At 34.2% G+C, this 72,089-nt stretch overlaps 1 protein-coding gene and 1 long non-coding RNA gene across 2 annotated transcripts; one reads left to right on the top strand and one right to left on the bottom strand.

Annotated features, from left to right (window-relative positions):
- The first annotated feature begins 18,271 nt into the window (after window positions 1-18,271).
- LOC125856826 (MACPF domain-containing protein At4g24290-like) lies at window positions 18,272-35,900 on the top strand. Its single transcript, XM_049536470.1, has 7 exons — window positions 18,272-18,867; window positions 27,410-27,648; window positions 28,536-28,713; window positions 30,115-30,183; window positions 31,014-31,200; window positions 32,363-32,529; window positions 35,061-35,900. Exons 1-7 carry the CDS (start codon window positions 18,601-18,603, stop codon window positions 35,733-35,735), a joined length of 1,782 nt encoding a protein of 593 aa, XP_049392427.1. The 5' UTR covers window positions 18,272-18,600; the 3' UTR covers window positions 35,736-35,900.
- Window positions 35,901-65,296: 29,396 nt separating this feature from the next.
- LOC125856829 (uncharacterized) lies at window positions 65,297-70,127 on the bottom strand. Its single transcript, XR_007445568.1, has 4 exons — window positions 70,034-70,127; window positions 68,238-68,551; window positions 67,327-67,413; window positions 65,297-65,590 (listed from the first exon to the last, which is right to left on the bottom strand). It is a non-coding gene; the product is annotated as an uncharacterized LOC125856829 (long non-coding RNA).
- Window positions 70,128-72,089: the final 1,962 nt, after the last annotated feature.

The following is a 72,089-nucleotide window of genomic DNA, read 5'->3' as shown; positions in this document are numbered from 1 at the left end:
CTACAAAGACCTAACCCCAATTCATCTGGACGCTCTTGATTCATTTTTCTATGTTAGCGTAAGGCTATTTCAGGTTTGCTGTCTGGTTCTACAAGTTCTCCTTTTTCGAGCCAGACTTGAGAGTCCACGACCTGTAATAAACAAGCTAAGATCAAGTAATTAACACCTAAATATTCTTATTGTATACTTAAGAAGATCTAATATAAATCAATTTCTAAATCCCCGGCAGTGGCTCCAAAAACTTATTGCTCCCTAATATACACACAAGTGTACGTGATCGCTTAAGTAATATAGATTCTTAAAGAAACGAGTTATCGTTCACAAGGGGCATATGATCAACTTATATCTAACACTTGACTCTTCAAATAAACTAAAAGTAACTATTTTTAGAGATGGTGATGGTTGTTAACTACTACTACTAATTACGTAATAAATAAAAGTAACCAAGATTGAACGACTTTAAGATGATGTTTCAAGCAAGTAAAAGACAATTCCAAGGCTGCAGCACATAATGAATCTCATGTATCATATTCTCGGCTTAGAACTAATTTTAGTTGTCATGTTACTGGTTTACAGGGTTAATTGTATGAGTCAGGTGTCAAACCTATAGTCGCCTAGACCAGTTAGTTGTCTAACTACATTATTGAGTGGGGATAAATGTGCCTAACTTGTGAGAATTTATATTTCATCATATTTTGTAACCAAGCAAGTTGTTCATCCAAGCATCACTCCTAAACACAAATCACCTTAATCAAATGGGTCGATCGAGCTCTTTATATTCTCTGGTCTATCTAACCCATCCTCTCTCAATTTTAAGATTAGACAATATATTTATCTTATGGTGATCAAGCACAAAATACTAAAACAAGAATATAGAAGTAACTTATAATGACAACCAAAAATTAATTCAAAAGCCTTTAAATAATCAACAATCGATTCGTAGCTACAACCCCAGAACTAGGGCATTTTGTGGTGGGTTGAGGTATTTCCATACCCACCTCTTGTGATTATTATTTTTGTATATATTGGGTTTTTGTGCTGAAAAGTGTGGTTTGACACTGTTTTTATTGATGTTTGAGCTTCTGGCTCCTCGTTTTGAATGTAAATGGTTTTGACCCTTCCAAAAAAAATGGTCATCTCTTGTTGTGTTGGTTGTGGATGTTCTTGTTCAAATTTGAGTATCGGTTATGATCATTACCGATGACTTGAATAGTGCTTTTAATCGAACAAAAATGAATGTGCAGCTACAATGAGGCCAAATGAAGTTGCATAGACAATATGTAAACCTTTTGCATCTCATTGTGACTAGCCGATTATTGAATGAGTCTCTTGTGATGAACGTTGTACACTAGCGAAAGTGTGGAGTCTTGTTTGATATTGGTGTCAATGCCTTGTGAGATGAGCTTACCATGAACCATGTGTGATGATACCTAGAATTTGCTCTATTGATCTGGGTTACTAAGTGATGCACATTTTTGAAATGATCTTAGGCAAAAATCTTGAAGAGTGAAACAATTTGACATTATACCTCTTTTGTAGCCTACTTTGTGAGAGTGTGAACTTTACTTGTACACCCTTTGAGCCTTATCCTTTTCTTGGAAGGAACTTGATACAAGTGTAACCCCTTTTTATCCTTTCACCCATAATCCTCATGAAGTGTGGTTTGTTTAAATAGCCAACTTAGGGCAAAGGTCTAAGTTGGGGGTGTGGTGAAAAGAGAAGGTAAATCAAGAAGTGCAATTGATCCATGGTTTTGAGAAAGATGGAAACCCTCCATACAAAAAAAAAGAGAGGAAAAAAGAGAAATAAAAAAGAAAAAGAATGAAAAAGTTGTGAAATAAAGTAATGAAAGCTACAAAGGAAATAGGGTGTTCAGTAGTCCATAAGAAGTGAAGGAAAGTTGTTCATACCACAATGCTTGAGGATAACAACCACTGAGCCTAAATGACCATACCTTTACACTCAGCCCCGTAACAAGCCTTAAAAAGACCTTTTTTTTATCTTGAGTGAGCTGAAACAAGTGTTGGTTGGAAAATAAGGGCAAACCTATGGGTGAAGTTATGCATGTGTTCATCTTTTTTAGTGTGAGAGTTGTATGTGATTCCGAAACTATAAAGTGTTGAACAATTGTGTTAATATGGAATCATTCTTTGTGTGAGGGCATTTGAGCACCTTTGTTGAGCTTGAACTTGCATTTGAAGCAAGTATTGTGAACTTGAGAATCTTTGGTAATGGTGAGTCACAACTTGAACCTTTGAGTGCACAATTGATCCTTGCATAAGTAAGTTGAGTCTTGTTGTGTGCATTCATGATTGAGTCTTGTGTAGCACTGTTTGAGACATCCTTTTTGAACTGATGAACTTGAGTTTTACTTGAGGACAAGCAAAAGTTTAAGTTGGGGGTGTAGATGAGTCCGAGATTCGAACTCATTTAGGGCTTTATTTGTATAGATTAATGTCCTCAAATGCTTATTTTATGCCAATAACTGATGTAAAATCCTTGATTTCCAGGTATTTGGATTGAGGAACAAAGCAAGGACACTAATTTGCAAAACGGAACGAAGCGAGCTGAAAGAATGAAGAAAAGTAAGTGTGGTGATCGCCAAGTCCATTTGGTGAGTTGCCGAACGGCTTCTTGACCGCTTAAAGTTCCAGTGTACCAATCTTGCCCTGAAGGAAAGAACCAAGTCGGCGGCGGATCGCCGAGTGGTTCCGCGATGCAGTGTTGGATCACCCAAAGTTACTGACCTCGAGGATGCTGAAGGGCAATGCAGAAGGGTGATGGAATTGACCAAAGCGTGGATCGCTGAATGGATCGGCGAACCCGACTTACTTCGCCAAATGACTCTTTGCAGCACATCTTTGGCCACTATAAATACACTTTTTAACATCTAGTTTAGTATCATTTTTTTTTATCAATTATCAATTATTATCATATTTTCATTTTTGAATTGGAATTACTCTAAGTATTGAGACAAGTTTTCTTTAGTTTTCTCCTTAGCTTTGAAGAATCGAAGTTTTTCACTTTTGAGAAATTAGAAGTGGGTCTTTGAGATTTTCAACTTGGACCATTGTAAGGACGAAATTAATCTTACCCAGTTGATGGAAACTCAATTTGGTAACAATTTTTATCTTTTTATGATATCTAACTAAACCCCAAATCTTGGGGTGTGATTATGTGATTATGGGCTAATTTAGTTTATGGGTATTGCTAATTATTAGTTTAAATATTGTTTAGAAGTGAATTCAATCAGTAATTGTGGTTTAATTTAAGAATTGTAGTTACAAATGCAGTTTTACCATTGTGTTTTTGGCTTGCTCGAGAGAGAGGTTTTAAAACTAAGATTATTCATTGATGGTCAGTGGGTATTGGGTTGTCATGGGTTCAGCTCGAGAGAATGAATCCTAAACCCTTTTCCATACATTCAGCTCGAGAGAGTGAATGGACTAAAGTGTATGATGTTCTCATTTAGCATGGTTGTTGATGTTCGAGAGAAATCAACTTGATTCAGGGTAAACTGTTCGAGAGAAAGTTTACCTCATCTATAGTCTAGCTTATTTACTGATATACAACTATTTCCTAACAGTTGCAATTACCCATTTGTCTATATTAGTCTATAATTGAATCAAATCCCAAGAACCCATCTCATTATTGTTATTTCGTATTGTTTGCTGCTGTTGTAACTGATAATTCCAAACCAAAACCATTTTATTTGACATTCGTGTCACCCCTGACTTGAATTATGTTTTTAATTGATAATGTCTATTCCTATGACTGATTTAACCATGTTCACACTTTACTATTGAATATTAAACATGTACTGCTCCCTATGGGATTCGACCCCAACTCATTTAGTTGGATTATATACTGATTAACGATCATTGACGCTTAGAATTGGATGAAGGGTCTTTGAAACGTTATTAATCACCTAACTCTACTACTTCATGCTAACCTATCTTTGTTTCTATGAGTTGAGGCTTTCGTCACTGCAGTATTCCTCATTAATAGACTGTTTTCCTCAGTCCTAAAGTTGGTGACTCCATTTGTTAAGTTGTATGGGGAACAACTTGATTACAACAACCTAAAAGTGTTTGGGTGTAGATGTTTTCCATATATCAAGCAAGGGTAGCAACAAGTTCAGTCCAAAGACTTACCCTTGTGTGTTCATAGGGTACAACAGCTTACACAAAGGATATAGATTATATCATCCCTCTACAAGGAGGGTTTACATATCCAGACATGTTGTTTTTGATGAAAACACATTACCCTATGTGTCTCCAAAGCAATCTCAGTCTAACATGATGTCTCACCTCACCTTGCTACCTTTGTTGAATCTTTTTCTAAACTGCAGGCACATGATAATTTTGATTCAGGGGAACTACAGGCTGCTAGTCCACACGTTAATGGTGATAATGTTGCTACAACTCATATACTCTTTGATGATGAGAGTACTATTGACCTCTTAGGAGAAGGATCAGATGCCAAGAAACAAGTTAAAAGTGATGATCCATACAGTAGTATTGAAACTCCAGCTGCAGATTTTGGATCTGCTAGTGGCAGTGAGGAACAGGTTGCACTTATAGGTCCAGCCAATGAGCATCATCAAACAACTACTTTAGTTGATATACCAATCGACCATCAATCTGACAATGCTACACTCCAGTCAACTATGGTTGATGCCAGTTGAGGTACTTCCTGCACCACAGGGGAATCATATGATCACTAGACACAAGGCTAAGGAACACCACTTATCACTTGTTGCTCGCAACAACTCATAAATTTTTAGAGAAACAAATACTACTAAGGAATCACTAAGGTCACCTCATTGGCTTGCAGGAATGCATGAAGAAATTGATGTGTTACATACTAACAAGACATGGATTTTGGTGCCCAAATCCCTTGGTATAAACTTGGTTGGCTCAAAATGGGTATTCAAAGACAAAATTGAAAGTTGATGGAACAGTAGATAGGTACAAGAACAGACTTGTGGCAAGGGGATTCTCGCAGCTTGAAGGGATAGATTTTGAAGAAACATTTAGTCTTGTGGTTAAAGCCACGACTATTAGGGTGGTTCTATCCAGTGTTGTCAGTTCAAAGTAGGAAATTAGACAACTAGATGTCAAACATTACTTTCTCCATGGCTTCTTACAAGAGGAGGTGTACATGACTCAACCTCTTGGCTTTATTGATCCCAGTATCCTCAGCATGTGTGTCTACTTAAAAAGGCACTGTATGATCTTAAACAAGCACCAAGAGCCTGGTTTGATAGGTCTAGCATTCATCTCTTACACCTTGGTTTCATTTGTGTAAGGCTAACCCTTCCTTATTTACTTTGCAAACTCACAAAGGTAAAATATTTCTCTTGTTATATGCAGATAATATTATTATCACAGGAAGTAATCCATCACATGTCTCAGAGTTGGTTCTACAACTTGGGAAGGAGTTTGCTATGAAAGATCTTGGCCCTTTACACTTTTTTCTAGGAATTGAGGTGAAGTATTTTGAAGGAGGAATTCACTTAAGTCAAAGCAAGTATGTTGTTGAGCTGCTGGCCAAGACAAAGATGACTTTGGCAGAGGCTGTAGCCAATCATTTGGCTTAAAAGCATGGTTTGCATGAAGTTGTGGGAAGTCTTGTAGATGCCTCCTTGTACAGAATGATAGTAGGGAGCCTTCAGTATTTGACCCTCATAAGACCTGATATCTCCATTGCTGTGAATTTAGTAAGCCAGTTTATGCAAAGCCCAAACATTGAATATCATCAAGGGGTAAAAAGGACTCTCAGGTACATCAAAGGTACTCTACACTTTGGACTCAAAATTATTTCACAATCACCATGTAGGTTGTACGGACACTCAGAGGCTGATTTGGGAGGTTGTACCACTACTAGGAGATCAACTACAGGCTATAATATCTACCTAGGTGCAAATTGTATTTCTTGGACCTCCAAGAAACAGACCAAAGTAGCCCAATTAAGTGTTGAAGTTGAGTATAGAGTATCACCTCCATTGCCGCAGAGATGACTTGGATCATGTATCTTCTTCATGACCTTGGAGTGGTCCTTCGATTTGTTCCTACGTTGTATTGTGATAACATGAGTGCCTTGTACATGACGGTTAATCCAGTTGTATATGCTAGAACTAAACATGTTGAAATGGACTATCATTTTGTTCATGAGAAAGTGGCCAGAGGACAACTTCTTACTCAGTTTGTGAAGTCTAAGGATCAGCTAGCTGATATTCATACCAAAGCCTTAACGAAGTAGGTTTTTTTTGGGTTTCGCAGCAAGCTAGGAGTTACAGTTCCTCCGCTCACTAGCTTGAGAGGAAGTGTTGAATGAAGCCAGAAGCCTGATGGAACATGTCTAATTAATAGGTCCATTGAAGTTGGCTGACGAGTTAGAGTTAGAGTCAGAGTCATACTAGGACTAGACTACTAAATCCTAAGTTATGTACGACTAAGCTACTGTATAGTGTAGGAGTCGACTAGTACTCATGTAAATACTATATTTGTGTTGTAGTAGGATTCCTAGTATAACTAGAATAAGATTCTTCTCCTATATAAGGAGAATTGCAACCCAACATTATTTTTATCAATACAATCCTTGATTTCTCCATACTTATGTGAGATTTCTACATTTTCATTCTCTTATATATTACATTCCCTTTTGATTGTGATTCTGACATCTCTGTTCTTAGTTATGTTCTCTGGTATAATGGACTGTGCTTTTCCTGTTTATCTTTTCGAAGCCATCTGATGGGGGATGACTTATTCACTAGGTATGTTTGCTTCATCAACCTCCTCTTTTTCCTTGTGCTTTACTTACTTGTTCCACTTATTTTCTCCAGGTGGTGCTCAACTAGGGGGCATGGGTAGCTCCATTCCGCCACTTCCAACTAGTGAAAAGTGTTTCCTCCAGGTTTATGCGCCTGAACCCTAGTACCCCCATTTTGCCTAGTCCTTTTTGTTGGCTGAGATAGCCTAGGCTAGTTACCATTTCACTTCTTTTGTCACCCCTGTGGCTTTTGTAAATACAAAAATCGTGAACACTTTATGCTTTTAGCCTCCCCTTCCCCATTATCTCCTTAATGGTAATATCCTTAAGTATGGGCTCTGACTTTTATCACTGTTTATGTATCTCCTGTCGTCTGGTTCAAGCCTTTTAAAATCTTCATATTTGCATGTACCCTGCTCTATTGCTTTGTTTGCTTGGTAGTCAGTAAATTAATTTCCCTCCCTCATTATGTGTTGGACTGTATATTGTTTATCATGTAAGCATGCTTTAATTTCCTCCAAAATATATGAAATTGCCCATGGGGTGGCTAATGCTTTTCGTGACCAACGACACTAACCTACAGTACGAGTGTCTACGATCGTCAATACTATAGTAACCTAACCAAGGGTTGGGGTCGTGTCCCAAGGGAGTGGTAGTGAAAATAGTAGTTAGGCTAGAATTTTGTTCTAGGTAGCTGTAGTTTGAGAAATTATCGAATTAAAACAAAGTAAATTCAAGTGGGTGACACCAAAGTGTCAAATATCAATGGGGGTTTGTCACAAGTATAGCTAAAACAACAAAATTAAAGAGAAAATTCAAGTATGGGGAGAAGTTCTTAGGGTGTGACTGCAATACAAGTTGAGATAAATAGTTGGATACATGCTTTCGATAGGAAATTTGCAAGATAATAGTGACTAGGCTAAGCTTTAGATGGAAATAAGTTTTCCTCTCGGGCAACTTACCTCGTTTCAAATGTGTTCCTCTCAGACACCCATTTGCCGCATGAAGGCGAACCTACGCCTTACCCCACTCACTCTCTCGAGCTGAGTGTTAGGATATGGGACTAGGGCTCACCCTCTCGGGCTGAACCTCATGTCGACCCACTCCTTAGGCCATCAGTCTAGCGGTTTTGGTTTCGCGACCTCACTCTCGAGCAAGCCGAAAACACATGGGTGGTTTTGTATTTGCAACTACAAACCCATTAAATTAGACCACAACCACTAGGTGAAATCACCATTAAAATGCATCTAACCTATCAACAAGCAAGACCCAATAATAATATTAACACATATTTGCTAAATCACACCCCAAGAATGGGCGGTTTTAGCCACACATCAAGAAATAATAAATTATACCTAAAATGATAGAGAAATCAAATGGGTATAAGAAATTAAACCTTGATTTTAGCAAAGAAAGAAGAGTAGAGAAAACCCACTTCCAATTTGGGGAAGATGAACTCATTTCTTCAAGTCTCCCACAAAACCCTCTCCAAACTTGAGAGAAAATATGAAAGCTAAAGTGAAAATTACAATAATGTTCAGGCCCTTAAAAATAATAACTTAGGCTAGTATTTATAGTTTTCAGATTTAGTGCTGCGGCGGACCATTTGGCGAGGTTAGTCGAGATCGCCGAATGACTCGGCTAATCGCCCTTCTTCTGGTTCATCGCCTTTTGTGCTTTGCCTTTAGCATGTTTGTGTTCTGGACCATTGGGCGGTATAGCATTGCTTCGCAAAATTGTTCAACGAAGCGCCGACTGCTCCTTTCATCGCCTTTTTGATCCACTTCCTTTAGGGCTTCGCATACTGGAACAAAGGGCGGAATGCTTCCCTTCGGTGATTCGCCAAGAGTGATTGGCGAAGCTCAGGCTTCAGCTTTTACGTTCTTTCCAGCCTTTTTGTTTCTTTTTGTGCCTAAGTGTCCATGCTTCCGCTAAAACTTCAAATACCTAAAACTTAATAGTTTTCATCAGATATTGAGACAAAATAAGCATTTGAGGACACTATTTCTATTAAAATAAAGCCCTAAATGAGTCCAAATTGTGGACTTATCAACGACCCATTTTCCTTTTAGCACTTCGCACATTAACATAGAATCAGTTTGAATTATCACCTGATTATATTGTGAAATCTTACAATGTTTGCTTGCTTCTAAAATAACTTTTGCCTCTATCATAGTATTTGTTGTATTTTCAATCCTAGCTCCTTCTACATATATAAAATCTCCATTCTCATCCCTTAAACAATAGGCATACGAACTCAATCCTGAGCTTCCTTTAGATGTATCATTTGTGTTATATTTGATCTACCCTGATAGTGGGTTTTCCCATTTAACCTGGATGACCTTAACTTTAGGCCTATATTCCTCTAGATCCTTAAGGATTTTTTGCCAGCTTCCTTCCTCTATCATGTTAGTCCTTTTCATTTTAGCAAACATATTCATGTGCCTGGTCACATTATGAATTATTCTTGGCAGGGAAATGTTTTTTTCTTCATGCTTCTTTTTGTTCCTTCTTTTCCACAGTTCCCGAATTATAAAGCCTGAAATAGCTCTATAATAAGGTCTCATATTAGTCTTAATATTGGTACCCCACTATAACATTATAACTTCCCTTAAATACAATCATGTAACGTTTAGACCTGCAAAAAAACAAAAGTAGAACCAAGTCCTGTTAGAAATTTTTTATATTCAAAACACATGTGACAATGTTACTTGATCAGGTTTGTCACAATACCAGCATCTTCATGGTCCTTCAAAACCCCATCTTCTCAGTCTATCATCCACTGGGGTCTTGAACTTCCACATCCCCTACATCATAAAGGCTATTTTGAAAGGCATCCCCTTATTCCAAATCCACTTATGAATTATATTCGGGTCCTCTTTGTGCCTTATATAGTTCCATGTTGTTTTGACTGGAAAAATTCCCCTCGCTTATAGCATCCAACAAGGTTTGTCATATGTTTTACCTTTAGGAGGTTTGATGTGGCATAAAATATGTCCAACCAATTTAGAGGGTAATGTTTCATTCAATAATTCCACATCCCATTCCCCATTTTTTCTTAGATCCTTAACTTTTTAATACCTCTCATCCCATGCGAAGTTGTCCCCAATAATTGTGTACAGGTCCCAAGTCTGCCCATTTATCATGCCATAGTGAAGCTAATCCATTCTTGGTTTGCCATAGTATTTGATGTTCAATTAAATCTCTTGCCTGTAGCATTTTCTTCCACACTTGTGAGCTTCCTCCTCCTACTTTCCACATGGCCAGATTCTGATTTTTTGACTTGCAGTATTTGTTTCCCATGTATTCACTCCATAAAGTTTGCTTTGTTCTGTAATTCCACCACAGCTTGCAAAACAAAGCCATTGAAACATCATGCATTAGTCTAATACCTAATCCTCCTTCCCCGTCTGGTAGACACAGGCTTCCCATTTACTCCAATGTATGTCTCTTCCTTCTACACAGCTACTCCAGAAGAATTGAGTCATCATTTTTTGCATATGAATTAATACCATGACTGATAAATAATGTGTAGGGGTACTCTGGAGTACATGTTTAATCAACACTTCCCGTCTCCCATAAGATAGTAATTTACCTTTCCACCTTTGTATCTTAGTTCCAATCCTTTGAATTAGTTGTTGATAGTAGAATTTTTGCTTTCTCTTATAAAATATAGAGCAACCCAGATACATAAAAGGAAATTCTTTCCTTAGGGTTCCTGTCGCCACTTCTACTACCACTGATTCTCCTCTGTTGACACTATGGTGCAAATAAATTTCATTTTTGTCTTTATTCACCTTCTGCTTCGATACTTCTTCATACTTTTGCAATGTTTCACTAATCATATTCATTGTGCCTACCTCCATCTTACACAATATGATCATGTCATCCGCAAAAGCTAAATGATTTAGCTTCACGCTTTCTCTTGGCATACCAAACCTTTTAAACTCTTTCTTATTCATTAGGGCATTTAGAGCTCTAGACATCACTTATGCTGCCAGTATGAAGAGAGTGGGTGAGAGAGGGTCACTTTGTTTTAGACCTCTTGAAGATTTGAAAATCCCTTTCATCTGTCCATTTAGCAAAATTGAGTACCACTTGTTGCTAAGCAGTCTAAATACCATATCTATAATTCTGTCTCCAAATCCCAATTTCCTGATCACCTTAGATAGAAACAACTACTCAACTGTGTCATAAGATTTCATCATATCCAACTTAATGACTAAATTAGGTGGTTTTCCCCTTTTCCTTGTTTTCAAAATTATTTTTTGGACCAGTAGGACATTTTCTACTATACTTCTCCCTTGTGCAAATCCTGTTTGTTCTGGAGAGATTATTTGAGGTAGTACACCTTTAATTCTCTTATGAATAATCGTGAAAAAATCTTATTGACAAAGTTACTAAGAGAGATAGGCCTCAAATCCGAAAAATTACTAACTATCATCTTTTTTGGAAGTAGGACTAAATTCGCATGTGTAATGAATCTAGGCAGTTCAGCACCACAAAAGAAAGCTTTAGTCATTTTATGAATGTCTTGACCAATAATCTCACAAGTACTTTGATAGAAGGCCTCTGGCATCCCATCTGGCCCTCTTGCACTATTTTGATTCAACCTCATAACCGCTTCTCTAACCTCCTCTATCGTTGGCATTCTCCGCATCTCCTCATTGTTGTCTTCACTCGCTACTTGTGGTAGTTCATTCAACAATTTATAATCACCAATAGCCTCTTGCATTGTGAATTGTTTGTTATAAAAATCCACTGCTTCTCATTCTATATCCTCTTAATCTTCTAACCACTCCCCTTCCTCATTTTGAAATTTTATTTACCTGCAACCTGCTTCTTCTACCTTTCACTATGGTATGAAAGAATTTTGTATTTCTCTCCTCTTCCTTAAACCACTCCATTCCAGCTTTTTGTTTCCAGAACTCTTCTTCACTATGAAGTTGTTTTTTTAAGGCTGCATGTGTTTTATGAAGCGTTGCCCTATTTAATCCAGTTGTATTTGCTTCAAATACCAATTAGTGAACTTTAATGACCTCTTCCAACATGTCTATTTCTTGAAAAATGTTGTCGAAGGTCTCTTTACTCCATTGGGCTAAAGCTCTCTTGACCCTTTTTAGTTTATGATGAAATACACTAAAAGGATATATCCCCTTCAAAGTACTCTTTCCAGTGGTCCCTTACTACTCCTATGAAAGATTCTTTCTCTATCCAAAAATTCAAAGATCTGAACGGTTTACTCACATTCGATAATGGTGTATGATTTGACCCACTCCTTATTAGGTGCTCAATCTCTACAACTGGAAAGATATTGTGCAATTTATCATTACACAACACTCTATCCAATTTTTAAAAATACATTTCTCATATGTTCTACCATTCCACCACGTGTATTTTCTTCCTTCAAAGCCCTTATCCTCTAAATTCCACATGTTATACAGTGGTTGAAGTCTCTCACTTCTGAATTTGTTACTGGTCTTCTCCCTAGTTTTTCCTCTTAATTACTTACAAAATTAAAATCGTCTTCTACCATCCATGGTATCATGCTAGTGTTTTCCAGATCATACGTCAACTCCCATAGTCGAAGTCTTTCTATTTGCGTGCACTTAGCACAAACCAAATATATTAGGACTTCAATGCCCAAACCTTGATTCATCAATTTGATAGTTAGCATCTGCTCTTCATCTCTTATCATTTCATATTCTAGAATCTCATCAATAAAGGCTCAGATCTTCCCATTAGTGCTAGTTACTGCCTGCTTCATACCCAGTCTTCTTCTAAATTCTTCTTGTCCTTAATTATCTTTAAAAGGTTCCATTAATACAATGAAATAAAATTGGCATCTCTTATGGAGATTTATAAGTCTTGTAAATGCTTTTTGGGTGTTTACTGACCTAATATTCCATAATAAAGCCTTCATTGATATTTAGGATTTTTGACAATTGTTCTCTTCGATTGTCTGGATGATGCTTGAGCCTTTGTAAGATCTTCTTCACTTTAATCCCTTTGTTTGATATATTTTCCTTTGAGTTTCCCTATTTAGTTAGGCAATAAATCGCCTTCCACTACCACCCGACTTATCTTTTGGGATAAGTCGTTCTTATCTATTTCCTCCATATTTTTTTCCAAACTCTGCTTTAAGTCCATCTTTCGTTCCTCCCTCCTCTTTTCGTCATCCATCTGAAAAGCCAATGGTAAAATTTCCTCATCATTCACTTTTGCCACCACTATAGCACCTTCATTGATCTCATTATATCCTTCTTCCTCTATTTGTTCTTCTTCCCCTTTTTCTTTTCCTTCTCCTCTCACTTGCGTCACTTGATTGCTTTGAATAATCTCTGCCTCTATTATCTTTCCATTGTTTTTTTTAAATCTCCGTTTCATGCATTTCTTTCAGCTCCTTGTGGGTAAATGTTTTGTTCACCCAATCTCTGGTACTTTCCCCTTCCCTTTTGCCTTCATTGTTTTCTCCTATATCTATTTCTTCTGTCTCCTTCATGTTTTCATCTTGATAGTCGATCTCCCCTTCTATATGCCCATATTTGTCCCTCTTATATTTATTCCTTCTCCTTACCATCCATTCTTGTCTATTTTGATTGTTTCATAACTTTTCGTAAAAGTCACAACTTTTTAGAAAAGTCAGAACTCTTCATAAAAGTCACATTTTTTCATAAAAGTTATAACTCTTCACAAAAAGTCGTAACTTTTCACAAAAATCACAACTCTTTATTTTCCATTTACACCTTTTAAAACCCAACGCTTAATACCAAGGCACCAAAAGAAGAAAGAATGAATAATAAAAATTTATTTGGGAAAAAAAAACCTAACTATACAAATTAAGCACCAAAATTACTGCTATATAACAATAGTTTAATTTTTCATCTACATAGCAATAAAATCTTTACAAAACAAAGTAAAATAATAAAATTAAAAAATGGAAAATATCAAAATAAACACACGATTTTTTATCCTAGAAAATCTCTCTTTTTTAAGCTTCTTCCTAAAATATCTCCCCTCAATATTTTTTACCTCCTGATTTTTCTCCTCTGTTCTAATCTTCTTCCTAAAATATTGAATAAGCAGATTCTTTTTAATTTCTCCACCCTTTTTTTCTTGAAATTTTTCTCTCTCATTTTTATTTCTCTCTATTCCCTCGTCTCTTTCTCTTTTCTTTTCTTTTTTTTAAACCATTTTTTACTCCATTTTATTTTCTAATTTTTTTATTTACTTCTCCCCCTTCATTTTTTTTGTTTAAATCATTCTTACACCATTATAGGTTGGAACATATAACCAAAAATTAACTTTATCATTATTGTATGAATTTATTTTTTTAATTTACTTGGTTATAATTTAGTATAATTCATTTATTATGGTAAAATTGAATTAGATTAATTTGAACTTGACACCAAATTTAAATCATAGTGTAAATCATGTAAATTAATTTGATGATACTCAAAAGTTGGTACATACGTGATTAGATTATGGTGTTACGTATTATGGGGTTGTAACATATAACTAAAATCAACTTTACCATCAATTATAAATCAATATCTTTTATAGTTCTAAATCAACATATCACCCAAAGATTAGCTACACCATACATCAAAATATATACACTATAACGTGTTGCAACTTTAAATCAACAAATCACCATTATTTTTAAACCAATAAATTCACCAATTATTTTTAATTGTTATAGTTATTAAAGTTTGAACTTGACGCAAGGTTACACCACATTGTATACCACGATGATACTAAAAAGTTGGTATACACTTGATTAGATTATGATGTTATGCATTGTAGGGTTGGAACATATAACTAAAATCAACTTTACCATCAATTATAAATCAATTTCTTTTATAGTTCTAAACCAGCATATCACCAACAAAATTACTCAACCATCCATAAAATTTTAATCGACAAATTACCAATATTTTAACTATATCATCCATCAAAATACATACACTAAAACTTATCACAGTTAAAACCAACAAATCACTAATTATTGTACCAGATCAGCCACCAAAGTATATTCCTTAATACATATCACTATGTAAAATAACATATCATAAACAATTGTACCAAATCGGCCACCAAAGTGTATACACTAAATTTTTTTGTGTTTAAAAATTAATCCGATAATTTATGAACTACATGATACAAATCAAATGTGTTGCATTGATAAATCACATATCTGTAGGTTTATTTTATAAATTTGCGATTACGTGTTATTACAAACTAAATTAATCAACAACTACAACTCATAGGAGGAAGATCCAAGTTCTTCGCACTAGATATTTTTTTTTTTAAATCCTACTTCCAAAAAACAAGAATCCTAAGGAGTGTCCAACAATACCAACCAAGAAAACACACCCATTAAAGGACATAACAACCAACATAACAACATAAGCCAAACCAATTCTCAAACCATACAAGGTTTTTTGAAGAAGTCCAGAAGTCACATGATCAACATGACTCTTGTTAACATAATTGCTATGAGAGAGAAATTTGACGAAAATCGTCATGAAAAAGATAACAACAAGTGCCAAAATGTACATGTCCAAATTATCATATCCATATCAACCTGAGAAGAGATCTCAGTAACAACGTTTGAGTTTACACCATCTTCTTTCTCTTTACCCTTTTCTTTTTTCGTTTTATTGACCTCAATTATACGAATTTCACTACCAGATGGATTACTTCTTCCAGATTCACTTTTGGGAGAAGGGGTGAAAGCATTCAACTCCAATTTTGGTGTTGAACAAACAATCGGACTATTGGCATTGATATTATACTTCATCAAACAAGGACTCTTTCGGGGAGTACTATCAATAGCAATTATGTTACTCATAATCGATTTTTTTAAGAAGCAAGAATAATTTTTTGTGTTGCAAGAGATGATTTTGAAAAGAAACAAAGAGAATGAAAATAATTTGTTGATGGATATTATCAAGAAAGAGATACAATCGTTTCCTTGGTAAAAATGACATTGAAAAGGAGGGAAAAAAAGAGAGCAACAATCCTTTCCTTGGTAAAAATGACATTGAAAAGGAGGAAAAAAAGAGAGCAACAATGACCTAATACTAATGAAAAGAAGAGTGCAACAATAGTATTCCAAAAGTTAAGAAGAGAGAGAAAATGAGATATTTATTAAAGGAACATATCCAAATATAATTGAGATAGTGGTTCTAAAAATTAAATTAAATAAAAGGTAAAATATGAATATCATAAAATCAGGCCACTAACCAATAAAATAAGTATTAAATTGTCTATTTATTTATTCTAAAATAAATTGTCATATTTGTAATTAAAATTTTTATTGTTGTAAATAAAAAGCCTAGAATAATATTATTTAAATTAAGGTCTTAAATAGTATATTCTTGTAATTTTTACAAATTTATTTCAATTGCACTGCGACATTACTACTCTTGCGCCTCGCAGTCCATAACTCATAACGCTGACGGAATAGTTGAATTCATAACATTTGGTTCTTTAGTAAAAAAAACTTCTATTTCTACCACTATTATTTATAGGTTTTTTTCTCGCTATAGGGGAGTCGAATTCAAATACATTAAGCTTCTTATGAAGTGTGTTTCATTCCTCAAAGTTTTCTTCCTCCTATTTTATGAAGTTTAATTTTTATTGCAAGTCATAATGATTAATGTAGCTATTGCAATTTCTTTTTTCTATATTTGGTGACTTGTTGTTTAACTCTGTTAAAAATACCAACAAGGAAGTTATAGAGAACAATATCAAATTTATGTTATGAATCGAACTGAATCGATTTATGTTATTTTTTTAATAAAATCGTGGACTTTTATTTAAGTGTATAACCGTCCCGAACAATTGGGATGATCTTTTTAATTTATGAAAAAAATTAAAAATTTCCAAACCGAATAACCTTATATGTATGTAAATATATTTATATATTAACATTATGTTAAAATTAATATAATATATTTTATAACATTTTTCAAATATAAATATAACCTAGGTCCTAGGCCTCTAGCTAGTGACTAGATGACTTTGAGTCTTTGCTCTTTAATCAGTTTTTACTTAGTTAGGTTTAAAAGTAAAAAATATTGTAATAGATACTCTATCAAACAATACAACAACACCTATGCAAACACTTCCATTAAATATTTAAGATCAAACAATACGACAACAAGATTTTCCATTCTCGTCTTCTTGGTGAAGAATTAAAGTGCTACTTCAAGAACATATTTGTGAAAGAAATATTTTAATAGTAGTATATTTTGAGATGATATTTTTAAAGTAAAAAACCCAAAAATTAACTGAACCGTACTGATACCGAAGAGAAACCGGTATGATTGGGATGATTTTAAAAAAATCTAATTTTGGTATATATTATAAAATACCCAAAAAATTGGAACGACATAATTTTTTAAAAATAACTGATCGAACCGTACCATTAACACCTCTACCAACTATTTCCATGGAGATTTTCTTAGACTTCTTTCTTATACTTAAAATCTTTTGGTCTCATAATTTTTGTGCAACAAAAATGAAAATTTAAAAAAATATAGCACTTTAAGATTTCGGAGGAACGCTTTACCTTAAGATATAATGTTCTTGACAATGAAGTTTATGTATCGAAAATACGGATATTACCAAATGATCATATATAAGCTTAATAACGTAATTCAATCCCGTGCGAAGCACATATAATTTACCTAGTATATAATTTACCTAGTGTGATATATAGCCACGAAACTATTAGCTACAATATAAAATTCATCAGAAATTATTCACTTTTGATGACAAAAATTATACTTTGTGCTTAAATATACGAGTCACATAATTTTAGTGATGAAACATAAGAACTTATAGCCAAATTTTGTCCACTAAAATTTCCCATCAAAAAATAAATTGGCACCATTTGTTGTGTACTAGTAGCCACAAATTCAAAGCTTTTCGTGACACATTATTTTGTCACTAACGATGTTCTCAATCAGCGACAAATCATTTTAATCCTAAATTTATTTAAATTCTGAATATGTAAAAATTTTGTCGCAAAAAATATAGTGATACATTAGTGACAAGCCATTTTTTGTCCTAAGATTAGTTAAGTTTTTAATACGAAATTATTTTGTCACAAAAAATACGTTGATACATTAAAAACACATCACTTCTTGTTCTAAAATTAGTTAAATTTTAATACGAAGTAATTGATAATAATAATAATAATAATAATAATAATAATAATAACCAAGTAATTGACTTATAAAAAGCCACTTCAAATATATTGACAAAGAGATGAAAAAAATGAAAGAAAATAGTTATCCCTTTCCTCTCTTTCTTCTGGTGTAGTTTATTCTTGCGTTAATTTTTATTTTATTTTATAATACTACAATCTTTTATGTTAGTTTTTTCCTCACTAGTTACTATTATTTAAAATGGAACTTTGACCTTACTCTGTCAAAGTTGCCACTTTTTTTTTTTAATTTAAGAGTTAGTTGATACTTTTCCCTCTATTTTGCTCATCACAGCAGCCAAGAACACTACATTTGACTGGTCAGCCATTGTCCCAACTCCCTTCAGCTCCCCTGTCTTCTCTTCACCTAATCAAACCCAAAAACCCTAAGACTTTTTCTTCTTCTTCTTGTTCTTATCAATTAACACTTCATATTAGTATATTAATCAGTCAAATTTCATACCCACCGTTTCTCTGGTTGCCGTACAGTGAAATTCATCACCGAAATACATCAACGATAATTGCTTTTACAGTTGTTAAACCATTAATTTCGTTCTAAGCGGTTTAACTAATTTATTTCTTTAAATTTCATTTATATAAATATATTTATGGCGACTAGTAGTAACAAAGAAACGGCGATGAGGCTTAGAGAGGTTGCGGAAGGAGCAGTGAAGGCGATTGGGTTAGGGTTTGATATAGTGGATGATTTGAGGTTGAAGTTTTGCAAGGATTATCAGTTGATCTCTGTTGACGATGATCAGGTGCGAGACATATCTATTCCTGGCGGAATTTTGGTTCAAAATGTTCCCAAATCTATCAATTGCGATAAAGGCGAACGCATGAGATTTAGTTCTGATCTTCTCTCTTTCTCCAAGGTATCTCTCTCTTTTTGCAATTTCTTTCTTATTACACACAAAATGATATCTTATGTTTGAGTGTAGAGCTGCTCCTTAACTATGTACTTAATAATTCTGCTCCTTTTAAGTTTGCCAAAAATTAACACTTCTTAGTATTAAACTCCATCTGAAAAAAATCATGAACATTTATCTTTCTTTCTGTGATTTTCATGTTATTTGTATGTAATTGTGATTTGGTTTCAAAATATATTTGGTCAACTTGTAGAATCAATGAGTTGTTCCTGCTGAATTCCCAATTTAAAACTCAGTAATTTATAGTTTCCAGGCAAAAGGTCCATATATACCACTGAACTTTGTGACATGGTCCAAATATGCCATCTGTTAATATAATTGGGGCCAAATATACCCCTACTCTTACAAGTTTGAACCAAATATGCCATTATTCAAAGGCAAAAACTGGACATGACAAATTTGAGCCTTTCTCTTTCAGAAAAAGCGACGTGTTGAAAAGCTTTTGTCATTAGTGAATAATGGCATATTTGGACCGATCATGTAACCATACAATATATTTGACCTCAACTATTTACCTATGGTATATTTGAACCATTTCACAAAGTTTAGTGACAACTCTGGACCTTTTCACTAGTTTACTCCCTCTATTTCATCTTTACAATAGTAAGGTGATTGACCAGGAAGTTAATAAAGTTATTTTAACTTATTTTCACGATAATGGAAGAAAAATATTAAATTAATAATTTACAAGTTGATGGTGAAAAGATTACATCAAAACTTTAAACATTGAATAGATTAATGGATTTGAATATTTGGAAGTTGCAAAACTAGTATAAAAATGGAAATGTTGTATTGCAATAGAGGGAGATTAGTGCTTTCACCATGAGATAGGATAATTTCTTTTGGAGTATAAGCAACGAAGGGGCTCAACGAGAGAAAGGGAAGAAGGGATTGCTGAAAATCTAGGGAATTTGGCAATCAATGAATCTGAGGCAAGTCCCTGTTTTGATGATCATTAGTTATTTTGAAAGGGGTGAGAAAATATGCGCATGTTGAGAGATGTGGATAAATGGTTAGGAGTTGACGAAAATGCATGAAGTCTAAGTTTGAGAAAACCTCACTAAAATCGTCCAAAACCGAGCTCACAATCTTCCAAAATCTAGTTTTGAAGTCCAAGTTTGAAAATTGAAATTAAAATCTTCCCAGGTGTAATTCCTTAATGGCAAACGCAACTCAGACTTGAACCTAGACCTATCGCATACTTGATCCCACCCCCAAACGCAACCCGAACCCGGACCCCTCTCCTTCTTCGCAATTATGATCCTCACATTGCAAATGCAAAGGTCAACCTTTTCATCCTTCATGAATAGGACCAGAGCTTCACAAATCTGAAGAAGGAACTCAACTTCACCAGATGAAAACAGTTCAACTAAGGCCAAAATCAACCGAAACTCTGAATGGACCCTCGAAAATCATTTGGAACCCAACAAAAACAAATCAAATTTGCAAATGGACTAAAATTTTGTTCTGGACCTGTTAGAATCATCTAATGACGATCCTAGTCATCTTGACTAAAAGTTGACCATGGTCAAACCTTACTTTTCCAAAACTCAAGAATCCACCCAAAGATTCAAAGCAGTCCTCAACACCTCGAGATCCATGCAAGCCACTCAACTTAGTCAAAAATCACCTTGTGGTCCTATCAAAACTCACAACTTGAATCCGACCTCGTTAGCCGCACATACAATGTTGACTTTTATCAAACTTCAAAACTCAAAATCTCATCCAATATTCATCCGATCACCTCAAAAACCATGCTACCCATCCCGCTAGTCACAAAATGATATACAGAAGCGAGGGGAAGGGTTAAAACATGGAGAACACACAGAAAACTCAAAATGACTATGAGGGTTGTTACATTTACTTGAACTAGTTTCACGGCACGTGTGTATCGTATATATAGTATACAATATTGTAAAATAGAATTAATACTACTAAATTAAAGCTTTTAGTAAGTAATTATAATTGAAAGAACATAGACAAGTGCTTTTTAACGATTAATACATATTTTCATAGAGTTACTTGTATTTTGAGATCAAAATGACCAGATATCATTGAAATATTTTAGAATACATTCAAAGTATAAGTATGGGGAGAAAGTGACATTTCTTTAGTAGTATTATTTTTTACTTCACTCAATTTTGTAAACAAATCTAATCAACAAAATAGAAAAAACATATCAATACAAAAAATGTCACCAATAGCCTTTCCTCTTTGAGTTATGCACATAAATGATGAACACCATTTAAGTACAATTTTTCTCTTAAATATTCATACTTGAAAATTTAGTATGTGCATGACACTAATAAGGATCACCATAAATAATTTAATATTTTATCTTTATATGTAATATATCTTTTACAAAATTTTATATAGCTAGCAAGGAGTGTATCTTGTGACATAACATTTTCTCAAATTAAAATGATCCCAAAATAACAGGAAATTCATACTTATAAAATTTCATACTCAATATAAATATAAAAAAGAAAAAATATATCGAACAATATGTTAGGGATGCGGAAGTCATTAATTTAAGTATTTAATTATATTTTTAGTTGCTTTATTTATTACTCTAGAATAAGGTTTAGTTTCAGAGTATCATAAGGATTATGTTAAGTTATAGTTATTAGTTTGGAATAGGATTTAGGTCTCCTACTTTCATAAGAATTAGACTTCCTATTGATGTAATAAGACTCCTATTTAAAGGGGCTTTTGATGAATAAATTAGTAAGTCATAATTCAGCAAAAAGAAGGAGATTAGAGTTCTCTCTTCCATTGAACTCTAAGGTTTCAGTCTCCCTTTGAAGAGCTAAAGAGATCAGAGTTCTCTTTTAATGAATTCAAAGGTTTCAGCCTCCCTTTAACGAGCTGATTTATATATCGCCTTGTGAATCGATCCTTCCCTAAAGATTCATAACAATTTGGTATCAGACCCTAACGCAATGGACGATGAGATCAGTTTTCGTTTGGCGAAATGGTCTGGTAGACCCTTGTACTTGTATGAGTTTGTATTGTAAACCCTTCTACTTAAACATTATCAACTAGACCCTTAAACTCAATAAAATACAATATATCAAACCCCTCTGACCATTGATCAGGCCTATGTGGCATTAAGATGGTTGAGTTGGCAAGAGAGTGTGACTACACACATGTGAAGGCGAGTGAATTTCATATTTAAATTTAAAAAATATTTTAAAATAAAATATTAAGTTTAAAAAAACTAAAAAATAATATATTGAATTAAAAAAACTAAAAAATAAAATATTGAATTAAAAAAAACTAAAAAAAAAATTAAAAAAGTCTTCTTCCTTCAACTCAACCTAATTTCGCCGCATCCCCATTCCTGCCCCAACGCCTTTTTCTTTCTTCTCCACACTTATTATCACCTTTAGCAGGACATTGGCACCTCTTTGTCGTCAGATTTCAAGTTGTTATCACTGGAGGGAGAAATCGACATTGATTTATCGTGGTGTTCGTTGGAGTCTACTGATTTAAAGTGAAGTAAGAGAGAGGCGGCGCTGATCCTTTTTCACCAGAACGGGAGACGGCAAGGGGTTTCTTGGTACGACGGAGAGGATGGAGAAGAGAGGCGGTCCCTGGTGGCTCGTCGGTGGTGTGTCGGCTTAGGGTTACTGATTTTGTACAGGTTTCGCCAGCAAGAAGAATGGTGGCGGCGACGACTTTCGCCGGTGGATTTTAGATGTTACGCTGTGGAGTCCCAAATTTTGCTTAATAAATTCAAAATTTATTATTTTATATTTTATTTAGTAAAACTTTGTTTAATAATTTTTAAAAATAAAGACTTTTTCAAAAGTTTTTAGCAAAAAAAGCAAAAACAATTCTCAACGCCCTTACGAGGTAGTGATGAGTTAAACTACTCGTGTTGGCATGGAAGTCAGCCCGGTAAACTGATTTCATTCTGCTTATGACATGTTATTAATTTTTGTGACATGGATTTGACATGTCATCTATTAAAAGGCGAGTGAACTACACACATGATAAGAGGGGTTTAAAATTATTCGTTTGATTGAGTTTAAGGGTTTAGTTGATAAATGGTTAAGTAGAAGGGTTCACAATACAAACTCATATAAGTATAAGGGTCCACCAGACCATTTCGCCTTCTCGATTTCAAGGAAAACATACCATTACAGAAACCCTAATGGACTCTAAAATTGCAGCAATGGAACAACGCCTCATCGAAAGAATTGTCCAAGTCATCCAAGAACAATTGTCTAGATTGGGAATTGACTCCACAAAACCAGCAACCTACAAACCTGAGTCAAATAGTGCCCAGACAACTAGCAGATCAACAATTCCTGCTACAAAAGGCAATACACCACCTACTTATAACGGCACCAATAATCCATTAATTCGAGCACATCGTTGTGAACATTTTTTTGAAAAAAATCAACATACAATGATAGCAAAAAAGATTGGTGTGGCTGGATTTCACATGTTCCGACTAGCACCATTATGGTATTATCAACTTAAACGCGAAAGGCTCAATGAGTTGGGAATAATATCAGCGATTTGGACCTCATGAAAGTAGCAATCTGATGGGCAAATTAGTCATGCTTCAGCAAACTGATAGAGTCGAAATTTATCAATGTCAACTTGAAGCTAGGGCTGGAATTGGATAAGTTGATACTGATCCAGATTTTTTATTGGCCCGAAACTTGAGCTTGAGGACAAGCTCTTTCAACGTGAGGGGAGTAATGCTAGGGATGCGTTGGAAGTCATTAATTTAAGTATTTAATTATATTTTTAGTTGCTCTATTTATTATTCTAGAATAAGGTTTAGTTTTAGAGTTTCATAAGGATTATGTTAAGTTATAGTTATTAGTTTGGAATAGGATTTAGGTCTCCTACTTTCATAAGAATTAGACTTCCTATTGATGTAATAAGACTCCTATTTAAAGGGGCTTTTGATGAATAAATCAGTAAGTCATAATTCAGCAAAAAGCAGGAGATTAGAGTTCTCTCTTCCATTGAACTCTAAGGTTTCAATGTCCCTTTGAAGAGCTGAAGAGATCAGAGTTCTCTTTTAATGAATTCTAAGGTTTCAGCCTCCCTTTAACGAGCTGATTTATATTTCGCCTTGTGAATCGATCCTTCCCTAAAGATTTATAACACAATACATAGTCACTGAAGAAGGAAGACAAAAATATATGTTCATGGTATATTTACTCTAATGTTTCATTTGATTGAAATCTCTTGCCACCAACACTTTGCTTTCTCCATTCATTTTTACTTACATATCTATTTAAAAAATAATTATTATCATGACTATATTATCATATTATAAGTAATAGGAAAAATCTATTTTTGAAATAGTGGATTTAACATCCATACTAATAATTCAATGAACTACGTTGATGCTCATTGTTTTAGCAAAATTAGGAAGAAACTCCTTCGTTTGAGGGTACAAGAATTAAAAATGAAAAAAACAAAGAAGAAATATCTTACCCAAATCATGTGCCTTTGTTCATATTTGTTTAATATTATACACTCTCCCACAACTTCTCATCACTGTTAACTCGTGAAAATCGTAAGAAAGAAATACGAGTGAATTATTATATGATTTGCTACAATTTGTTCACCAACTCTTTCTTATGTGGTACTTCAAATTTCTTTGAATTTCGAACTTAATCAACTGTTACAAATAACACTTGGGAATTTTTAAGAAGAAAAAGAGTAGAAAACTTAAAATAATCTTAGTTTAAAAGTGAGGAAATTCCTCTATTTATAACAAACAAATAGTAGTATGAATAGGTGCTAATTGTGCCTTACCAGAAATGTCACAACCTTTTGAATAAACATAGGACAATTGTTTTTAAATTATTAATACATATTATCATAGAGTTACTTGTATTTTGAGATCAAAATGACCAGATATCATTAAAACATTTCAAAATACATTCAAAGTTTAAATATGGGAGAAAGTGACATTTCTTTAATAATATTATTTCTTACTTCACTCAATTTTGTAAACAAATCTAACCAACAAAATAGAAAAAAAATATCCATTCAAAAAATGTCACCAACAGCCTTTCCTCTTGAGGTTATGAACATAAATGATGTACACCATTTAAGTAAAAATTTTGTCTTAAATATTCATACTTGAAATTTAATACGTGCATGACACTAATAAGGATTACCATAAGTATTTCAATTTTATCTTTATATGCAACATATCTTTTACAAAATATTATTACTCAATTAATATTTAAATAAGGCTATCATAGAGAGGTAATTTTACCAAAAAGTGTACTTGGTTGTTATCATGAATGATGGTTACATATACTTCAATAGAATAATTTAATTTTAATATATGAATAACATCACCTATGGTGAAAAATATTTCATTTCATTAAAATTCTACCTTATCTTTGTGAAATTGTAGTCTTTCTCCTTTTTTCTGCCGCATACATATCATATAGTTGTTGTCTAATGAAAGTATCTAGTATCTTATAGAAGTTGTATCATGATGTAAAATATTTAAATTTTTTAATAATAAAAATTAATAGATGAATAAACTTTAAAGTATTATTTATAGAATCATTAATTTGATTTAAGATCATTTTATGATCAATCAAAATTTTCTTATCTATTTTTATATAGCTAGTAAGGAGTGTATCTTGTGATGTAAAGAAAAATTATATGGAACAGTACATAGTCAATGAAGAAGGAAGACGAAAATATATGTTCATGCTAAATTCACTCTAGTGTTCCATTTGATTTAAATCTCTTGCCACCAACACTTTACTTTCTCCGTTAATTTTTTATATACATATCTATTAAAAAATAATTATTATCATGGCTATGTTATCATATTATAAGTAAAAGTGAAAATATATTTTTGAAATAGTGAATTTAACATCAAAACTAATAATTTAATGGACTACGTTGATACCCATTGTTTTAGAAAAATTAGGAAAAAACTCCTTCGTTTGAGGGAAAAGAATAAAAAATAAAAAATAAAAAAAGAAAGAAGAAATATCTTACCCAAATCATATGCCTTTTCTCATATCTGTTTAATATTATTGTCTCTCCCACAACTTCTCGTCACTGTTAACTCATGAAAATGGTAAGAAAAAATACGAGTGTGAATTGATGAATGATTTGTTACAATTTTTTCACCAACTTTTTCTTATGAGGTACCTCGAATTTTGTTGAATTTCGAACTTAATCATTTTTTGCAAATAACACTTGAGATTTTTTAAGAAGAAGAAGAGTAGAGAACTTAAAGAAATTGTAGTTTAAAAGTGTGAGGAAACCCCTCTATTTATAGCTACCAAATAGTAGTATGAATAGGTGTTAATTGTGCCTTATCCGAAAAGTCACAACCCTTTAAAAAAGGCACAACTCATCAGGAAAGGCACAACCCTTTAGAAAAGTCACAACCCTTCGTCACAACTCATTGAAACAGTGACAATCATTTAATTTGAAAACGTATCTACTTTCAATATAATAAAATTAATTAATAAAATAAATTGAATATTTTTAATTGGGGGTATTATAGTAATAACATTCAAGTTTGGGAGTTCATGCTTTTAAGGTAGTATAGAAGATATAGATAGATTACATGAGACCTAGTGACTTTAGTAATTTAAAAAGATCATTAAAAATTAAAGATATATGAAAATTTTCAGTTTTTAAGAACCTTATAGTAAATAAAGAGCCATAAAATGCTGAGGCGTGTTCGTATCAGTACCATATTACATTAGCACAACAAATTATGTTGCTTATTATGGAAAAGCTCATGGTGTCCCATGCAGTTTTATAAAGCATTGATTTCCATATGCAATAACACAACAATTTAGTACATGAGATAGAAGAGGACGCTTAGCAACTTCTGTTCCTTGTAATCAGTACATTGAGGTTTGCATAACCATTTTTAGTTTTTTGCTATGCATATAGTTGTTAATCCTTAATTGGTTCGGGGGTTTTTCGGTTATCCGGGTGCTGAAAGATTTTTTGTTCAGTTGGATGGAGGAAGAAGGAGAAGACACAAGGTGTGGAATGTCCCACCTCTAGTACTTACGCGGGCTGTTTGGACAGAGAAATAAGAGAGCTTTTGAGGGTGTAGAAATGAATTTCGTACAACTAACAAGTAGTATTTCCTTGTGATGCACCCATGGTATTCCTTTTTAAATAGATGATTGGGTGTCTCTCATGAAAACCTATCACTTTGTAGGTTTTCTACTTTTGGTATACTCCTTGTATACTGGTGCTTACTTTGCCCACATATTACATACTTTTATTATTTTTATCAAAAGAAGTTGTGAATATAGGGTATCCATTCACTTCCTTGGTGTCTTTACCTTTTTTTAAGCCTTTTACTGAAAGAACACAAAAAAGGAAGGATTTTCGGAGGTGAGGAAGAGGAGTAAATTTCTACTGGAAAGCTGATATAATTATGATTAATAATTTTTTATTTTGAGTTCAATTTTAATTTTCCTAAGACATATTACCTTTATCCTTCTAGATGTCCGAGCGATTTAATCAGGAACTATCCCTTTCTGGTAAGATTCCAACGGGCCATTTCAATGCTGCTTTTGAATATACCACTTGTTGGCAAAAAGATGCTTCCTACACGAAAGCTCTTGCTTTTGATGGGGTCTTCATCACTCTCTATAACATTGCATTAGAAAAGGCTCAAGTTGTACTGCGTGATCATGTTAAACAAGCAATTCCTTCGTCTTGGGATCCAGTAGCATTGACAAGGTGAGAAGTGGTTTGCATTTCATTCTTTTATTTCCTCCAGGTGTAGGTAACCTCTTTCATTAAATCACTGCTCATGTTTTTCTACCTACTTTTTTAATGGTTGTTTTTTCCTCTTTCTTTTTATTTGGTTTAAAAACTGTAACACATCGATGAACAAATGAGATAGAGCTTGCTCATAAGAAGTCGTAAGCATGTAGGAACCCTTTTATTTCTGAATTCTCTGGTACTCAGCTTCTTAAATACCTCCAATCTTATATATCTTCGTTGTGGAGATTTTTGTTGGGTTCCTTGGGAGGTTCTTGAATACAACAAGTTGATAATTCCCAAGGTATTCATGGAAGTTATTCCCCTATTCTAGAGCTGTGCATGGATAAGTAGAAGTAAGATCCTTTATGCACCTAATGACAGTGTATTTATAATAACAGAGCTTTCTACCCGCAAAGAATGTTTCCGCACCAGTAATTATCTTGTCGATCAACTGATGAGATGCCAAGGGCCAAGGAGTGGGAGACTGCCTACATTTTACCGTTATAGTGAGCCTCCAGAGTGACATTGTGACCTGCAAAAGATGCATTCCCTCAAAGCTAGTTGCTTTGTAATTCTTTTTTGCTGGAACAACATTGTAACTGTTAATAGTTCTGATAAATTTTTGGACTTCATTAGCTCCCTAGTCATAGTGTAGTTTCTACTCATGTATTTGAACTAAGTTTTGCACATTAAACACATCGCATCTGCTTGATGCTTTATTAATGAAGCACCCTTACTTCATCAACATAATAAAAATATATTGTGGCTTGCAATTTGATGCTAAATCATATTACTCAGTCACATACTCAACATTAATTCTTAGACTTACATCAAAAGTTGGAAACAATTTTAATTTCCAGGTTTATTGAGAAATATGGTACCCATGTTATTGTTGGTGTAAAGATGGGCGGAAAGGATGTTGTATATGTCAAACAGCAATATTCATCAACACTTCAGCCTGCTGATGTACAGAAAAGGTTGAAAGAAGTGGCAGATGAAAGATTTAGCGACGCAAATGTACAATCCAGCACTACTTTGGTAAGCACATATAGGGTAAAATGGTTTCTGATGTCCACTCTCACGAACAAACACGCACACACATACAGAGACAGTGGTCCAAAATGTTGGATCACATTTCCTTGCAATATTTTGATCTCCAGCCTTAGCATTTTATGTTAAATCTAAAATAGTCTGTTTTTTCTACACCTATTAGTATCTTTCTTTAGCTTTTGACAATAAGTTATAATTGCATTATGTCATGCAATCTGAAGATCATATTTGTTTCTGGGAACCTCAAAAAAGCTGGCTTGACTTGCTTATCCTGATCACCTGCTTTGCTTCTTTCAAATTTTTTACTGGTGATGATTGACTCTTTATGTAAAGTTATCTGAGTATCTAATGGGCACATTGAAATTTGAGCCATCTATATTTTGCTTGTACAGCAACCAAATTCTCGTTTTTAGTTGCTTATTTGGTAAGGTTCCTCTGATTGAGCATATTATATAGGTGCATACTTTTTCAATGTATGCAGTTAGAATTTCTACTTCCATACCACTACATCTCCCATACCGATTGAAAAAAAAAGAGCGGGTACTGTTTTTACTGAATAACAGAGAGGTATGTAAATAGTCTATATTCTTATAAAAGTAAATGACACTCTGGGAGAAGAAAAAATATGTAAATTCCTCCGTTGTCAATTAGCACAAAAGTTCTGCATCTTTATAGTAATTCAACCCTTGCTTGGTCTTCAGATTATAAATATAATCCTGGCAACCTATATTATTTCGCTTCCGACTTTACTTCCTGCTGAAAAGTTCGATTCTCCTCCAACTGAATATGTACTTTTGTGAAAAGTTTATCCCTAACTATTCCTTTATCAGCTGATATCGTTTTCTTACAAGTGTCATTTTTATATGATTTAATTCTGTATTTGAATGACAATTTTGTACTTGGGAGTGTGTATAGTATCTCTGATGCTGCTTATTGTTAATGGAAGGACAGTAAACATTTCATTTCAAAACTTGGGATGCGCACAATCTTTCTGCACTTCAATGTTATGGAATTACTCAAATAATAAACTTAAAGTTCTTCCAAGAAACTTGACTGTGCAGAAGGGCCTCAACTTCCCTTTCTGCTCTTGGTGCCATTGCAATGAGAATGAACTTGAGAAACTTACAATCATTAGTATTCTTTTTCTGCGACAGAAATTTCTATACTGTTTGGCTTTCTTTTCTTAAATAGATTTTGTCACTTAAAATGTTGTCTCTTTTTATCCAGGCTTTTAGGTTCTTAGAGTTATAGCAGATGGACCATTTTTCTTTAAATTGTTGGTACTTTTCAAGAAAAGGTTTTATTTCAGAGTTGTGTTAGCCTTGCAATTAATAAAACCAGAAGCATGTTGTGATTCTAACTTAAGCACTTTGGCTTCATTGCTTTCAGCTAGCTAATAGTGAACAACTGTTGCCCTTTATGGATTCCACTACATCAACAGTTCATCTTCACAAAGAGGTAACAAGTCTTATGAATACTAGTAAGCAAAATTTCTGCATCCTTAAAGTTTGTATTTGCTTGGCCAGTTTCTGATTGAAAATGTTTTATAAAAATTTGACTGTGACTTGTTATGGATATAACCCCAGGTTAATCCAGTAAAAGGCAACAACATACCAGTATAATCCCACAAAGTAGGGTGTGGGGAGAGTAGAGTGTACGTTAAGGATGGCAATGTGCGGTGCGGGGCAGTACGGGTTAGAGTTTTTGCAGGGCGGATATAAAATATTTTTGGAGAAAAACATGTGGGGCAGTGCGGGTACGCGGGTTGTTTTTTTCTCTTTTGATCTAAAGCTAAAGGGAAAATTCTATGGAACACAATAAGGGTAAAACACATCTCTCATTAGTCACTTCTCTCTCTCGTAGTATAAAATAATGGTTTATACATTTTTGGGCTTCTAGTGTGAGTAAGTGGTTGTCTGCTCCTAGTTTGAGGAAGGCTTATTAGTCAGTCAAACTGAAATTTCATCCTTTTTCTTTTGTATATGAAGAGCATCCAATGAACTACTATGGTTTGACACTGCTCTTTTTGAGACCATAACTTTCATTTTAGCTCTTATTTAGGTTTTCTGATTGCTCTGATTTTCGCCTTGTTGCCATCAGTGAAACCCTAAAGTGCCTTTTCAAACTCTGGTTGGGTAGATGTTTCATTTCTTCCTTCCATTTCCAATTTGATATTCAAGTTTCTTTCCGTTTCTTCATATGTCAATATTATATTCATTATTTGGTTGTCCATAATCTTCTCATTTCCTTTACCAATCCCTACTTTTACCTATTCTCTTTGACATCAGGATATTACATTCATCTGGGGGAGGAGAGGTGGAAGCCGTATCAGAAATATCCCACATAAAAGGTGGTGTCAAACTGTTCCAGTTGAACCAGACGTGATTTCAATGTCATTAATTCCAATATCATCATTATTGAGCGGGATTGATGGCAGTGGTTTTTTGAGCCATGCGATTAACTTGTACATACGTTGTGAGTATTGTATATCTTTTGCATAATATGGGCTGCTGTTTCCTGATTCATCTTAACCAAAGACTTTGCTGCTTGCCTCTTAGGTGTATAGCTAAATCTTTGTTTGGCTTTAAATGATAGAAAGATCTGTCTAAATAAATACAAATTAGAGTTAACTAAAGGAATGCAGCAAAACCTTGAATTGGCCGAAAGTGTAGTTAATATTTGGACACATTAATTAGCTAGACCTTTATGGAGGAAACTGAATTCCAAATTATCACAATTCATAAATCCAGTAATCTACAACTCCTGATATACTAGAAACAAGATGACTCTTGTGAACTTATGGCTGTAGATGTTTTAAGAATATAAGCTTTAAGCTCCTCACATATTTTGCCTTCTAGGAAAGGCAAATATCATGATTTGAGTGTTTTTGCACAGGAACCATCTTTTTGATATTCGTGCAAAACTAGGGGTGTGCAAAAGCCGAACCGACCAATAAACTGAACCGAAAAAAATGTTATTGGGTCATTGCTATTGGGTTATTGGGTTAACGAGTTTTTAATGGTTTTATAAAAAAAATTATTGGGTTATCTGTTTGGTATCGGTTTTTAGTATTGGGTTATTGGGGAAACCGATAACCCATTAAGACAATAGTAAGTTACTACTATACCCTTAATAAATATTAAATATTAATAATTTAACATAACTAAACACTATATCAGAACTCTACACTACGGTCTACACACTTCACACGTTATGGTACTTGTACTTCACATCAGAAATTCCATATTATGTTTTGGTTGTAACATGTTGTTGTAACCTTCGTACTACATCTACTCTTATTGATGCAATTTCTCATTATATTTCTTGTTTCACTATATCAAAGCATTTACAGTTGATTTGCTTGTCTCACTATATCGTGCCAAATTGTTAGAGAAGTGAGAAAGCATATATTTATTTTATGAGCATTTTCTTATTGGGTAAACCAAAAACCGAACCGTTAATGTCCAAAAACCGATAAAGAATATGTTATTGGTTTGTTATTGGTTTAGCGTATTTAAAAACCGAAAACCAAACCGATAATACATAAAATCGAACCGAACCGACCGATGCACACCCTTGTGCTAAACTCAAAAGTAACTTTTAGACAACTCATTTGATCGTTGTATATGGCATACAGATAAACCACCAATTGAAGAGCTTTATCAGTTTTTGGAGTTCCAGCTTCCAAGGCAATGGGGACCAGTGTTTGGTGAACTTCCTCTTGGTCCAGAGAGGAAGCAGCAAAGTGGTGCAACTCTGAAGTTCAGTCTAATGGGCCCCAAGTTATATGTTAATACAACTCTGGTAATCTCCAGCTTTACTCATCTATTACTTGGGAAGCTATGTTAACTTCATGAATTATTTTGATGAATTTTCAGTTTTAAAAAGTTTTACGTCAAATCCAGTTTCTGATCTGTGTTAGATTTTATCAGATCATAGAAAAACAATGTTTACAGATTACCAGGTTTCATGAAGTACTCTTTCATTGAACTGTTTCTTACAATGCTCGATTTGATACTTAAACAGCTGGGAAGCTATTCCGTCTCTCAAAGGAGTTTGTAGTAAATCCTTTGTTTTTTTTTTTCAAAGTGAATCATATGTTTATATATTTTGATATGAGGCTATATTATGCAAATGCTAAACTATGTTAGAGAAAGGCTGATATAAAGCATACTACAGAAGAGGATAAACATAGTAAATGGACAACAGTTGAAACATTGCTCTATGGATTGGATCATGGAATTGCAAAAATTAATGATAAACATAGATACCTTCTTGAACAGGCATTAAATTGCTCAGTTCTTGGTTATTCATGGTCTTGTTATAGTATTGTATGAGCAAATAAATTTTACAAACGAACTGTGATATGTCAAGAGCACAAAAAGAAAAAAGGAAACCAATGGAATGCAGTTCCATTTCTACAAAATCAGTCCAATCATCATCTGTTGATTCTCTTATAGATTTGGGTAACTAGGTGAAGGACTGATTTTTGACCTTCATGTATATAGAAAGGAGTATCATGTATGAATGAAAATGTAACAATTAAGAAATATGATCCCTTGGATGTGAAATATGGACTTCTTTCACTCTCGAGAGTTCAATGATGCCTTACGCTATGTAATCAGTAACTGTTTGTGTTATTTGTAATCCACCCTTCTTTGACTCCATCTTCTAATCACTTCTTTAGTAGAATCAATAAAGAGTGGAATAAGCAGTTCATTTGGAGCAGCAGTTGAAATAAGTGATGCAGGATAGAATAAGAGTGTTGGCCAGTCAAGAACTCTCACATTCTAAAGATGAAAGATGCGGAAATGAGTATGTTGTGATGGATGTATGACCATACTAGGAGAGACAGGATTAGAAATGAGATATCCGAGACAAGATGGGAATGGCTTCGGTGGAGGACAAGATGCGGAAAGCGAGACTGTGGGCATGTGAAAAGGAGATTCACTCTTACCCTGTACAGGTGTAAGAGGTTGGCTATGGATGGTTTTAGGAGAGGTAGAGGTGGGCTGAAGAAGTTCTGGGGAGAAGACACTAGACAGGACATGACATTGATTCAGTTTACCGAGGACATTACCTTAGATAGGAGGAGGTTATGGAGGACACAAATTAGGGTAGGAAGTTGGTAGGTGGTAGTGAATTGTCTTGCTATCTATCCATCATAGTAGTCTTAGTATTACTCCTATAGTTTTATTGTCCTTCGATTTCTGTTACGATATGATATTTCTTGTACTTCGATTATTGTATTATTTTGTTGTAGTTACTGATTAGAATGCTTCGTTATGCTTGCACTTTCGTTGATTCTCTTTTTGGACTGTTTTGCCTGTTTCTTCTTGAGCCGAGGGTCTATCAGAAACAATCTCTGAGGTAGGGATAAGGTCTGTGTACATTCAACCTTTCCCAGACCCCACTTTGTGGGATTACACCGGGTATGTTGTTATTTGTATTGTTCAACAGTTATCAAAAATTACTTTGCATCAAGCTCCCCAATTAGGTCACAAAATGGCAACCCTATGAGAAGATGAAACGTATCTTTTCCTACCTGCTTAATTTAGAAAATATAAGGATCCTTCCTGTTACTAACACACAGCACCAACTCTATTGGGTTCTTTTCTATCCTTAGATTGTTAGGCGCTGAGATAGGACTCTATTCAGCTCGTTGCATTAAAACTCAACTTTAATGGAGCGCTGCTATCAATGCTTTCATTGTCAATATCTAGTGATCCCGAAGACTTGTGTTCCATTCTGAGTGGTGTTTCTGCTGCTGATATGATTAATCAATATACTACTGGTCAAATTACTTGTGTGGCCTTGCATCATAGAATGCAAGTATTTCTAGTTTATGGTTCTGTCTCCAGGAGCCTGCCTTATTTCAGGTTTGCATTTTGTGATCACATTCTGGTTCATGCTATCCAGATTTTGGGGACTTATTATATGCATGCCAAGCTTCCCCAGTATGCTTCAATTTGACACTAGCTTAACTTTGAACAGCTTTCTGGAGATAGTTCTGAGGACTAGTATGCAAATTTTGTACATTATACTGATAAACGACTGTGTAGTCTTTATTATAGTTTCACACCCTTCTAATTCTTTTTTTGGGGGCATGAGGAGTGAGGGATGGTGGGAAGCACAATGGGATCGACAATTATATTTTTGTCTACTTCCCATGATTAATTTGTGTCGATAGATAGTCTAATACATTTTGTTTCTTCTTACATTTGTGACTTTTTTGAACGATAGTTGCCTAATGTACAGCCAATCAATGCTGTACATTTTATTTGTCTGTGTCTATTTTTTTTAAAAATGGATTCTTGGCTGTACCATTTTAATAGGTGGATCTGGATAAGCCAGTGACTGGCCTCCGATTGTATTTGGAAGGAAAAAGAAACAATTGCTTAGCAATCCATTTGCAGCACCTTTCATCCTTGCCAAAAAGCCTTCAGCTTCAAAATGAATCATATGGCTATGCGAGCAGTTCCTCGGACCAAAGGTATCATGAGAAGGTCCAATGGAAAAGTTTTTCACATGTATGCACTGCACCCATAGAATCTGATGATCTCTCCATTGTCACGGGGGCCCAATTTGAAGTTAGAGAATCTGGTCTGAGAAATGTTCTTTTTTTACGCCTTCGGTTTTCTAAAGTCATTGGTGCCACAGTCATAAAGAGACCTGAGTGGGATGGTTCTCCTGTTATCACCGAAAAATCTGGAATCATCTCAACTATAAGTTCTCATTTTTCCTCCGCTCAAAAGCCACCGCCACGACCATCTGAAGTTCACATAAATTCTGCACTTTATCCTGATGGACCTCCAATGTCAGCACAAACCCGAAGACTCTTGAAGTTTGTTGATACGACAGAGATGATGAGAGGACCCCAGGATCAACCTGGCTATTGGATGGTGTCCGGGGCTAGGCTTGTAGTCGACAAGGCTAAGATTTCTCTTCGTGTTAAGTTCTCTTTACTAGCTGTTGTCTTGCCAGATGAAGAGGAGTCATTGCAAGGCTAATGTATATGGGGGAGAAAAAGAAACAAAAAATTTCTACAGTTAACTTAGCATTTTTGTTATTATATATCTGTAAAAATAAATAATAGGATTTTGGGAACTTCTCTTGTATGAATTGCTTTATTAATGTGCAGTCTGTAAAATGATCATCTTGTTTATTATGGGGGGGGGGGGGGGGGGNNCAAAAAAAGAGAAAATGGGAAATCTCTTTGTAGTCTGGCAATTAAATTAGTTTGTCTACTCTATTTTGTATTTTAATTGCTTACTATGACTTTTGGCTTCTTAACTTAATAACCTTGGGGAATATTCCAGGTAATTACACCGGGTGTCCCTCAAAGTGGGTGGTCTTAAATTTTATATCTCCTATAAGAAAAGTTTTTAGAGACTAGCCTTTCTCCCTCTTTATATATAGAACAACTACACCTTTGCCCTTCTACACTTCAAATATTTTTATACAACTCTTCATGATCAATTGTTTCTCAACATTTATGTCTTGTTCTTCATTTTTTTTTCATTTCTTTATTTTTTTTTTCTCAACCTTTACTTTTTCCGTCTTTTTTTTGTCATTTTTCTTCCATTTATTATTTTGCTCTTTTTAGATGCGTATTTAGGATTTCGAGATGATATGTGCACTATTATGAAAGATGAATATAAGATACAAATTTGATTAGTTTGACATTTTGAAAACAGTTAAAATTTTATAATAATAGGTCCAAAGTTATAGTGGTTTTAATTCATGTCTCTGCCATTTAAACTGCATTAACTGGAGCCCCTATGACGGATAGCAGACGCTGGATGGAAAAAAAAACTAAAACTTACTTAAAACACTTAAACTTAATACTACTAGCTAATTTCAACTAACATTGACTACTAAAAGTAGTGTAATTGCTCTGGACTACTTATGCTAGAGTGACCATTTTCTTGTTGGTGCAAATTCATATGCAATTGGATTTTGGACAAGTTACTTGTTAGCAAACAGAAGAGTCATCGATTCTCCCGAGAGGTTACAATAGGCGCGAGCAAAGATATTAATGATGAGGAAAGCTATTAATCATGAGCAACTGGCCAGTCTCCTTATTATGTTCGTATCTGCTCCTCCTTATCCTAATGCAAAGCTCAGGTTCATCTTTATACCACAAACGAATGCCAAAAGACTTCATTTCTCCAAAAAATAAACTAATAATGTCATAGTCATTTGGTGTTTTTCCATTTTCCCATAAGCCAGCAAGAGGTACCAACAAAAAAAAAATAATATCATATTTTGAATGGTTGGATAAGGCAAGTTTTCGGGTCATCAACGACATCTCATCATCACATAAGTGAGCTGTGATGTCAACTAATTTACGATTCAACATTGACATATGAAAACCTCTCAAGCCTTTCACAATTATACAACATTAACTCAATGAGTTTTCTGAACATCTCAGGGAATGTTGAACCTCTTCAACACCTCAACACCATACATCCACAAAGATACAGATACGCCAAATTTGGCATCCCCTTGAAATTGGTGTTTTCTTCAGGCTTTTGGAGCCCCTTGATAACAATTGAGAAATCAGAGACCAAAAAGAGATGAAAACTATTATGTATTTCTTCTGATTACAATTGATAAACTATCCACTATTTATATACAAAGGTACAAGCATTATTCTAGCATAATATCATATCATATCTTGCACAATATCAATGGTGTGATTGTGCTTAGTTAAATTAGAATATTGTCCCGAATATTTTAGAATCATATAAGATATTTAGATATTTGGAATCATATCATATATGATTTGGAATCATATCAGATATGATTTGGAATCATATCAGATATGATTTGGAATCACATCTGATATGGTCAACATCCCCTCTCAAATTGATGCTACTTATCAAGAAGCATTAATTTGGATAATAGGAATTGGTGTCTGCTCCTTGTCATCGCTTTTGTAAACAAGTTTGCCAATTGATCATGCGACGTGACATGTCGAAGACTAATGACTTGATCAACAACAAGTTCTCGAATATAATGACAGTCCACTTCAATGTGCTTTGTGTTCTCATGGTGGATTGGATTTGTTGCTATTTGTATTGCACTAGTATTGGCAACATGTAATGTAGTGGAGCCATCAAGAGAGATATGAAGTTCTGTCATCAATCGACGTCCACACAATTTCAGAGCAAGCGGCTAACATTGATCTATATTCTGCCTCCGTTGATGATTTTGAAATTCTTGGCTGCTTCTTGCACTTCCATGAGACAAGTGATGATCCGATTAACATACACCATCCTGTCGTAGACTTTCGAGAGTTTGGACATCCTGCCCAATCTACATTTGCATACCCATCGAGATTTAGAGATGATGTTGAATGAAAGAAAAGACCTCGATTAATTGTACTCCGAACATAGCGAATGATTCTGAAGAGGGCAGAAAAATGATGTTGCTAAGGATTTGTAACAAATTGGCTCAAGACTTGAACTGGATAAGAGATGTCAGGTCTTGTTATTGTCAAATAAATTAGACAACCAATGAACCTCCTGTACAATGCTGGTTCTGTAAGAGGGTCACCATCATCATTTTTGTACTTCACATTGATCTCCATAGGTGTGTGAGCTACTTTCTGATCACTTAGAAATGCTTGTGTGACAAGATCCTCTGCATACTTTTTTTGACTTAGCATGATACCATCCTGCAAATATTCAACCTCTATCCCTAAAAAATATGTTAACTTGCCAAGGTCCTTCATTTTGAAAGTTGCATTAAGAAGATTCTTGAGCTGTACAATTCCATTCTCATTATTGTCGGTTATAATCATATCATCCACATACAATAGTAAAAATTTCATACCAGTATTGGAGTGCCAGATGAATAATGAATAATCAGAAAGAGAAAATCCAGCATTTATGATGGTAGATCGAAACTTCACAAACCATGCACGTGGTGCTTGCTTAAGACCATAAAGAGATTTTCGAAGACGACAAACCGTATCGGTTGAGCTTGGTTGTACCCTGGAGGAGGCTTCATGTATATAACCTTATGTAGTTCACCATGCAAAAATGCATTTTTCACATCCATTTGATGAAGTTTCCACCGTTTGATGGATGCTATAGTGAGCAACACACGAATTGTCGTCATCTTTGCAATAAGAGCAGAAGTCTCCTCATAGTCCAAGCCATATTCTTGTTTATATCCTTGAGCTACTAGCCGAGCTTTGTACCTCTCTAATGTTCCATCATACTTCATTATAGAATAAATCCATTTGCTCCCAATAACATAAGCTTCAGCCGGTTTAGATATCAAATCTCATGTATGATTTTCTTCTAAAGTCGAAAGTTCCTCTTCCATTGCCTTTTTCCAGCAGTCATGACTTGATGCATATTGGTAAGTAGTTGGAACAAAAATAGAATTCTAAGTAGCAAGTAATGCATACGATCGACTGTATCTACCAGAAGAGTATCCGTATCGATCTGGGGCAAATGTTTTACGTTCAGAGTGATGAAGAGAAGGAATGGAAGAATTTATTTGGTCACTTGGTAAAGGTTCACCATCAGAATAATCATTGTTGTCAGATGAGTCAGTGAAAGAGGTATTCAATGAATTATGTGACAAAGTACTATTACCTGAATTATCCGTAGGGAATGGATCTGATTGACCAGGATCATCAATAATGCCATTAGGGTCTTTATTGGGAGATGTGAGATTTTGTTCCTGCTGATTCTCAAACTTGTGCAGAAATGAGACAGAGTCTGATTTTGTTGAAGAGGTAATAAGGTAAGCAAACAGATGCTCAAAGAAAATTACATGTCTGGAAACCCGCAATTGTCATCTAAAAGAATCATAACAAAGATATCCCTTTTGAACATCATTATAACCCAGGAAAACACACCTCACAACTTTACCAGATAATTTATGACGTTCATATCTAGGTAAATGGACAAAACACACACAACCAAAAACTTTTAGATGAGAATAATCAGAGAGTTTACCAAAAAGAATGGAATATGGACTATCATCTTTGTTAATGGTAATGGTGTGTCTGTTTATTAAATAGACAGAAGTTTGGATGGCTTCAACCCAAAATATTTTAGGAACATTTGATGTATCGAGAAGAGCTAATATGGTTTCCAGAACATGCCTATTTTTTCTTTCTATAACCCCATTTTGCTGAGGTGTGTATGGACAAGAGTATTGCGAAGTAATGCCTCTCTCTTTGAAAAAATCTATGAGTTCTGACTTCATGTATTCTCCATCTGAATCAGATCGAAATTTTTTAATTCGTTTATTGAATTGAGTCTCAACATAGATGACAAATTGTTGTATGATTTTAGGAACTTCACTTTTGTTTCTAAAAAATAATACCCATGTATATAGAGAAATATGATCAATAAACAAGATAAAATATAGATACCCCAATCTAGATAAAATTGGTGCAGGACCCCATACATCACTGTGAATCAAATCAAAAGTAGAGTCGTATGAAGTAGTACTACAAGGAAAAGGTAGTTTATGACTTTTGGATTTAGCACAATTTTCACAAGGCAATTTTGATGACAAAACCCATGATTTCTTATTCAAATGAAGACAATACTATAACATGGAAGAAAGTTTTTAAGCATGTGGATGTCCAAGACGATGATGCCACAAGTACCACAATTTATTTGAGTTAGTGATGTCTCCTTTAGTGGCAGACAAATAGCATGCATGGTGAAGTGTTTCAGACATGGACAACTGGAACATTCTCCCAACTTTACGACCCTTGGCGATCACCTTCCCTGTCTCCAAATTCTGAACAACACAACCAACACGTGAGAAAACAACAAGGCAATTTTGTTCCACCAATTGTCCAACAGAAATAAGATTAACAGTAAGTTTAGGGACAAAAAGGACATTAGTGAAGCAAGATGATTTTCCAATCTTAGAGGCAGGTAAAGTATCACCATTGGCTGTGAAAATAATACTCCCTCCGTCCCTATTTACTTGTCCATATTTCCTTTTTTAGTTGTCCCTATTTAGTTGTCCATTTTGACAAATCAAGAAAGGACAACAAATTTTTTCCTATTATACCCTTATTTACACTTCTTGAAAATTGTAAAAGTGTATGTTGTTTCCCACCAATTTATTTCACTTGAATTCAAATAAGTGGTTGTAATTTTGAAGTGAAAAGTTGTCATAAGGGTAAAATTGTAACTTCACTGTGCTAATCATTGTTGCCTTAATCTGTGTGCCATTTCTAAAGTGGACAACTAAAAAGGGATGGAGGGAGTATGATTTTTTGATGGAGTTGATAAAGAGTGTAAATTATGGATATCTCCTGTCATATGGTTAGACGCAGCCGAATCTATATGCCAAACTTTTGAATTCTTATTTAAATTCTTACCAGGATAGGCAACAGTGGGAGCACTAGAAATATCCCCGGGGAGAGCAGCTGCAATTGAATCTTGTATCATCTTTTGAAGTGCTTTCGGATCCAAAGAAGATGGTGTGATATCTGCTTGACTCACATAAGCTTCAGACGCTTGATAAGCTTTGTGCTTGGTTTGACGCGTGTTTGGGCGTCGATTGCACTCTAGAATTATATGGCCAGGCTTCTTAGAATAATTGCATATGTTTCTTTTCTTGCAATGTGACGCAATATGGCTATACTCTTTGCACTCAAAGCATTGTGGTCCAGACTTTTGAAATGAGCTCTGAGTATATGATTTATGGGCACCTTTTGATGTATACATAGCTGCGTCAATTGTGTAGGAAGAATCCATGGATGCCAGAGTATTGATACACGTCTCCTCACGAATGAGTTCTCCAAAAATGACATCGATGTCTGAAAGATTTTCCCTGTAAGAATGTTAGCTCTAATAGGCTCAAAATCAGGTCTCAATTTCATGAGAAATTGGACAACTCGAGTCTTCTTTCTCTCCAACATAACTTTCTTGAAGCCTATGGAAGAAAGGTTTCCTCCAAAACTTTGGTCTTGTTCTGACCAGATTGCCATAAGTCCCAAATAATAACTCCGAATGTCTTTATCTCCCTATTTGTATTTCGAAAGAGTATGTTCCAACTCAAAATCCCGAGCATGATTACATTGAAAATATACCTTTTTGAGATGCTTCCACATCTCTGCTGCCAAGTTGAATGGACACAGACTGAGTGCAACATCTGAATGTACATAATTGAGGATCCACAAAATTACATGAGCATTGTTAGCGTGCCAAACTTGTTTTTCCTTGTCTTCATTTGACTCAGTTGTTGATCCATTCAAGATTCCAAACAAGCTTTTCCCTTGAACAAAGATCCGAAAATGAAATTCCCACATCAGATAATTTTTTCCATCAAATTTGGTAGACAAAATGTCGTGAGAATGTGACTCCATTAGAAAGACGAGATATCCGATGATAGAAATCAATCAACAATAAGGAGAATTAAACTAGTTTCTGGAAAAGAAAAATTAGGCTCTTGATACCATGATAACAATTGAGAAATCAGAGACCAAAAAGAGTTGAAAACTATTCTGCATTTCTTCTGATTACAATTGATAAACTATCCACTAGTTATATACAAAGGTACAAGCATGATTCTAGCACAATATCATATCATATCATGCACAATATCAATGGTGTGATTGTGCTTAATTAAATTAGAATATTGTCCCGAATATTTTAGAATCATATCAGATATGATTTGAAATCACATCTGATATGGTCAACACCCCTTAGATCTAGCTTATGTAAAGATGGGAATTGTTGCTATTCAAAACACACAAAGAATGATGAATGATGAAAATGAGTAAAGTAGTAAATGACATTTTTTTTTTATTAGAAATCATTTATTTTACTTTATATGAAAATTACATGTTTAGAAACTAGATAAAAATCACGTGATCATATATCAAATCATATATATATATATATATATATATATATAAAGAGAACCTTAGGTCCGCCTACGTGGTGCCATCACAAACCAAAATTCCTTTTAATTTATTTATTTACAAACTAGCCTTCCCCTTTCATGAAAAGTTGTGACTTTTATGAAAAGTTGCGACTTTTATGAAGAGTTGCGACTTTTATGAAAAGTTGTGACTTTTATGTAAGGTTGTGACTATTTCGAAGGGTTGCAATTTTTTCAAATAGTTGTAACCTTTTCGATAAGGCACAATAAACATTTGTTCACACTACCCTTTGTTGTCTATAAATAGAGGGATTTCCTCTCATTTTAAAACAACGAAAATTCTGAACCTCCCCTTCTTCTTCTTCTTTTTCTTCACAATTAAATATTTGTGTACACTGCTCCTGTTGAGTGGCTCACTGACACCATTTCTTATGTTATAGATCATGGTATGCACTTTTACAATCATTATGCTTATGTTATTAAGGATAAATGATAAGATGTAACAATTTTCATTTTCCTTTACATTATTAATATTTATTACCACGTAATCTTGTATGTATTATAATATAGTGTTTTAACTTTATTGACTGATAGGTTTTAACCATTATTTTATAAATTCGATGATATTAAATTTCCGCGCTTTGCGAGGGTAATTTTCCTAGTATATATATATATATATATATAAGATAACCCTAGGCCCGCCGACGTGGCGTCATCACAAACTAGAACTCTCTTTTAATTTATTTATTTCCAAAACTAGCCTTCCCCTTTCATGAAAAGTTGTGACTTTTATGAAAAATTGTGACTTTTATGAAAAGTTGTGACTTTTATGAAAAGTTGTAACTTTTATGAATAGTTGTGACTTTTATGAAGAGTTCAACTTTTATAAAAAAAATATGACTTTTTATGAAAGGTTATGACCTTTCTGAAGGGTTGTAACTTTTCCAAAGAGTTGTGACCTTTCCGATAAGGCACAATAAGCATTTGTTCACACTACCCTTTGTTGTCTATAAATAGAGAGATTTTCTGCCACTATTATTTGTAGGGTTTTTTCCGCTATAGGGTAGTCGAATTCAAATACATTAATTAAGCTTCTTATGAAGGTTGTTTCATTCCTCAAAGTTTTCTTCCTCCTATTTTATGGAGCTTAATCTTTACTATAAGTCATACTGATTCATGTAACTATGACAATTTTGTGCTGCTATTTTGGTGACTTTTTTTTAACTCTATTAAAAATTTCAGTAAGGATGATTGAAAATTGATCTTCTCTGTTGTCCCTTTCTGCGGGTTTCTTCATATAAACAAAGAAAATTGATTTCAATTGCAATTCCACATTACTACTCTTGCACCTCTCAGTCCACAACTCATAATGCTGCTGAAATTGTTGATTCATTACATTTGGTTTTTTCGTAATCAAAACTTTTATGTTTGTTACTATTATTTGTAGTTATTTTTTTTGCTATAGGGGAATCGAATTCAAATACATTAATTTAGCTTCTTATGAAGTGTGTTTCATTCTCAAAGTTTTTTCCTCCTATTTCATGAAGCTTAATCTTTTACTGTAAGTTATAGTTATTCATGTATCTATTGCAATTTCTTTTTGCTATTTTGGTGACTTTTTTTTTAACTTTGTTAGAAATTCCAGTGAGGATTATTGAAAATTTATCTTCTCTGTCGTCCCTTTATACAAGTTTTTTCATATAATTTTTGAGAAAATTGCTTGTGGGTTGTGCTATATTTGATAATGTGATAACTAATACTGAACCAATGATGAAGTTTGTTAAAAAACCAAACAAATTGTTCTCTTGCTTGCCACAGTTAGTATATTATTTTGATTCTTTTTCTTAGGTACAAATATTTTGTATGTCATTGCACTCTTTCTAGAATATTAGTATAGAGACAACTAGTCTACTTCTTTTATCGCAAGTTAACTAATTCTTCGTCTCTTCTTTTTGGGCATAATAAGAGATCAAGTTTTCTTGAAACTAACAAATGTCCAAAATAAACTATAACAAAAATATTTTTTATCGGCAATAAATATGCACATTAATGAAGAATGCTAGAGAATTTACCATCATTAGTTAATTGTCATTACATTCAATGTTGCTGTAGACTTTAGGGACAATTATAGAGAGTACCAACTGCATCTGAAAATACATATTTAGCGACAATTAAGCTATTAATTGCCGTTAAAGATCATTTTTTTGTAATGATAACTCTTTCCTTTGATAAATTTTTTTTGATAAAGTAGTAATAATTGTTTCTTTTGGCTTCTTTAAATTTAATTTGTGAACTGTAAACTTGGATTTGAAAAATATGTTAAGCAAAATGCCTTTTTCTTCTTGATTGTTAGAAAAGTGTAACACCTCGTATGCTAGAACTACCAAAATGCAGATTTTTCATAAGTTGCAAGTGCAACCAACGGTTGCCACCCACGGACTGTAGGGTGACCCACAGTACGTTCTGGTGGTCTGTGGTTCACCACCTGCAACCCTCCCCATAAACCTTAGACAAAATCTTCTAAGGCATGACCCACAAATCGTAGGTCAGGCCACAGACCGTGGTCCTGGTCTGTGGATCATGGCCCCAAAATCTAGTCTTTGAAGCCGAACGACGGCTAACCAGAACGGACCCTCGGTCCATCCACGGTCCGTCGGTCTGGTCCGTCGATGACCCCGACAACTTTTAAGTCAAGGGTCTTTTGGTCTTTTCCTCATGCGTTGGACCCCTAAACTACGTGGTTATGGTCAGTTTTAGCCTAGTAAACAAATTAGAACCTAACCTAATCAATCACTCACCAAAAATTCATCAATCTTAGAACAAAAGAGGAGAAGTCGACCAAACCCTAGTTCAAGAACGCAATAATTTTTCATCAGTTCCAGCCCCGAAATTGAAAAATTTCTTCGTGAATTTTGTCACCAGGTATATGGGATTTCACAAGTGGGTTCCTTTCACCCATTAGGTCCCTAGAATTTAGTCAGATCCTTGATTCCTTTCATTATCTAGATCTAGGGTTCCTAGAATTTTAGCAGATCATTATGAATTAGTTACTTTAATGTTCCTAATCAGATTACTGTGATTTTAGTATTTTTTTTGCGTAGATTCTTTCATGAGTTCAGAACCCTAGCTATGTAGTTCTTTAGTTCATGAATTAGACATACTAGGTCATATATTACAAATATACATGCCTCAGATTTAAATGTTTCATTATTAGTACATTAATGTCACATTTTAAGTTAGCATGTCAGTATTTTGAGCTATCCAGTATTACATAAATTCATTCATAAATTGTTAATTTCATAATCAATTAAGAGTAGCTTAATACCGAGTTGACGAGGGTCAGTAACCCTCAAGTCCCAGAACTAAGTGCCCCGTAGGTTGTAAGTCTCTTCTGTAGGCATTATTTCAGTGATCACGCCAGTCATGCCTCTATACCTCTGGCATGGTATATTGGGTCCTCTCGATGGGGTGTATACATCAGACTCCAAATTTAGCTTATGTGGTTTTATGTCGATTATTATTAGCTCCCACAATCAGATTCTATTGCATTGACCATGTTATCAGTTATAGTCAGATTTCAGTCTCAGCATGTTATAAACTTGGTCATTGCATTTAGTTAGTTCATGTTCAGTATCGTGCTTATCTCTTATCATTACTAGATTTATGTTTTGGTTCAGTTATGTTATTGTTCAGCTTTATTGTATCCTTCATGCTCAGTACCTTTCAAGTACTGATGCATACTCTGCGCTACATCTTCTCGTGATGTAGGTTCACGTTCTCAGCTTCCAGATCACGCATAGATCGGTTCCCGATTTTCAGTTCAACAACATCAGTGGTGAGTCCTCATTCTCTGAGGACGATTGACATGATTATCTTCCTTTACTTTTAGTTTTTAGTTTTCAGTATTTGCTAGATCTAGGTGGGGTATGTCCCATCATTTCTAGTTAGTAAAGTATTTATTTCAAACATAGTTAGAATCAACTTTAGAATTTGAGTTTGAATCTTCAGTTGTTGTTAAACTCTCAGTATTCATATATTTAAATTTAGTATAGGTATTCCCCATCATTTCAGATTATCTCATGATTAGCTTCCGCACAATATTTATTGATTCAGTTTATGTTTAAGTATGCTTATGATATACCATCAGGGTTAGCTTGGGGTCACTCGTGATCCTAGGTCCCGTGTCTCTGTCCTGGGGGTAGCTTCGGGGCATGACAAACTTTGTATTAGAGCACTAGGTTTAAGAGTCCTAGGATGTCTGAAAAGCCACACTAAGTAGAGTCCTTTTCATGCGTATGAAGGGAACCACATCTAATGATAAGGAGGCTACGAAGTGTTTTAGGAAAACTTCATTTTCTTGTTACTCATATCGTGCGTAAGGTATGATCTAATTCCTCGTTTCTAACTCCACGTTATGCACTTTCAGATCATGCCTCCTCGTAGAGCTTACAGAAGGAATGCTAATGCACGCAATGCTAACGCAACTCCTCTAGTCCCAAATTAGGAAGTTTCGAATGCAGAGTTTCAGAACGCTATCCAACTTTTGGCTCAGAGTGTGACTAACCAGAACAACCAACATGTTCCTGTTCTTGCAAATGCTAGTGGTGGATCAGTGGCAGCCAGGGTTCGTGATTTTGTTAGGACGAATCCTCATGAGTTCTTAGGATCATAGATTGGTGAGGATACCCAAAACTTCATAGATACGGTCAAGAAGATCTTTGGAGTGATGCAAGTGACAGGTAATAATAGGGTAGATTTGGCATCCTATCAGCTTAAGGATGTAGCTCATATATGGTATACTTAATGGAAAGAGAACAAGGGTACATATGTAACTCCTATCACTTGGGAATGCTTTAGTGAAACCTTTCTGGACAGATTCTTTTTAAGAGAGTTGAGGGAGGCAAGAGCTCAGGAGTTTATGAATTTAAGGCAGGGTTCCATGCAATCCAAGAGTATGGGCTCAAGTTCACCCAACTCTCCATGTATGCTCCTCACATGGTTGTCGATTCCAAGGCTCAAATGAACAAGTTTCTATATGGGGTATCCGACTTAGTGAAAACAGAGTGTAGGAATTCTATGTTGCTGGAAAATATGAACATCTCTAGACTCATAACCATGCTCAGTAGGTTGAGAGTGATAAGCTTAGGGAACAAGCTAAGGATAATAAAAAGGCTAGAACAGGCAACTATGAGTATTCTCAACAGAAATCAGGTGGTGGAAATTGCTCGCAATTTCAGCAGAAATCTTCAGCTCCAACACATTCATCAGTTATTGTTCTATCCTCCAAGACCCGATAAGATCAGAAAGGTAGGGCATCAGACTCTAAGTTTCAGGGGAGTATTTCAAGTACCAAAACCTACCCAACTTGTCCAAAGTATGGTAAGAACCATCCGGGAAAGTGTCTTGCAGGAAAGGAATGATGTTTTGGGTGTGGTCAGTCTGGTCACATATTTAGAGATTGTCCTTCTGCTAAACATGGTCAAGGAGGTAATAACGGTAGAACTTGGTCTACAACTTCAACAGCACCAGCAGGTCGTCTGACTCAGCAGGGTAACTCATCTGGTATAGGTGGTAGACAATACCAAAACAGGTTGTATGCTCTTCAGGCTCGCCAGGATCAAGAAGATTCTCCTAATGTAGTCACTGGTACGTTAAGAGTTTTTGACTTAGATGTTTATGATTTGTTAGATCCAGGGGCTACTCTTTCCTTTGTAACTCATTATATAGCAGTCAACTTCAATGTTAGCCCAGAAACTCTCTCAGAACCCTTCTCATTCTCTACTCCAGTCGGTGACCCAGTTATAGTTAGACGTGTATATAGAAATTGCCCTGTCATAGTCTCCCAGAAAGTCACCTCAGCAGATCTTGTAGAGTTAGAAATGGTAAACTTTGATATCATTCAGGCATGGATTGATTACATTTCTGTTATGCCTCAGNTGCCCTGTCATAGTCTCCCAGAAAGTCACCTCAGCAGATCTTGTAGAGTTAGAAATGGTAAACTTTGATATCATTCAGGCATGGATTGATTACATTTATGTTATGCCTCAGTCGATTATAGAACTAGGATTGTTCGTTTTCAGTTTCCAGACGAACCAATCTTAGAATGGAAGGGTAGTAGTTTAGCGCCTATGGGTCGATTCAATTATTACCTTAAGGCCAGAAAGATGATCTCTAAGGGTTATCTTTATCATCTAGTTCGGGTTAAGGATTCAAGCTCCGAAACCCCAATTATTGAGTCAGTTCTAGTAGTTAATGAGTTCCTTGAAGTGTTTCTAGAAGAACTTCCCGGAGTTCCTCCCTAAAGGGAAATCAACTTTGGAATTGATCTCCTTCTAGATACCTAGCCTATTTCTATTCCTCCTTACAGAATGGCTCCAGCTAAGCTTAAGTAATTGAAAGAACAATTGAAAGACCTTCTAGATAAGGATTTCATCAGACCTAGTATTTTCCCATGAGGTGCACCAGTGTTGTTCATTAAAAAGAAAGATGGTTCTCTCAGAATGTGCATTGACTATTGGCAGTTGAAAAAACTCACAATCAAGAAGAAGTACCTTATCCACAGGATTGATGACTTGTTCGACCAACTTCAGGGTGCTAGTCATTTCTCAAAGATAGACCTCAAATCTGGTTATTGTCAACTTAGAGTCAGACATAGTGACATCCCGAAAACAAATTCAGAACTCGGTATGGTCATTATGAATTTGTAGTTATGTCATTTGGACTAACCAATTCTCTTGCAGCTTTCATGGATTTGATGAATAGAGTATCCAAGCAGTATTTGGATGTTTGTTATCATCTTCATTGATGATATTCTTATTTACTCAAGGAATGAGGAAGAACATGCGAATCATTTGAGAATTGTCCTGCAAACTCTCAAAGATTGCCAGTTATTCGCTAAGTTTAGCAAATGTGAGTTTTGGTTGCAATTTGTTACTTTCCTTGGTCATATAGTGTCTAGCAAAGGGATCCGAGTGGATTCTCAGAAAATAAAAGCAGTGAAACAATGGCCCAGACCTACCTCTCCTACATATATCAGAAGCTTCTTGGGTTGGGTTGGCTATTACAGAAAGTTCGTGAAAGGATTTTCATCCATAGCCCCTCTATTAACTAAGTTAACTCAGCAAAAACGTTAAGGTTTAGTGGTCAGATGATTGTGAGAAAATCTTCGCAGAACTGAAAACTAAGTTGACTGCAGCTCTAGTTTTGACTCTACTAGAGGGTTCAGACGGTTATGTGATCGTTTGTGATGCATCCATAGTCAACCTAGGTTGTGTGTTGATGCAGCAAGGTTAGGTTATAGCTTATGCTTCTAGACAACTTAAGGTGCATGAGAAGAATTATCCAACTCATGACCTCGAGCTTGCAGTAGTGGTGTTTGCACTTAAGATTTGGAGACATTACTTGTATGGTGCTCACGTACATGTGTTCACAGACCATAAGAGCCTTCAGTATGTGTTCACCCAGAGAGAGAGTTGAATCTTCGCCAGAGGAGATGTCTTGAGTTCCTTAAGGATTATGATATGAGTGTGCATTACCATCCCGGTAAGGCCAATATAGTAGCAGATGCTCTTAGTAGACTATATGTGGGTAGTGTAGAACATGTTGAGAAAGAAAGAGAGGAACTAGTGAAAGATGTTCACAGGCTTGCTCGTTTAGGAGTTCGTCTTATGAGCATATCAGACGGTGGTGTAACAATTCAGAATGGGTCAGAATCTTCATTGGTAGCAAAGGTTAAGGAAACGCAAGAACGTGATCTGATATTGCTTAAACTAAAGGGTGTAGTCCATCAGTAGAGGATTGAGGTTTTCTCCCAAGGGGGAGGTGGTGTGTTCGCTATCAGGGTGGTTTATGTGTTCCTAAGGTGGGTGAGTTGAGACATCAGATTCTTATAGAAGCCCATAATTCTAGATATTCTATTCATCCAGACGCCACTAAGATGTACCGTGATCTGCGGGAAGTCTATTGGTGGAATGGTATGAAAAATGATATAGCAGATTTTGTGGCTAAGTGCCCTAATTGCCAGCAAGTGAAGGTAGAACATCAGATCCCAGGAGGGATGACTCAAGAGATCAACATTCCTACTTGGAAGTGGGAAGTGATCAACATGGACTTCATTACAGTTTACCTCGTACTCGCAGACAACATGACTCCATTTCGGTGATAGTTGATAGAGTTACTATGCGCACTTTTTGGTTGTTAAGACTACAAATTCGACTGAGGACTACGCCAAGATTTACATTAATGAGATAGTCAGGTTGCATGGGGTTTCTTTGTCTATCATCTCAAATAGAGGTCCTCAGTTTACCTCTCATTTTTGGAAGTCATTTCAGAAAGGTCTTGGTACTCAGGTTAGTCTTAGCACATCATTTCATCCACAGATTGATGGTCATGCAGAGCGTACCATTCAGACCTTAGAGGACATGTTGAGAGCTTGTTTGATTGATTTCAAGGGTAGTTGGGATTACGCCTTCCTCTTATAGAGTTCGCCTACAATAATAGTTACCATTCCAGCATTCAAATAGCCTCTTATGAGGATTGTATGGGCCTAGATGTAGATCTCCAGTTGGTTGGTTTGAAGTAGGTGAAGCAGCCTTGATAGGGACATAATCAATTCATGATGCTATGGAGAAAGCGCAACTCATTAGAGATAGACTTAAGATATCCCATAGTCGCTAGAAGTCTTATGCATATGTAAGGAGAAGGGACTTAGAGTTCCAAGTTGATGATTGGGTTTTTCTGAAAATGTCACCTATGAAAGGGGTGATGAGATTTGGCAAGAAAGGGAAGGCCAGTCCTAGATATGTAGGCCCTTACAAGATCTTGAAAAAAATTGGTAAAATGGCTTATGAATTAGAGTTGCCAACATAATTAGCAGTAGTGCATCCAGTTTTTCACATTTAATTGTTGAAGAAGTGTGTGGGTGATTCAACATCTATTGTACCTTTAGAAAGTGTGGCTGTGAAGGATAGTCTCACTTATGAAGAGGTACTAGTTGAAATCCTTGATCGTCAGGTTCGAACGTTGAGAAACAAATAAGTCGCTTCAGTTAAGGCTTTGTGGAGGAGTCAGTCCGTAGAGGGAGCTACTTGGGAAACAAAAGCTGTCATGAAGTCCAAGTATCCTCATCTCTTTCCTTCTGATTCCATTCAAGCTTGAGGTAATAGTTCCTCTTCAGTTTTGCAGTCATTCATGCATAGCTTCAGTCTTAGTAGCATGTTCCTTCAGCTTGTACTTGCATTTTCAGCGCATTTGCATGTCCTTGGAACTTAGTCCAGTCAGAAATCAATTTCAAAAAATTAGTGGCAAGGTTTGCAGCTCTTTCCCTCCCTATCCAACTAGTTTAGACTTCATTCGAGGACGAATGTTCCCAATGAGGAAATAATGTAACACCCTGTATGCTAGAATTACCAAAATGAAAAATTTTCAGAGGTTGCAGGTGCAACCCACGGTTACCACCCACGAACCGTAGGTGCTTCAAGTGGGAACTGTCTCATCCATCTGAACAGGACAACTGAATGAATGCCGCTGACCAGTGTGACTGGTCGATTAGTGTGACCCACGATCCGTTCTGGTGGTCTGTGGTTCACCACCTGCAGCCCTCCCCAGAAACCACAGACAAAATCTTCTAAGGCATGACCCACGGCCAGAGCCACAGATCGTAGGTCAGACCACGGACCATGGTCCTGGTTCGTGGATCATGTCCCCAAAATCTAGTCTCTAAAGCCGAAAGACGGCCTACCAGAACGTGCCCTTGGTCCATCCACAGTCCATCGGTCTGGTCCGTCGGTGACCCCTGACAGTTTTTAAGTCAAGGGTCGTTTGATCTTTTCCTTATGCGTTGGACCGCTAAACTACGTCGTTTAACCCCTAAACTATGTGGTTATGGTCAGTTTTAGCCTAGTAAACAAATTAGAACCTAACTTAATCAATCATTCACCAAAAATTCATCAATCTTAGAATAAAAGATGAGAAGAAGTCGACCAAACCCTAATTCAAGAACGCAACAAGTTTTAATCAGTTCCAACCCCGAAATCAAAAGATTTCTCCGTGAATTTTGTCACCATGTATGTAGGATTTCACTATTGGGTTCCTTTCACCCATTAGGTCCCTAGAATTCAGTCAGATTCCTGATTCCCTTCATTAGCTAGACCTACGATTTCTAGAATTTCAGTCGATCATTATGAATTAGTTACTTTAATGTTCCTAATCAGATTACTATGATTTTAGTATTGTTTTGTGTAGATTCCTTCATGAATTCAGAACCCTAGCTATGTATTTCTTTAGTTCATGAGTTATACATGCTAGGTCATATATTACAAATATACATGCCTCAGATTTAAATGTTTCATTATCAGTACATTATTGTCCCATTTTCAGTAAGCATGTCAGTATTTTGAGCCATCCACTATTACAGAAATTCAGTCATAAATTTTTAATTTCATAATCAATTGGGAGTAGTTTAATACCGAGTGGACTAGGGTCAGTCACCCTCAAGTCCCAGAACTACGTTCCCCGTAGGTTGTAAGTCCCCTATGTGGGCATCATTTTAGTGATCATGCCAGTCATGCCTGTATACCTATGGCAGGGTATATTGGGTCCTCTCGATGGGACGTATACATAGGACTCCACATTTAGCTCATGTCGTTTTATGTCGGTTATTATTAGCTCCCACAGTCAGATTTTATTGCATTAACCATGGTATCAGTTATAGTCAAATTTCAGTCTCAGCATGTAATAAACTTGGTCATTGCATTCAGTTAGTTCATGTTTAGTATTCTCAGTATAGTATCATGCTTATCTCTTATCATTGCTCAAATTTATGCTTTGGTTCAGTTATGTTATTGTTTAACTTTACTCTATCCTACATGTTTAGTACCTTTAAGTTCTGACGCATACTCTGCACTACATATTCTTGTGATGTAGGTTCATGTTCTCAGCTTCCGAATCACGCATAGATCGGTTCCCGATCTTCAATTCAGCAGCATCAGTGGTGAGTTATCATTCTTCGAGGACGATTGTTATTATTATCTCCTTTTGCTTTTAGTCTTTAGTTTTCAGTATTTATTAGATCTAGTTGGGGCATGTCCCAGAATTTCTAGTCAGTAGAGGCTTTATTTCAGACATAGTTAGAATCATCTTTAGAATTTGAGTTTGACTTTTCAGTTGTTATTAAACTCTCAGTATTTATATATTCAAATTTAGTATGGGTATTCCCCATCATTTCAGATTATCTCATGATTAGCTTCCACACAATATTGATCGATTCAATTTATCTTTAAGTATGCTTATGATATGGCAGCAGGGTTAGCTTGGGGTCACTCGTGATCCTAGGTCCCATGTCCGTGTCCTGGGGGTGTGACAGAAAGTAAGGTTGTCTTTGTTATTATTATTTGTGGATATATGTGAGTTCAAGTGCTCACAAAATTATGCTTTTAAGATTTTAATATGTTATGTGTCAAAATTTTGATTTAGAATATCCAGTTGTGAACAGTTCCATTCAGATGTCACCTACTGTTTGATTGATAGTTGCATTATTTTTTCGTAACTCCATACTATAACCATAACAATAACTATGGTTCAGTTTCAAATAAGTTTGGGCCGGTCATGATATGAAACCTAAGCAATCGTAATAATTATTCTGAGACAATTAGGAAAAACATTTATGATACTAACAATTTTAGGGTCACTTTTAACACATACATGAGACAACATAATATAATAAAAAAGAGATTGATGGAGGTTAATAAGAAAGGTGCTGAAGGTCCTCCATTTGAATTTAGTTAATTATGTTCTTGTATAGACGTGTTGTTCTACTTTACTTGGGAGTGTTGTTGTTCGAGACTTTTTGGTGTCTTCTTTAACATTTGATGTTGTTCTTTATAACTTTTTGGAATTTAGAAAATTTCATTACTTCTGACCAACTATTTAAAATCTTAGACTTCTTTGTTATGTTTAAAATCTCTCTATGACTCATAATTTTTGTACAATAAAAATAAAAACTAAAAAAATATAGCACTTTAAGATTTCGGAGGAGCGCTTTGCCTTAAGATAAAATGTTCTTGACAATGTAGTGTATGTAATACAAATATTATCGAATGATCATATGTAAGCTTAATAAAATAGGTCAATCCCATGCGAAGCACAAGTAATTTTCCTAGTAATATATAATTGGAGAGCGGATGATATTTTCAAGAATATATATTTATTAGAGATTGATAATAATATTAGCACTGTCTAATGTTTTAATAAAAAAATTGTTACTATTGAATATTGCTAATAATGTTTAAGTGTTGGTTATTATAATGATGTGGAGATAAAAATTGAGATAATCGTATAGGAAAGTGACTTCCATGATCCATCCAAGAGCAAGGTAAGTCATTTTTTTTATTTGGTGAAAATTATTCTCCCCATTTGTTTTTTTTACAGCCAAACACTTAAAACTATTTTTCCTTATATAAAATACACCTAAAATAGGAAAAGAGTAAAATACACTTAAAGAGTCATTTGGTATAGAGTGCATTAAGAGAAATAATACATGTATTGGTAGAGTGTAATAGGCGAATAATGCATGTATATATATTATGTTAACTTTGGGTATTAATAGTACCTTGTTTGGTACACTTTTTTCATGTATGTCTAAAGCTTGTATTAGTTATACACTTTATTGTGTATTAAGGTGGGTATATTATTAATATCATGGATTTCTAGGTATTAATAATGTAATGTTTTTTATGCATGCATTAACATAATTAAAAACTCATCTGCGCTCAACTTTTTATTACAATCATAATTGTGGAGGATATCTTTATAACTAATTTTTTTAAAGCAATATATGTTATTTTTAATATAGCAAACCAAATAATGCATAAAAATAAATTATGTATAATTAATATAAGCATAACTAATATATGTTTCTCATGAGATTCTTTTTGCTCTATCAGCATAGTGTTGTACATAATCATGAAACCTCTAGCTGGAGCCAAGAGTAGGGCTGTCAAAAGTGAGCCTAACTATATATAATCCGTCCAGAATTTTAAGGGTTAGTCTTAAGATAATTTGTATTGGCTTCAATCTAAAGTATCAACCCATTAAAGCTTTAATCCATTTTAAGTGAATCCTTAATCGAGCCCAATTTAATCTTCAATTCCAACCCGACTCTGTATTTGCATTCATGTAATGTATGTTCTTATATTGAAAGTATGAATTTCTATCTATATTATATCTTTTAGTACTTATCTATCAATTTGTAACTTATTTTTTAAAATTTTCTTGAGTTCAAATTTAAATTGTGTTTATAAAATTTAAATAACAATATATTGAAATTATTGAGGTTAAGTGAGTCCAATTGGACTAGTCAGGACCCAATCCAATTTTTAGCCCATTTGAGCCAAAATTGTGGTCAGATCTTTTAAGGGTTGAGCTCAGGATAATTTGTATTGTCTTCAATCCCAAGTCTCGACCTATTAAAGCTTTAACTCATTATAAGAGAATCCTCAATCGAGCCCAATTTAATCTCCAATTTCAACCCGATTCTTTATTTGCATTGATGTAATGTACATTCCTATATTGAAGGTATGAATTGTTATCTATTTTATATCTTTTAGGATTTATCTATCCATTTATAACTTATTTTTAAAAATTTTCTTAAGTTGAAATTTAAATTATGGTTTTAAAAGTTAAATAACAATATATAGAAATTATAGTCAAATTAGGCAAGTCAGGATCCAATCCAATTTTAGCCCATTTCAGCCCAAAGTAAACTTGGGTGGGTCAAAACCGAATCCAATTTCTCTATCAATCCATTCTAATATCTCCAATTTATGCCCAATAATTTGACACCCCTAGCCAAGAGTATCAGTGCTCGAAGACCCTTGTAACACCCCGAAAACTAGTAGGCCATACTAGAGCTTGACATTAGGTTAGAAGCCTTGAACGTACCTCTCCGTACCTTAAACTAAATATTTTCGTGTTAGAACGTCAAGGTTCAAATCCCAAGGACCAACCATGGGTCCTTGAGGAATGCACCAAAAACATGCTTAGGCAGTGACCCATGAGGGGTCACTCACGCCTCATAGGCCCCCCCACGCCTCGTGGGTGAGGGGCTGTAGATGGAACCTGCAGGATCTGGTCGCAGATCCCAACGCACGCTTCACCAGCACGGGCCATGGGTCCAACCACAGTCCATCTGTGAGGGGGTCGTGGGTGATGACTGGAAACCATTTTTGTGAATTAGTTAGGGATACTTTGGGGTTTTCCATTTTTATTTAATACAAAGTGACTTCGTTTTACACTAAATTAGACTAACTATATAATGATTTAAGACCTCTAAAATTAGTCATCTTTCTCATAATTCCAAAATCCCAAATCAAAATCAACTTTCTCCAAAATTCTCCCTCTAGAACTCAAAGGAAGAAGAAGAAGAAAGTTGAAGCTAGGGTTTGAAGGATCAAGATTTTCTACTCAATTTAGTTGGAGATTCATAGCTAAGGTATGGTAGTCCTTCATCCATGGATAGCTTTCATCCATGGAGCCCCTCAAACTCTCAATTTCAAAGTTATAAAATCCCTAAAAGTTAGGGTTTTGACTCCAAGTCATGGATTCTTTCAAAAATGATTCTTATGATTTAATTACTTTGTATTATGATTGAATTGATGATTATTATGGTTTTTATGATGAAATCTCCCATGAATCCATGAAATCCCCATATTCCCAATTTATGACTTTGTGATATGGGTTTGTTGATTATAGAAGAATATTATGAGATTATGCTTGTAGTAGTTGAGTTAGTTGAATCATGTTATTATTCATGTCTAATGTAGTAACTCTAGATGTGTTGATTGAATATGATCTTTGTCTCTTGAGGGGTAAAGTATGAGAATTATACATGTTTGTGAAGGTTATGCATATGTTTTAAGAACACTTTGAGAGTAAAGTGATATAATCTTGTTGTGTGTAGTTGAAAGGACATTCTCATATACACGCATATGTATGATTATGATAATGATATTGTGATGATTGAAAGGCTATTCTCATGAATTCATAATGAACTTAGTATGAAAGGTGTTCTCACATAGTAATGGTTCTAGGGTTGAATGACTTTTCTCACCTAATTGAATTGAAGGCTAAAGAACCTTTATACTTAGAACATGGATGGTGATAGTTGCTCACGCATGGTCTAAAGAGTTATTTTAATGAATTAACTTAGATTGATTGTCAGGGATATCTTTTCATGAAACTTGAGTCGAAGTAGAGACTTAATGACTATCTTGTGGGATTTAGGCCTAGCACCGAGTGGATATTGAAATGAGATGGAGGTTCCCACCTAGTTGAGTTCGGGTTTCCAAAATGGGAACTCTCACCTAGTAGAGTCCGGATTTCCCAAAGTATGTCTCATGAGATGGAAGCCTTCATCTAGTGGAGTTTGGGTTTCTAGTAGCAATCTATGTATCCCATAACTACATGCCCCATAGGAAAGTTAGCTAGTGGATCCGACTAAGCTAACAAACCGGTTCTACCTTAGGAGAGTGGACCAACCCTTGACGGTGTGGGTAACACCGAGAGGAATCATGTGATAGCTCACATGTTCTCATGTCGGTTAAGGCTATATCCCAATTACAACAAGATTAGTAATGAACTAAGATTATGCTTGAAGAAGAATCTCCTAGAGTTCAAACCTAATGGACTAAGATTGTGCTTGAAGAAGCATCTCCTAGAGTCCAACACAATTAATGAACTAAGATGTGCTTAAGGAAGTACTTCACAGTGTTCAAGAGTTTTAAGAGATGACAAATATGAGTGGTGACCAAGAGTGGTACTTAGCATGGGTGGGATTATGGGGTCTTATCCATGCATTGCAAAGTGTGACTTGAGGTTGCTTATGAAGTGTTTCTCTTATATGATGTATATTTAGATTGGATTGTTGCTATAATTGCTTTCCTTGTTATGTTTGTCTAAGGGTGAAGGTTCCCTTGTCCATGAGAATTAAGCTAAGGATGAGGTTCAAAGATGGTAAGTATGATTATGATGGCATAAGAGTTTACTTAGTATGGATGAGATTATGGGATCTTATTCATGCATTGCACAAGTAGACTTTGAGGGTGTATATGAAGTGGTTCTTTTATGCTATGATAATCTATATATGGGTTATGTTTATGAGTTATGTTTTTCCAACTATCTCTATGATGATGTTCAAACTTGGCATATAGCATGATTTATAATGAAATGTCCCCTTTTAGCATGTTTTCAAGGTTTTAATGAATGACTATCATACTTAGTGCATTTTTGTACTAATTCATATTTTTCTATACTTTTCCCAAGTGTATGGTCCGGTTCTTAAGGCGGTCACCATTTGGTTCAAACTTGGATTCGACTATTCTCCTAGCTTGTGGTGAGTTCTCATGATTCGAGGACGGACGTGTCACTTTGATTTTCATTTCTAGTATTTCATTTTTGGACTATGCTTGTATGGGATGTGCCCCTTCTCATTTTGAACTATTGTAATAGATGCCTATATTGAGACAAGTCTAGACTTCCGCTTGTTTTTATAAAAGACTTCGATTGTAAAGAAAAAGTTTTAAAATTTCTGCATCATTTCTATTTACTTTATGTTATGATATGCTAAGTGGCTTGTGTTAGGCTTTTTGGGGTCTAGTACACCATGTTACATCTAGGGTGTACCATTGGGTCGTGACAACCTTGGGATTGCTTAATTGAGTTTCTTTAGGAATGTATTTTATTTTTTTATTTTTAAAGTATATAATCCTTTCTTTGTTATTTTTAGGTCAAATTTACGTGGTTGGGCAAAAATTGCCTCCTTAGTATCGATGACCAAGGCAAATATGGTATGCGTTACTCCCTCCGTCCACTTTTATTTGTCATGTTGCATTTTTTGAAAGTCAATTTGGTTATAATTACTTTAACATAATAAAACTTTATTTAAAATAAGTAAATAAACTATAGAAACATAATTTTAATTTTACTAAACTTGTTTGGTTAATTTGATTTTGCAAGAATTCTTCTATCTAATGGGTTGTTATTTCTTGCTCAATGCACTTTAAAAGAAGATTTCTTATTTTTTGTTTGGAAATAAATCAAATCAAAAATATAAGTTTCACCCCAAAAATATAAAATTTCTAAATGTCAATTGTTCCCCCAAAATTTAGAAGTCATCCCCAAATATCAAATATTGTCCTCAAAAATTTAAAATCTTACTTACCATTTCAAATACCCTTTAGCCACCCCAATATCCCATATCCCCTTCCCATTCCCTATTATATAATATACATTTTTTTAGTTGATATTTTCTTTTGTAGGCTTTACAAAATGGAGTATAAAAGTATACAACATTATTTTTACATAACATGGTTGTTTTATTGGATTATATTTTAAAAATATGAATAAAGTTCTCTGTCAGTTTATAATTCACATCAAAATTTGATATGAATTTGCTTACGAAGTAATTGAAATCAACATTTTAATCAATAAATATATCAATATATGTTTATTTGTCACATCACATACAATGTATTTCACTATTTCAATTTCGGTGATAGAGAAAATGAACTTAATTAATTCATCCTCAATTTGAAGAAGATCATTGTGTGACATCAATTGAATTACCGAGCAAGTGCTTAAGCCGTAACAATTTTCATACTTATTTGTTGTGGATTCCTATAGATTTTTATGAAATCAAAGTTGTATTGTGCAACTTATTATATACATATTTATATCTTTATTATTTTAATTTTACAGAAGTTTAATTAATTTGCAATGTCGGTTACTATGTATATGTTTAAATATATATTTTAGGGATAAGGCACAAGTACCCGCTAGACTATGACCGAAATCTCAAAGACACACCTTAACTAAAATAATGTCCTATTACCTCCCTGAACTTATTTTTTTTGTAATTTTGTACACCTTTTGTCTTACGTGGCACACTCCGTGACTCCACGCAATTGAGGCGCGTGAAAGATATTTGGATGCCACATAAGCCAAAAAGGTGCAGAAAATTACAAAAATAAAATGGGTTCAGGGGGATAATAGGACATTAGTTTAGTTAAAGTGTGTTTTTGGGAATTCGGTCATAGTCTAGGGGGTACTTGTACATTTTTCCTATATTTTATATCAAATGTCTTATCTAATGAAATGATTATATGTATTGATTATATAGAAAATAAAAAATAATCAATAATAATAATAATAAATCAAGTGATTAATTATATATGCCTCCCTATATATATTGATTATATAAAAAATAGACAAATGTCTCCCTAACCTATTATCGAATTCTCAACTACACACTTATACTTTGCAGGGACCTATTACCCCCCCTGGATTTTTCAAAAATAAAATATATACCACCCTAAAACTAGACAACCACATTCTCAACATGTAGTGATGCCCACTCGCTGGCAACTGTTATTTTTTATTATTTATATTTAGATTTTCCTTTTTATCCCCTTTTTCATTAATTACAAAAATATCTTTATTCTTTTTATTCCTCTTTCTTCTTCTTTTCTCTTTTGTTTTTCATTCACTTCTTCCAAATTAGTCATCCACGAAAAAGATCGAAGCTATTTTTATTATCATTTTTCATCACTTTATATCATCCTTGCACCTTGACGAGCTTGATTACTCATCTCTTTTTCTTTTTTTTTTATTATGTTATTTCTTTGTTTCCATGTGTAATATTTTATTTACGAGTTGTCGTTGGTTAAATTCTTGGGTCTTCACCAAACAACAATAGAGATTGAAGATAAGATCTGATGGTTGATATATGTTATTGACCTAAAATCGGTGACAAGGTAGATTAATGATGTTGATATTTTGAACTAATTTGAGATTGATAAAAATGTCTCCAAGAGAGTGAGGACACTCTCTATGCCATGTGAGCATTTAAGGGTGTAATTATTCTGTTTTAAAATAGTCTAGGGGGGTGTTAGGACTCCCGTGAAACATAAGTGTGTATTCAAAAATTCGATAATAGGTTGAGGGGGCATTTGACTATTTTCTCTTATAATAATAATATAATTATGTGGATGTAATTAATATTTTATCATAAGCCGTATATTTTTGAAAAAAAAACTTATAATATCGAAGCAATTACACCATCCTACGCTATTTTGAAGAGGGAGATGATCTCACTTTTGAAACAACAATTGATAGATTGTATTTTTATACATTCTGGACAACCTGAAAGGTTGAAATTTCTCAAATGTAGAGTCCTTTAATTACCATTATGATCAAGCATTTTGAGTATGCAAAGGATCATGAAATTATCTCTTAAGCAAAAATGTATTCATATAAGGGGATAAGAAACACATAAATGCCTCAATCCAGCAAAGCCAAAAAGGATGCGTGCAAATGTACATCAACATTGGATCCATAAGAAGTGGTTAGTGTAATTGTTTAATTTGTTTTAACTTATATAAAAATTATTCAAGATAAAGATATTAAAATTATGAGTGTCAATATATTAACAATTTTCATAAACTATATGAAGCAATAAAGTCTAATGATCCATCTATAGATTAATTTTGAATATACTTAAAATTTGTTTTATAGGTGTTTAACAAACAAAAATAATGACCTACTTGATGAAAATTAGAATGAATTATCTCATTCTTTACAAAGTGATAAAGGATGAAAAAAGTTTTGACTTTATGTCTTGTGTTTATGTCCATTAAAATTAGGAGAACAATTTAGTGTAGTAGACAAATAATTCTTTCTAAAGTAATTTATATACCTGATGAATGAATATTTTACCTCAAATAAAGAGAATTTAAAAATATTAACAAAAGTTAACTTCAAAACAAAAGGGGACATCCAATTGACCATTTAGGGAATTAGTTGGGTTGGTCATCTTTAGATAATTAATTAATTTAGTTTTAAGGTCTATTTGTATACTTTTTTAAAAATTTAAATTAATTTTACTGTGGATCATTCTCACGAATATCCTTATTTGGGGTGGTTTAATTCAGCTTGTTTCTCAATATTTTATTTAAGTGAAAAGAAGTAGTCAGAATCACTTCTTCTATTTTATTTTCTGTACTCTTTCATCATTGATGATTCATGTTCAAGTTCTTGGATAACGTTAGGCTCGATCAATTTAACTAAGAGAAAATAAGAAGAATTTTCGAGTAAAATATAAGAAGAGAAAGGAGAACATGGTACATAATGAGGATTAGACTTGAGTAGAAATTTAACGGTAGGCTGTACAGGTCTTGTTCAGTCACCAAATCTACACGCACTACACTCTAAATCGATGAAGCTCAAAATAGTAATATGAGGTTTGAGAATATGAGATAAAAATTTAAGAGGATTAAAAGAGAATCTAATCCTAAACTTCCGTGAATCTTCTTATTTAATTTTGAAGAGGCACAAAAAAATTATGTTAACATGAAGAAAAGTACATTTCGTATGAACTCAACCGTCCTGTATGCAAAAATCAAGAGTGTATATTACCAATTTTAGTTTTCTCCATTCTTTTTGCCAAGTTTCTTTTGTTATCTGGAGTAGTATAGGAATATTCATATGTTGTCCTTCGACTACGCCTTTCAGCCTGGCATTAAGAACTGAAATGTCACAATATTTTTTTGATTTCGTGATGTTGAAATGTGGCACACAGTTAGTAAGGAGTCAAATGCTTTTAACAGATATAGTTATGCCCACAATCAAATCAAAGAAAGCACAACTGCTTGGCAACTATAAGGCCAGTACATGAATTGCACATTAATTTTTGTTTGCTATTCTCTATTATCTATTATTGAACTTAAATGGAAAAAAACTATATGTTGTTTGCTACTATTTTCATTCCATATTCTCTTCTGCAATACTTTTTAAATCAGCCTTTCATTTTTAGCATTTTTAATTTCTCGTGAATTTCTTATCAAATAGCATAGAAATATATATAGCAGAAGAAAAGTATTTTCCATACAGACAATCATTTTATACAGTTTTTTAAGTAAAGAAAATGGGATCCCAATATAGTGGAGAGAAGTTCCCACTATATTGTGTGGCAAGAACGAGTTCGAATAAAAAAAAAGCAAAAGGGTCTGGTGGACCCTTCTACTTGAATGAGTTTGTATTGTGAACCCTTCTACTTATTTCTTTGTCATCTGAACCCTTGAATCCATCTAAACTCAATATTTTAAACACTTTTTAACCCTTTAGTTGTGTGTGTACCACAAACGCCTGACACGTAATTTTAAAAAAATAATTATAAATGACACATGTATATATACCACTTCATGTCATCTTGACATTTTTATTATATTTAATTAATATATTTCTGATTTTTATTTGTCTTTTGTCACCAAACCCACCACTTTCCCCCACAATCTCATTTCATTTCTCTTTCATCTTTCTTAAAAAAAAAAAAGTTCAACCTCTTCTACTCTTTTCATTGAAGAAAAAACTCCAGTAGCAGAAATCATGGCTCAATCAAGGCAGTCCGTCTTTGTTTTCATCTAAGTCAAAGAAGAGAGGTTCACCGCAACATCTGTGTGTGGCTATATATACCCACATTTTTCTTTCTCATTTTTTTCTTCATTCCCACAAAATTGTTTGAGTATTTTTGTTGATTTTGTTCGATTTTCAATTTATCTATGTAAATTTTGTAACTTATTTTCGTATTTGTATGTTGTTTAGTCTAGATTTCATCTTCTATTTATGTCTTTGTTTAATTTTTAGGTTTTTAGTCGATTCATACTAATTATGTTGAAATTTTTTGGGGATTTTGTTTGTTATGCTTTCAATTACATGTTTCATGATTTCTATTAGATTATAGGATTCTAACAAAAATAACTTTCATGATGATGCAGAAAACTACAATAGGATCAACCACAAAATGAAGCAAAGAATTAAATGAAAATGCATAGAAATAAAAAAGGAGTATAACGATGGAAAAAATGGAGAAGAAATTTGGGAAAGGAGATCGAAAAAGAGGCCAAAAAAAGCTCAAATTTGTCTAATAATGGTGTTAAATGCATATGGGGAAGAAGATGGCTTTGTAAAACCCTAATGTGGCTATTAGACCCATTTAACCAGATCTCACGCTCATCAGGTGTGTGTATCACACGCTTCTTTGTTGTGTCTGCCACATAGGATGCCAAGTCAGAAAACGTGTTTAAAATATAGTGTTTCGAGGAGTTCAAGGGTTCAGTTGACAAATGATTAAATAAAAAGGTTTGGAATACAAACTCATACAAATAGAAGGGTCTACCAGACCCTTTTGCCTGAAAAAAATAAAGATAATACAGGCTAGTGGCTACTTATTTAACAATTTTTTTCTTTCCACAATTTAATTAAGATAAAGGGTTTAAACGCTGTGTGGAAAAAAAGAGAATGACTTAGCAATAGACCAAATGAAAAGAGATAGAAGAAGCGATTGAGCGGCAACCACTGACCCAAACAATTCCGTACACCTAGAGTTTTTCTAAATATCGCGGGAAGATAAATTTGATTATAACTAAGTCATGTTTACTTTATTAAATGTGTTTTCTCATATTATATCATGTTATTTATTTTATCAGAAAGTGTATATGGGTCTTACAGAGCTTGAGACGAGCATAATTTGTTTTCTATGGTCTTAAAGTAAAGATACATACATATATATATATAACTAGATCGGTGATAGCACGGGCCCAACATTCTGAATTTTGATGTGATCTTTTTAGCGTCATAACAAAACATCAATAATTAACTATATTATTGATTTTCTCGTATAATAACAGTACAACATTAGTCCACGAAGAAAACAAAAAGAGGCATTTTCTTATTATCAATGTTTACAAGTCTGCTTTTGGAAAATATGATTAATTGAGTCACCTTTTTTTCCATACATCTAGAAAGAGATGACTACGGTCTTAAAGTTAATCCAGAGTCGCCATGGAATTACAAGAATCTTCAGCTCTGATTTCTCCTCCATTCTCCTTATTGTTTCCTCTGCTGAGCCACTTAGAAGTTAGGATCAAAGTTTGTCCCTCTGTTATTCCCAAATGTCAATTCAATGTGATTAATGGTCAGCCTCTATTACATTCTGTGCTAATCTAAATTCCATAAAAATGTTTGAACAAATTACCATGTCCATATACAGAATCTACCAAAAATAAATATGCAGAAAGAGCAAAAAGAAGATACATATAATGTTTTACAATCAATGCCTATATTTCATTCCTATGATAAACTGATGTCAATGGATGGAGGAGCGGGGATACTGAAATGAAACGAATAATGAAACTCAATCTATCAATATCATGCATCATCTGTAAGGCAAACATTGAACTCTAATATTACAAAATAGCATAATAAATGAAAAAGATAGAAAGACAGACAGGAAGGAATATAGACATGTGACATTCAAAAATAAATTACGGTGTCTCATAATCATCTCTCTCTCTCTTATTTACTCTTGGTTATACAAAGTACCATGGTCCAAAGACGCTGCAAATCACTTGTCTAAGGGTCATGGTAAGCATATTCGTAGATGTCGTGTCAAACAAAATGTTTGTGGTTAGGGTACTTCAAAAGCTTTTTATAAACTTTTTTCATTGCTAGTAACTTTCAGAATCTCAAGCTTTAGACACATTACAACCATATCTCATAATATATGAGTCACAAGCAATAAATAGAAAAACCAACCAAATTAAAGTAGTATCATTTGGGTTTGTGAATATCTTCTTCGTTTATCATATGCTAGGAGAAGCAGTTGACATGATAATACGAAATGAACATGAGTTCATACATCACAAAATATGAAGATCGATAATAGAATTTGAACACTAAATTCAAGTAACAATAATAAAAACATCCAAATAATGAGAGTTAAAGAGTCAAATAGTACCCTTTGATAAAAGCTACTATTGCAATAGCACAATCTTTACTAGTTAACTATTGTCAATCTGGAAGTTGTGTACGAAGCACATTCTTTCTATTTGTTAGTAATAGACTTCCAAAATAGTAATCCTTATCATCCAACAAAAGTTGCACTTATAGGTTAGGCTTGTTTTTTCTCCACCAATTGATATCAATTATCAAGAGAAAGAAACCATTTGACATTCAATTTTATCAACACTTTTCCTTCTATCATAATGTCTTGAAAGTTCTGAAATAATAAGTCTTATGATTTATCATCTGGTCCACTAAGTTGATGGCATACATATTCTTGTCTTTTGAGTATATACATGGATGAACACTCTTTATATAAGAGTTGATATTTTATACTTTCTGAGCTCAGTTGAAGTCTACTTGTACTTGAATAGAAATAAAATAAATCTTTCTGAAAATTCCCAAACCCCCATTCTTTCCCAATCAGAAGAAACAACAAGAGTTTATGTACTCTGAAATTATGTGCAGAATTTTCCCACCATCAATCATTATTAGCATTAAAAATAGACTCGAAACACCATACAAGAAACAAATCTGAAATATTCTATGCATACTCATCACCATTTCGAAGCACCCAATATTATTCATATGCATGAACTGATTTCCGTTAAAAAACAACAATAATCTAATCGAAAAATGGCAATAATTGAGCAAAACGACTTTAGATTACCTACTGCTCAATCTCAGGGACCTTCTATACTCTCAAATTCAACTCTCTCTCTCTGGGGTACAAATTGACACATAAATCAATTAAATTAAAGCTAATCTTGATTGTCAAAAATTAAAAGATAATAACTTGTTCTCCCAAGAAAATATAGAATTCAAGGAACTTACTGATGGTATCGAGTGATGTACTTCTCATCTTGCTCATCTCGAGTTCCATCCGCCTTGTTGTCCCTACTACAAGCCCAATACTGTTTTCTGTTAAGTTCAACTTTTGAAATTAGAACGAATTGCCTTACCAAAAAGGGTAAGACTCATTGACAGAACGTGAATGCATTACTAACCTTTGGGAATTTTAGTCACATAGCATGTCTATATTTTTATTGAGTTCTTCCCAATACCCCTGAGGATTATGCAACTGACGCAAAAAAACCCAAATGTGTCGGCGCCAAAAAGTCAAGCCCAAGCTTGGTCATGATTGAAGAATTTTATCAACATATTGAAACAATACTTTCCAAGAATTTAAAAGTCAGTGAATGAATTTTAATTTAAAGTGAAAAGAAACCTACGAGGGAAAGAAGATGTTTCAGTTTTACAGGAGCAACTATGAACTCCAAACACAAAAGTCCACTGTAATAAAGTTCAAATTTGCATAAAGCTTGTAAATGATTATGACTGCCATGGTTGTAAGGTTTTTCTCGAAAGACCTCACACCATTAAGAGAATCTACATCTTATATGTAGTTTCCAATCTTTTCTTGAGAGATACATTAGCTCTCTGGACTAAGTCCAATAATGTGTCAACACAATCATAATGAACATAAAAAGATACTGATTTTGTGGGTCTTAGTAAATATAATTAATCACAACAACCTTCTAGATCTTAATCCCTACTCTTGATTTTCCCATCTGTAAGCATGTAACGAAAAAGCGAATGAGTTTTTTATTTTCCATAGGTATTTAGTACTCACTTTCTAGATGACCACACCTTGTAGATTAATACCAATGCAATCATTATTTAAGTACATGAAGTAATGTACAGTCTAGAGTAAATATGAATAAATATTGAAAAGAGAAACTCACAGAGGCATGATCCTCGAGCGCATATCATTCTGGAACACTGAGAATGAAGTAATTTCACTGTACCTTGCTCATATCTCTTTCTCTCGCTCTCCCTGTCTATGTTTTTTTAAAAATATATGAAAAATACAACGTTTCTCTTTTTCTAAAGTTGTAGTGATTGATGTCCGAAGGATTTTAAACATACCATATCCCACATAAAGAAGAAGAGACAGGCTCTGAGTCTCACATTGCCCTATTTTGCTCCATTTTACAATGATCCATCACTACACATCCCTTCTAATTTGCTTGTTCTTTCTGATAATAATCACCCCACACTACAAAAATAATGTAAATATCAAATGTATAAGTGAGGAATGGTATCTGTAGGGAAAAGAAATGAAAAAGTCTTTTAGTTGGTTCGAACATACTATCAAACAGCTTTGTTGCACCAATTCTTAAATTAAGTTAATCATGCAATATAAATTTTAACGATAGAACACAGAATTTGCAACACATCTCATAAGATTGCACCTGAATATCTCAATTCAAACATGAATATTGAATAAGCATATCAAAAAAATTGGTACATGCATATTGAAACCCAATAGGAAACAACCCAAAAGAACAAGTGACGATTACAGATAATGAGAGTGCAATAACTAAAGAAAAATTGCTTTAAAACCTCAAAAAACATAAATAGAAACTCCTTCCACTTCTTCGCGTTTCAACCCCAGAGCAGGTAGATGTAACAGAAGTAAGATTATCGGGAAAATTAAATTAAAGTGAACTAAACTATCAACACAGAAAGCACCTTAGATGCAGTGTGTGCATTAAAGAAAAGATCCAGAGTTATATACGTATCTATTTATATTTTGAATCATGCATGAGCAAAATAGATAAAATTGATGATAGGCACACATAAGAATCCAAAAAAGAATTGAAACGTTGTGTTTCAACTGCTTTGTTCTTGATGTGGGCATTTTTTAAATTTGTTAATTTTTTACCATAGGTCGTTGCATGTACTTGGAGAAGAAAGGAGAGGAAGAAATTAAAAAGATGAGATACAGGGAACATCGAGCTTAGATGGAAGTCCTTCATGGAATCCATGGTTGGATCTTTCCAATAAAAAAATAATTCAAAATGTGAATTTCAAAAAGGATTAGTACCTGCTTTATTATATTTGTTCCTTTTTTGGTGTAACCTTAATTACCAGCAAGTAAAGAGACAGAATATAAGAAGACCAACGGAAAATTCATTGACATAGTAGAGTCTTTATGAGTATCTGGGTAGTTATATTTATTGCATATTCTGATTTCTCTAAAGTAAAAGGTTGTTACACCCAATTATTAAGAAACGAGGAGCAAATGAAAGTAGAACAGGGTCATTACGGAAAAGCAAAGATTTAAAAAGACGACGATGAAATGAAGAAAATTAGAGAACATAGAAACAAAATCTAAACTCGATTAGAAACATGCAAGTAGAAAAATCCACAATAAACTCACCTCTATTAAAAATATGCAAGTAGAAAATTGATTGGCAAAAGAAAATTCAACATTAAACTAATCTCCGTTAGGAACATGCAAGTAGAAAATTTCATAATAACTAAGAAAAAAAATCAGAAAATCACCCAAGAATTGGATCCAAAATTGACAACAAATCTACCTCTAATAAAAACGAAAATCAGGGGGAAAAGGGGTGAGAAAAAAAATAAGAAAATCAAAATCTGAAAAATCTAAACAAAAGAGTGAGAAGATTAAGTAAACTAAAAACTAATAAGAAGAAAAGCAGAGATTTTAATCTGAAGGCCAAAAACTTACCAGTTTTAACTTTCTCTTGAAAGAGATTGAATTGAGAGCTCTAATTACCCTTAGATCAGCCCAAAGCAATCTCAATTGCTCACACGTGGAAATAAGACTTCAGTTGTTAATGCCCAATCAAATTGAGCCACAAAGGGCCAAAAAATATGAGGCCTTATAGTACAACTTAAAATGTTTTTGGTACCACTTTTTAAAGTTGTGTTAGTCCCAACCCAAGTCCCACTTCTAAATAAGGGTAATATCAAAATATTTTTTTAATCTTGTGGTGTTAAACATATCATGTGGAAGTTAAATTTAAAAATTGACAAAAAAAAATAATTCTTTAGAGTTTCGAAACAAACTAAAAAAGAGACAAACAAATTAATAGATCTAATATAATTATTTTGTTAAAAAATACTTATTATAATTTTATTAGTACTATAAAAAAAAATTGAGTCCTTCAAATTTGGGTCCTAAGAAGGATGAAGGATGCCTCATTTTTAAAGACAACGATTCACCATTGAGAAGGTAATATTTGGTTATAATAAAGTCAAGTTTAAGTTATTAATTGTATTTTCTCATGTTGTATCATGATGTGTATTTTATCAGAAAGTGTATATGAGAAGCCTTAGAGAGAAAGAGGTTGAGGCAAGAGAAGAGGAGATTAAAACAAAAGTTGAACCAAAGTTGCACGCCCTGCTTATTGTGGGATATGGGAGAGAGAAAGGAATTGACTTCTACCTAGCAAAGAACACTTACGGAAAGAAGTGTGGCTATTGTGAGTTTGGTAAAATAATTCGTAGTTTAGTTACGGATTTAACTCATCTCATTATAGAGTAAATTCTGAAGTTGTAATTAAATTTGAAAGTTGTGATTTATTTGGGAAACAAATATCGTTACTATTGTGTATGACAAATATTATATGTCAACATATTGAGTGTGAGGTACAAAATAGAATGACACATATAATTGTTGGTATATATAGTTGTTATGAAAGTAAAATAGGAGAAATCTATGATGCCTATCACAAGTGAAATTAATATTATTTGTTTTTTTTTTTGGAGTTTATGACTTTCATGATCCATCCAAAAGTGAAATTAAAGTGGTAGATGATAAATCATTTTTCTTTTTTTTTTATTTGGTGAAAAATATTATCCCGATTTTAAAAAAAAATTCTTTTTCTCAACCAAACACTTGAAGTTAGAATTTTCAATATGAGCTAACCCACCCCATTCGGGCTACCCATACAAGCTTTGAAGGTTGAAGGAGTCAGGCCGGGCTGACCCATTTTTTTGTGGGCCGAAAAATGGTCAGCCCAGCCTACAAGTACGTGGGCTATGGGTTGTGTCAGGCCAACCCAATTTTTTAGAAGTATAATTTTTTAAATCAATTTATAATTTAAAAATATTATCATAAATATCGCGAAGACAATATTGTAGGTGTTTACTGTTGCTATTTGTCAATCAAATCTACAAATAAAATTATAGAGAATTTTTATTCTATGTAAAACATATTTTATAAACATAATTTGTATTTAAATTTTGAATATTTATGACATTAAATAGATTTTGAGTTTGGAGTCTTGTTATTTTTGTCACGCCCCAAGCCTACACCCTAGGCGGGACTGACACTCGAGAATCATTGCTGACCCCAAGCAAACCCTTGGTCCAGCTTACTTACTTAGCGGAAGACTTAATTTAACAAAGATAAACCCATAAAACTCAAGAATGTTAATAAGAAAGCATTCAACTAGCCAATTAGACAAAATAAAGTCTTTAAACAACATCTGAAATGAATAAGACTAAAGAACTATAACTATCCGTCTATGAAGCCTCTAAACAATAAGGGATGTCAGGACAAGACCCTCGATCATCCTAACAACTGAAATACTAGAAAGCAAAGTAAAGGGAGTCCTCCGAAAAGCAAGGAGGCTCACCAACTGACTCTGAGTGCTCAACTGGATCAACGAGGTGCTGGATGTTGATCCTAGTAATATGTGTCTGCATCATAAAATGATGCAGGCCAAATGGCATCAGTACATTGAATGTACGAGTATGCGAGGGGAATACTAAAACAT

This window comes from Solanum stenotomum, chromosome 2, assembly GCF_019186545.1.
Source record: "Solanum stenotomum isolate F172 chromosome 2, ASM1918654v1, whole genome shotgun sequence".
Lineage (NCBI taxonomy): Eukaryota > Viridiplantae > Streptophyta > Magnoliopsida > Solanales > Solanaceae > Solanum > Solanum stenotomum.
This window is presented reverse-complemented; position numbering and strand designations above follow the sequence as displayed.

Excerpts from the sequence above, each read along its gene's own strand:
- LOC125856826 (XM_049536470.1), top strand. The coding sequence starts at position 18,601 with ATGGCGACTAGTAGTAACAAAGAAACGGCGATGAGGCTTAGAGAGGTT. Across the intron at positions 28,714-30,114 it reads TACAATCCAGCACTACTTTG|CTAGCTAATAGTGAACAACT; the intron begins GTAAGCACATAT and ends CATTGCTTTCAG. Across the intron at positions 30,184-31,013 it reads CAGTTCATCTTCACAAAGAG|GATATTACATTCATCTGGGG; the intron begins GTAACAAGTCTT and ends CTTTGACATCAG.